Here is a 72,089-nt window from a genome sequence, read left to right on the forward strand (position 1 = left end):
ATTGATATGTAAAATAAAATTGTTTCTAAATAAAAAAAATAAAATGGAAAATGTGTGCTTTGAAAGGTTGTCCAGTTAAAACAAGCCAGGTAAAGAGCAGCAGGAATACCATACTCAGAATAATAAACCTCAGTGGGAACACTGCTTATTTACATGTGCAGGATAGAAAACACACACATCTCCCATATCACTTACATTCAATTCTTCAAGATGATTGCTGACTACTCATGGTTCATCCCTTATTCACATTAATTATAACATATTATTTTCCACTTCAGAATCTATGTGTCCTCATATAGACACTTCAATTAACTAGCTCAGAAAGCCTACCTCTGATAAGTGAATAGTCCCCTCTTTCCATATCTGCCTTATTGATTTATTCTCTACACTGAGCTTTTTTTGTATTTGAAGTATTAGAGTAAATACAACTTCCTGGATTTCATTATTTTCTTTACTTTGGGAAAAGACCCTGACATAATGATATGTCTGTGCAAGGCCTTTTGTTTTCAAACCAGGGAGAGACTCCTGATTCAAACAGGAGACTATAACGTAAACTTTACTAGTACTTAACAACGGGCTAACACATGTTGGTTTTAAAACTCTGTGGTTGTCTGTTCATTGTTACTTTCTACATAAAAAGATGAGTTAATTTTTGCCCTTTCCCAGGCACAATTGCCAATTATTTAACTTTTTATTTCACAAATCAGATGTGGGAGCTTACCTGAAGCCTAAAGGATGATAAGTGTTTGTCATACTGCACAATATAAATATAGTATAAATGCAAGTATAATTATGCTGTTCCCATTAAAGATATCATATTAATTTACAGTTATCCACTTTTAAATATTTCACAATTTTCGAGACAGGGTTTCTCTGTATTGTTTTGTAGGCTGTCCTGGAACTTGCTCTGTAGACCAGACTGGTCTCAAACTCACAGAGATCCGCCTGCATCTACCACCTGAGTGCTGGGATTAAAGGTGTGTGCCACAAATGCCTGGCTATTCTGCTTTTTTTTTAAGACTTGAGTTTGGACTTGTTCAATTTTCTTTATTCACACATTTCCTTTTTTATTGAACCATCTCTTGAAGATGACCAAAGAGAGGTAATGATATTAATGTGAGCTTTAGAATTACAGTTCATGAATCTGAATTCTTATTTTCCAGTATTTTAGAAGAGTTAACTTGTCAATCCATTTAAATTCTTTGGATCTCATAGTCTTAATCTATAAAATAGAGAGATTATTCCTCCTCATAATGAATTATTGAGGCTCAAATAGCATTCAGAAAAGAATTAGACGATCTGAGGCTCAAGTTCAAAGACTTGTTATTATGACTACTGTTTATATTTCTGAATTATATTTTTATCTTCTACCATTGGAATGTCTTCCCCTTATTCTATGACAAAATCTACAAATTTTGTAGTATCTACCACTCAAAGCCTAATCAAATATAGCCTTTGTCTAGTCAGTTTGCCCAAATTGCCCCACATATTTAGTATTTTGTTTGTGGCGTGGAACTGCCATTGCCTATCAATGGACATCATCTCTTCTCTCAAAAGAACACTTCTCTAATTCTGCTTCAATAACTATACATATGCATTCCCTTTTTATTAAAAGTTTCTAAAACCAATGAGGATTATGTCTTTGCACCATCTGTCTTGAGTCCTTTACATTTAGCAAAATGTTTCAAACATCACAGGATCAAAAATATGTGTGTGTTGAAAGAATATCTAGAAATAAATGCTTCACATGCTACCCTTATTGTTTTCTGTTATGAAGGAATAACTATACATAATATATTTTAGTAGAATGGAAGTTGGAAATACTCCTAATGACTTATGTACTTTTCAGGGAATGTTGACTTGATATTGATATCTTTCTTCCTATAATGTATTCAATTTTTACCCTTGGGCCTTAGGAAACTTAAGAAGACATCTAGGTATGATGATAAATGAGGAAACAAGAATTATCAGGATTAGTTGTCACCCTGAAGCATAAATTTGTACTTTGAATCATATTTAGGTGTGCATTCCCTACAACTCTTAAACCCCTTTTTTAAGGAGTTATTGGCAGGTAATTATAAATGAGGGAGAGAAAATCAGCATTTTTGAAGATGTCACCACTGATAGATTTCCCACATTCCAGTGGATGTTTCTATACCCATGCATATGTAGGCAGTATTCATTGAATTTGATGGGTTATCAAAAAGAAAAAGAAAGAAAGGTAAGAAAGGAAATGAAAGGAAATAAAATAATGATAGATATGTGTGTTTCTACAAATACGGGACTCAGGTGAGTAACAACCAGAGTAAGGCAAGAAGGAAGTCCAGTTCAAAAAGTCTTGGTAACTGGTGTTGTGTCGAACATTTAAAACAGTGGTTCTCAATCTTCCATATGTTTTGACCTTTCAATACATCTCTTCATGTGGCAGTCACCCTCAATCATAAAATTTACTCATTGCTGCTTCATAACTATTGTTATGAATTGTAATGTAAATATCTAATATGTGGCCCTCAAAGGATTAGTGATCCACAGTTTGAGGTCCGCTGTTCTAGAATCTGTTACCAGGCAGTTTGTTTTAGGCATGTTTAATTACAGTGAAATTTGAGGGGGGGCTTCCTAGTGTAATAAAATCTCATGTGTACAATGAGGCACAATCACACTTCTTCCATGAAGATGAGTTCTGGAGACAGGTTACATGTATTATCTATCCAAATAGCTTAGGAGAGAATATGGTGTTGTCTCAGTTGTACAGATAGAACAGAGGTCTTCTTGGCTACTAGCTACCTCTGGTTTGGTTTGTGGGAGCCTGGCAGAGCTGTTTGCCATGAAGATAGCAGAGATCACTTTGGCTATTAACCAACTGCATTCCCAAACTTCTAGGTGAAAAAGAGTTTTTAAAATCTACTTTGATGAGACCCTACATGTTTAATGTTCCTGGTTCCCTAGTGCTTATCTGTGAGCATAAGGACCTTTGTGCTTCTGGCAGGAATGAAGGAAGTTAGCAAAGAAGGAGGGAAGGAAGGAAGAAAGAAAGATAAATCATAAACAGGAACACCAGCTGTAGCAGCAGCAGAAGTGGAGAATACGTTTTAGGAAAAATTTTAGAAGTTGTTAATGAGAACATAGAATGAGACGATTTTGCTTACTCTCATGAAAATCATTCATATGACTATTCCTTTATTCTTTCCATTCACTATGACTCAGTTTGGAGTTGTAGTGAAAGATAGTAACTACAACTCCAAACTGAGTTGTCACTACTTAGTGGTTTAGGAGAAACCAGTAAGACCTGTGTCTGTTAGGATCTATGAACACAGTTATTCAGTGGCATTTGTATGAAAAGATTAACAGGTCAAATCTGAAATTCCAAAGAAGAATGATGAGAGATAGAGACTGGGAGCTGGAATCATCATTCAGTAGTTAAGAACAATTGTTACTGATGCAGATGAGATATAGTCAGTACCCAGAACACACAGAACCCACATGATAGCCCATGACTACCTAGAACTCCACCCCTAGGAAATTCAATACCATTTTCAAACTTCCAAGAACACTGGAAATCACATGTTCTAAACACATACACAAGCATTCGTAACATATAAAAGTAAAGAAACAAATATTTTGAAATGTATGCTTCCCAAGTGTGTGTTAAAGTAAGTGAAAACATTATTTTCATAATATTAAAATCAATCCAAATTGTAAGAAATGAATTATTAACTGTGAAATATCTGGCTCTTTAGCTAACTTTCTAAAATATTATATGAATCTTATTTTTCATATATTTTTCATGTTTTTGAGAAATTTTTACGGGTAAAGATTTGCATCATCCTTCCCACTCTTTCTCCTTCCTACGGGTTTTCCTGTTCCCCCTTCATCTCAAGTTAATGGGCTTTAATTTTTTGGTTTTTATTATTATTACTTTATACACACACAGAAATTTATAAATACAATGGTATTGTATTCATTTACCATGTGTTTGTGTTAGGGTTTCTAATGCTTTGAAGAGACACAATGACCACAATGATTTTTTATTATGGGGAGGAGATCTTAAGTACCTGTGCCGCTGACCACACCCACTTTGAGTGTGGTTACAGGTGTATATGGACTTAGGAAACAAAGGGTTGGGTGGGGGGATGCTCTCTCTCACTTGGTGTTCGGGTCAGGTATTGGTTTTTGATGTAAATGACTTCTCCCTAATAAAATATCATATGACATCTCTACTTTGTTTCGCTTAATACTTCTCAATAAGAAAGGATCTTATTTTACATATCAAAACCAATTTCCTCACCCTCCTTTCTTCCCATGCCCAACACCAATCCCCCAAACCAGCTCCCCAAGGAGAGTGAAGCATTCCATGGGAGATCATCAAATTCTGTTACATCATTTGGGGAGGGCCTAAGCTCTATTCCCTGTATCTGGGCTGCAATAGTATCCCTCCATAGGGAATGGGCCCGCAAGGTCCATTTGTGCACTAGGGTTAAACACTGCCTCCACTGCTAGAAATCCCAACCACTGTCCAGACTGCCTAGCTGGCACCCACATTCAGATGACTTGATTTAGTCCAATGCTGGTTCCCATGCTTTATGACTGGGGTCCCTGTGCTCTCACTAGATCACATTAGATATTTCTGTATGTGTCCCCAGTAAGGTTCTCATGCCTTTGCTGATCCCTCCTCCCTCCCTCTCTACAACTGGATTCTAGGAGTGTGGCTCAGTGCTTAGCTGTGAGTGCCTGCTTCTGATTTCCTCAGCTACTGGATGAAGGCTCTAGGATGGCATTTAAGGTAGCCATCAATCTCATTATAGGGGAAGGACATCAAAGGCAGCCTCCCAAGTACTGACTAGGTTCTTAGTTGGGGTCATCCTTGTGGATCTCTAAACATTTTCCTTTTGCCAGATTTGTCTTTAAACCTATACTGGCTCCCTCTATTATGGTGTCTCTTTTGTTGCTACCTTCTGTTCCTCCCCTGATTCAGTCTTCCTGATCCCTCTTGTTCTCTTTACCCCTTCTCTTTTTCCTACTTCCTTATGCTCTCCTCCCATGCTCCCAAATTGTTCAGGAGTTCTTGTCCCTTTTCCCTTCTTCAGGGAATCCTGTGTTTCTCTCTTAGAGTCCTCCTTGATTTATAGTATCTCTGTTGATGTGGATTATAGACTGGAGGTCCTTTGCTCTATGACTAATATCCATATATGAGTGAGTAAATTACATGTTTGTTTTTCTGTGACTGTGTTAATTCATTCAGAATGTTTTCTTCCAGTTCCATTTATTTTACTGTGAATTTCAAATTTTATTGCTTTTTCCCTGCTGAATAATACTCCATTGTGTAGGTATACCATATTCTCCATCCATTCTTTGGTTCAAGGACATGTAGGTTGCTTCCAGGTTCAGGCTATGCTATGAACATAGTTGAACATATGTATGATAGTGCATTTTTGGGGGTATAAGCTGAAGAGTAGAATTGCTTGATCTTGAGGTAGACTGATTCGCATTTTCTGGAGAAACCACCATTCTGATCTCCAAAGTGACCATATAAGTTTGCACTCCCACCAGCAATGGAGAAGGATTCCCCTTTCTCCACATCTTCTCCAGCATAGACTGTCATTGGTATTTTTTTTTATTTTACCCATTCTGGCTTGTGTAAGATGATATCTCAGTGTTGTTTTGATTTACATTTCTCTGATGGATAAGGATTTTGAGCACTTTCATAAGTGTCTTTCAGTCATTTTAGATTCATCTATTGAGAATTTTCTATTTAATTCTGTTTCCAACTTTTAAATTTTATTGTTTGGTGTTTTGGTGGCTAGCTTCTTGAGTTCTTTGTATATTTTGGAAATCCACCCTCTGTCATATGTGAACTTGGTGAAGACCTTTTTCCATTTTGTGGGCTACCATTTTGTCTTGTTGACTGTGTCCTTTGCCTTATAGAAGCTTCTCAGTTTCAGGAGGTTCCATTTATTAATTATCTATCTAAGTGCTTGTGCTCCTGCTGTTATGTTCAGGAAGCAGTTTCCTTTACCAATTCGTTCAAGGGTATCTCACACTTTCTCTTCTAAGAGGTTAACTGTGGCTAGATTTATGTTGAAGTGTTTTATCCATTTGTACTTCAGTTTTGTGCATGGCAATAGATTTGGATCTATTTGCAGTCTTCTACATTTCAACATCCAGTTAGACCAGAATAATTTGTTGAAGATGCTTTCTGTTTTCCATTGTATAACTTTAGCTTCTTTGTCAAAAATGAGGTGTCCATAGGTGTGTGGGTCAATATCAGGATTTTCAATTCTATTCCATTGTTCTACCTTTCTATTTTTGTGCCAATACCAAGCTGTTTTCAGGACTATAGCTCTATAATAGAGCATAAAGTCAGAGATGGTGATGCCTCCAGATGTTTCTTTATTGTACAATGTTGTTTTGGCTGTCCTGGGTCTTTTGTTTTTCCATATAAAGTTCACTATTATTCTTTCAAGGTATGTGAAGAATTGTGCTAGTATTTTGATGGAGATTACATCAAATCAGTAGATTGCTTTTCTGACAAGACAGCCATTTTTACTAACTTGATCCTACCTATCCTAGGGCATGTGAGATCTTTTCATTTTCTGGTATTTTCTTTAATTTCTTTTTTTTTAACAACTTAAAGTTCTTTTTATACAGGTCTTTCACTTGTTTGCTTAGCGTTACCCCAAGATATTTTATGTTGTTTGTAGCTATTGTAAAGTGTAATGATTCTCTGATTTCTTTCTGATCCCATTTATTGTCTGTGTACAGTATGGCTACTGAAGTTTTGAGATTAATATTGTATCTGACACTTTGATGAAGGTGTTTATAAGCTGTAGGAGTTTCCTGGTAGTGTTTTCTTTTTGGTCATTTATGTAAACTATCATATCTTCTGCAAATAGTGAAAGTTTGACTTCTTCCTTTCCAATTTTTATCCCCTTGATCTCCTTTTCTTGTCTTATTGGTCTAGCTAGAATTTCAAGTACAATATTGAAGAGATATGGAGAGAGTGGACAGCCTTGTCTTGTTCCTGATGTTAGAGGAATCACATTGAGTTTCTCTCCATTTAGTTTGATGTTGGCTGTTGGTTTGCTGTACATTGGTTTTATTATATTCAGGTATGTTCCTGTTATATCTGATCTCTCTAAAACCTTTATCATGAGTAGGTGTTGAATTTTGTTGAAGATAGTTTTCAGCATATAGTGAGATGTTCATGTGGTTTTTCTTTTTCAGTATGTTTACATAGTAAATTATATTGATGGATTTTCATATTTTGTACCATCTCTGCATCCCTGGAATGAAGCCTACTTGATCATGGTGGATAATTTTTCTAGATTCGATTTGCCTGAATTTTATTGAGTGTTTTTGCATTTATGTTCATGAGGGATACTGGTCTGTAGTTCTCTTCCTGGTGTCTTTATGTGGCTTGTGTACCAAAGTAATTGTAGCCTCATAAATGGAGTTTGGCAATGTACCTTCTGCTTCTATGATATGAAACAGTTTAAAGAGTACTGGTATTAATTCTTCTTTGAATTTCTGGTAGAATTCTGCACTGAAACCAGTTGGTCCTTGGCTTTTTGTTTGTTTGTTTGTTTGGGAGACTTAATAACTGCTTCTTTTTCCTTAGGGGTTATAGCTCTAATTAAATTGCTTATCTGTTCTTGATTTAATTTTGGCCCATGACATCTATCCAGAAAATTGTACATTTCCTTTAAATTTTCAAATTTTGTGGAGTACAGGTTTTCAAAGTATGACCTGATGACTATCTGGATTTTCTCAGCATCCATTTTTATGTTGCTCTTTCCATTTTTGATTTTGTTAATTAGCATTCTTTCTCTTTGCCTGTTGGTTAGTTTAGATAAAGGTTTGTCTAGCTTATTGACTTTCTCAAAGAACCAACTCTTTGTTTCATTGATTCTTTGAATTGTTTTTTTTTTTTGTTTGTTTGTTTGTTTGTTTCCACTTCATCGATTTCAGTTCTCAATTTGATTATTGCCTGGCATCTACTTCTTTTGGGTGGGCTGATTCTTTTTGTTCTGGAATTTTCAGGTGTGTTGTTATTTCTCTAGTGTGACTATTCTCCATTTTCTTTATGTGGACACTTAATTCTATGAACTTAGCACTGGTTTCACAGTGTCCCATGAGTTCGGATATGTTTGATCTTCATTCTCATTGATTTCTTGTAAGTCTTTAGTTTCTTTTTCTTATTTCTCCCTTGACAGAGGAATGGTGCAGTTGAGCATTGTTCAGGCAGTTCACCTTGAGTCTGACCACAATTCTTATAAAGTAAAACATTTGATTGTAGTTGCTTGCTAACAGTTCATAGATTCTGTCCTTTATTGCCATGGACTTACGCAAGAAAGCATGAACACAGACATGCTGGTAGAGTAGAAGCTGACTGTCGTTACATTTTGACTCACAGGTAACAGGAAGTAGTTTGTCTCACTGGATGTGACTTGAACATATATGCAATCTCAAACCCCACCTTCACAGTGACACACTTCCTCTAACAGCAGCATACATATTCCAACAAGGCCACAGCTCCTAATAGCACTACTCCCTCTGAGGCGATTTTCTTGCAAACCACCAGATTGCACTCCTTGACCTCCAAAGTTTCATAAAAATATCATAATGCAAAAATGCATCCAGCCCAACTTCAAAATTTCCCATAGTCTATAACAGACTGAAATTTATTTAAAAGTCTAAAGTTCAAAGTCTCTTCTGAGATTCATGCAATGTCTTGAGTGTAATCACATATAAAATCAAAATAAAAAAATCAAATTACATATTTTTAACATCTAATGGTACAGGATATTCATTGATATTCAAAAACACAGGGAAGAGAGCACAGAGAAAATACTGAAGCAAAGCAAGACCAAAAACCAGCTAGGCAAACTCCAAACTCTGAAACTCCATGTCTGATAACAAAATGTTTTTTCACATGTCTAACTCCTTTCAGCTTTATTAAATGCAATATACATCTTTTTCTTGGACTTGTTGTACTCACTATTATCAGCTTTCTTTGACTGGTATCACGATGCTTTGGGATCTCCAACGCAATCTAGTTTCAACTTCACAGCTACACACAGTAGCCTCTCTAGGTCTCCATTCAGGGACACTCCTAGTCAGCTTTCCTTTTTCATGGAGGAAGATTCCATAATGCCTTTCTTCTATCCTTGAAGGCAGAGCTACATAGTCAAAGCCACCAAGTTTAGCCTCAGGCATATTCTTTGGACAAGGGTAAAATAAACGCCCACAATCTTCAAAATATCACAAGAATGTATGTAACATCCTAAAATTCTCTTTCTCTGAAACCTCTTGAGTCACCACCCCCATCACAGTACAAATCACACTCAGCACCACTATCTTGTGTGGCTAATTAATCAACAGTTAAATCATTCAACTAATTTTCTAATCCACAGTCCCAAGGTCCATATTTCTAAAAAAAATGGTCAGGCCTAGTGCAGCAATACTCCAGTCCCTGTTACCAACTTAGCATTAGTTAGGATTTCTATTTCTGTGAAGAAATACCATGATGATGACAACTCTTATAAAGGAAAACACATAATTGTGGTGGTTTGTTTATAATTTCAGAGGTTTAGTCCATTATCTTCATGGTGAGATATCATGGCATACAGGCAGACATGTTGCTGTAATGAGACATTTCATCTCAATCTGAAGGTAACAGGAAATCAATTGCCTCACTATAGTGACATAATTCCTCTAACAAGACCACACTTACTCCAATTAAGCCATACCTCCTAATAATACCATTCTCTTTGGACACCATTTTCTTCCAAACCTCCAAAGTGTTGCTTAAAAGTGAGAAACTGGGATGTGATAATCTGCCTTGTTATTCTTAGAAGTTTTGAGAAAAAGAAAATGATAAACTCTCCAGTATTTTCCCTTGTATTTTTTTTACATATTGCTAAGGCCTTTTTTTAAAATAAGAAAAAATGAGATACATACACACACACACACACACACACACACACACACATTTTCCCTGCTACTAAAATACAAACATAATTAAAAGTTATGAAATTAAAACCTATCATATAGTAGTTTGAAGAAAAATTATAATCCAAATAAATATAAATATATCATGATTACTTTATTGTCATTTTGACCAAGTGCCTGCCAGAAACAAGTGAGAAAGTGTTTATTTTGATCATGGAGAAGTTTCTTCTCATCCTGAATCATGATAAACTAAAATCTTCTATATTTTATCTTATATTGGAATGGATAATATTCTATTTCTTCTTCCTTTCTTTTCCCATGCTAAATGGAAATAATCAGTTTCAAGCTGAACAAACAGTTTTGTCATTATAACTTTCATTTGAATGTTCGGCTGTAGGCATTATATACACACATGGAAACAAAGTACAGGGTACAGGGCAAAAATAACTGAATTAATTAATAAAACAACATACAAAGTTACTAAGAGAAGTTGAGAAATAAAACAAGATCAATTATTTTCTTGCCTCTAAACACATAGATGAATTAAATGAAAAAGAAACCAGATAAAAGTGATACAGAAGAGTCTTCAAGATGAGAGAAAATACCTGGTAAATTTATTTTGATTTAATGTAGAATCTACCAGAAGGATAAATATGATATGTAAGCACCATTTTATTTCCATTTATATTAGGAAATAATTTGGTACATAATAACACTCATAGATTTATTTGTATATAGTTTATGACAACGTAAAGGAAAGAGTGACATTAGCAAATATGGACAGAACAAAGCAGACTTTTCAGGCCAGATGAAATGTGCATCTGCCCGATGAGCTTGTAAAACTATTTGCAAGGCTATGTCTATAAAGCTTCAAATTTCAGTGTCTCTGAGCTGTGAGATCATTTTAGAAGACTCTGTAAAACCAGTAGTAGGTTTTTTTTCAGTCATTTCCTAAAAATGGAGTTTTCTGTCTCTGTCTTAAAAACACACCCACACACTCAACAAATTTTCTTGGATGTCTGTTAATATTGACAGAAGGATGGCATTGCATAAATAAAAAAAGGCACTGTGATCTCAGTCTAACCTAGTCACAGGTGCTGCCACTCCACTATATAAATAAATAAAATGAACAGAAAAACAAGCTTGTGTTCAGTGAGGTTTCACAAAGTCTCAAAATTAAAGTTTTAATTTGTTCTAGGTACATTGCCCTTAGGCGAATTTATAAGAGAAAAATTTCCCCTTCAGGCAGACTTATAAAGTGGAAAAATAAGGAGTCTTCATTTCAGACCCGTTGTGTGACACATCATCTGAGTATTTTGCATGCATTTTCCACTTTCCAACCATACATATTCATGGCCACTTCTCCCATCTCCACTGCTACCACCATCCTCAAAACTGACATTTCCCTTTCTCCTCAGCAGGGAGTTTTCCTGCTTCCATAACACATCACAGAAGAAGCAAGGTAAAACACTTACCTTTCTCATCTTGTGTTCTCCTGGTTCCTCCCTCTCCCTCTGAATTGTGAACAGGACCACTTTACTCAGCCATATTCTTGCCTGGGAAAGTTAAGCACAATCGCCTGACTTTCTGGGATGCCTATGCCTGCAGACCATAAGCCTTGCTTTTCATTTCCTTCATACCTCTGGTCAGGCCTTGTTTAAAGTTGACTATTTAGGCCCTGGAGACAGCTCAGTGGGAAACAACACCTACTGTGCAAGCAAAAGGATCTGAATTTGGATAGATAGTACCAACGTGAACAATTGGGGATGGTCCCCTAAGCCTGTAATTCCAGATCTGGGTGGATGCAGACAGGGAGGGCAGGTGGATACCTCGCCTCAAGAGAATATTACTGAGAATGAGACACCCCGTATCTTCTCTGAAGTTTTGTATGGGACTGCAGAAGTTTACATACATTTACACACATGTCCACATGTACTGCACAAACTACACACCAAGAGTAACCTTCTTTAGTCTTGTCAGGGAAGCACCCTTGACCTTGGTCTACTTTATATCCATCATTTCTCCTTGAAACAATTTCATATTTGCTTTTTTATTTGTTCCTTCTTTCATTAGACTTTATGCTTATGATATCTGAATGTTTAGCTTGTTTACATTTGCACATACTGAACCTGGAATAATGTCTCACCTCTAGTTGGATCATAATACTCATTATCATTTTATAAATAGCCCTCAACTGTTTCTCTTTCAATAAGATTCCTAAAGCACTGAGCTGTGTATCACTAAACAGAGATCTTTGTTCTCCAAAAGCGACATTGAACTTGTAAGTTACTTTTGGATGTAAACTGATTAATGCAAATACTGCTAAAATCAGGTCTAAGGTAATGTATTTTTTGTGCACTTAACCTCCTAGTTCAAAATTAACTAAGCCCATGTTGACTTTTCATTATCATCCAGGTATGACAACTCAATAAAAATGTAATAATTTTATTTTATATGCTATCGACACATTATTTGGAGGTAAGTAGAAATGCAGTCATAACAAGAAGAATAAGCATAGTAAGTTGGGCACATTTGCTGCATTTCTTTGGAAACACAAGAGCCATTAATTAAAGCCTCAGGTCATGCACAGTATTTACATCTCAGCACTTCCTTTGGTTATTGGAATTAGGATTGGTTTGTCAGATTGACAATGTATTCATCCATCACATGACACCATGAAACTGAGCACCAAGTTCATCTGAAGACTAATAAAAAGTATGGAAACCTGGAGTTCTTTAATATAAATGAAGGTTTGAGGACCAGTGCTCATCTAGTTATACACACTAAAATTTGGAAACATGCCTCCTCCTATGATTCTGATAAAACAATGACTACCTTTACTGCATTTTTCTTCTGAAACCATTGTTTGGAAAGTAATTTGACATCCACAACAGAATGAAAAGAAGTAAAGAAAACTCTGTTGCTTACTCTGTCTTCCATTTACCTTTCACTGTATAGTCCTATGCTTTTCAGGAGAGATCAGTGTCCTTGGCTAATAGAGTAGTTCTTAATTTCAAGAAGTAGGAGTATCCAGGTATAAAGTTAACTCAGAGAGACGCATTATAGATTTCTTGGCAAGACAGGTCTATAATAGAACATTACTTTGGGACACGTTATTGGCTTTTTCTTTAAATTTTCTTGGTACCACTTTCTAAAGTAAAACCTCTGATGGGCAGTTCAGAAGCTAATTGAGATCTGGCATTACTGCCTTTCACAGGCCACTGGTGCCCAGTGCTTCCCACTGGATGCTGAGAGCAGGATACGGCGTCACGGATGTCACCTTTGGAGTGAAGAATGGCAGCAGATTTTGTTGTTAACAGGAGTCCTATTATAATAACTTCATACCTCAGTTGGAGCAGTGAGAGCAGGCACAATTAGGGAACATTTTAGCTAAGCAGATGTGCCTCAATTCTTTGTAGAGATTACTCAATTCTTTCAAAGCTCAAAAGCAGTAATGACTTTCCCATAATGATACATTTGGGAAATCAAGGCAATGCATCAGCACTTTGTGCCCTAAAACTTTATGCCAGCTTGTTATTCTGCATGGGGAGAAACATTCAGAACTCATGATAGTGCTACTGTTCTCAAGAAAGAGCATGGTCTGGAAAACGGACAGAGATGGCTGAGGTTTATTCTGTCTGGAATCTTCATCCAGTCAAATGGCAGGTAAACTATTCACCTGTGGGGTCATAGCAGGGATTTGGGCAGAGCAGTAACATTTCTACAAACAGAATCCAAATACAGAGAGTGATCTTCCTGAACAAACTACACTAGAGCTGAGTTCAGGATCTGGACAGGAACTTTGGGTTGGACTTTGGTACCCAAACTTTGCTAATAGAGTTTAGAGATGGCCAGAATACACAACATCCTTTTGTGTATGGCCATGGAGCTGATGATGGTTCCTAAGCCAAACACTCAGTAATCCCTGCCACTTCCTCCTTTGTCTCTGTAAAGAAAGGGAACATCTTGGCTGATGAATTTCTCTTTTAAATCTAGTACACTACAGAACAGGAGGTCCTGACTGGTGAAACTTTGCTTTTCCCTTGGAATTGGAAAACTTAAGCTATAAAATTTAATTTGGGCTGAGACTCAGTGATCTTTGATAATTATTGCCATCAATTGCAGTCTTTTATTTCATAGGTATCTTTTTTACACAAAAATACAGGCATATTCTAATTAGGCCTTTAAGCATCTAGTAAAGGTCTGATTGTGGACCTGCAGTTATATGTTTAAAAGTTAAGGTTTTCTAAAGAGTAAAGAACAGCTTCAAGGTAATTTCATTGTTTATTATCATTTTTAGTGGTAATGTATTTTTTGTGCACTTAACCTCCTAGTTCAAAATTAACTAAGCCCATGTTTACTTAAAATTAGCAAATGTAGAATATTTACAGGAGAATAAAATACTAAGAGTTTTTCATCTTGAGACTGTGGATGTGACAAGGTCAGTTGCATGCCTGCTGCAAAAGCAGGGGAACCTCAGCATGGATCCCAGAACCCACATAAAAATGCCAGATGTGGTTGTGCATATCGTAATCTCACAGTGTTGGATATAGGGGTTGAGAAACGTAGGACCCATTGGCCAGCCTGTCTAACCAGCTGCAGAGCACCTGGTTCATGTGCACTCAAAGGCGCACAAATATATAGCACAAAAAAATGTGCACACACACACACACACAGAGATAGATAGATAGAGATAGAGAGAGAGAGAGAGACTAATTATTTTATTATTTGAGGCAGAGTCTCAAAGATTCTGAAATGACTACAAACTTTCCACTTACCCAAGGAAGCTATTGAACTTCTGTCCCTCTTGCCTCTACTCCCTAAGTGCTGGGGTTCCAAATATATACTAGCCCCACTACTTCTGGTTAAATAGTCATGATAATGAGCCATTTTAGTAATTCATTGTTACAATAATTCAATCCAAAAATAGAGGGTTCAGATACTAGGGGATCAATAAATAAAACAGTATCATTTCTTTCCGTGAGAGTTTTTATACACAAATATTTTTTTCAAGAACTTTGTATCCAATAATGAATTAGTGCCCTGATGTTAGTTTTCCCAACAAAACAGTTAGAGGGTTATGCTCACACTTCATTGTTTGTGTGAAACCAAGTGATGGCAGCAATTATGCTTTCCAAACATTTGATCATCATATAGGTGAACTGAATGTGGTTCTGAATGGGTTAAAGGTTTACTTCAAATCCTAAGAATACTCAAAAACAGCTGTATCATCAGTAAGTAGATCTGTACATCTTAGATTGTCATGGGCTGTCAAAAAAAACAACAAATGGAAACCTTGTTACTAACTTATCTTGTCATGTCTCCAAAGACTAATAGTCCAGAATTAGTAAGTCAGCAGATGTTGTTGCTTCTTAGGATTTGGTGGTGGGGGCGATTTGATTGGGTGTCTTTCTTCTTGCTGTAGGTTCTTTTGAGAGTCCTTAGTTCTCCTTGACTTGTAATATCTGACCAATGTCTACCCTTCTCATATATGGTATTAGCAATGGGTATTTATGCATCCCTGTATCATCACACAATTTCTAATAAGAAAAATAAGCATCGGATTTTGTATATGCCTTCATCTCATTTGACCTTATCTTAACTTGATACTACTTACAAATGTACTATTTGCAATGTTCTTCCATTAAACAGCATGGTGACTAGAATTCCAAAGTAATTTTGTGGAGACACAATTCAACTTAAATCACACAGTGCTCATCATCCTTATCACACAGCAATAGGTTAATCCTAACCATACAACAAAATATGCTCAGCAAGATGAAACACTTCTTCCATGGGTAGAATCAGTGTTAGAAACAATGGATAAAGTTTACAAAAACATGGACTGAGAAAACAGTGTTATTTTTAATGCATAAAGCTAATTATGATTCTGAGAAAATTATAGCTAATGTTTTGAAAGCAGACAAGTAAAATAATAACAAAAACAATTCCTGGACATTTCCCTTAATTAAAAACCCCTGATTCTGCTTAGTGCCTTAAACAAAAAACATGAAGAAAGAAAGGGAAAGGAAAAAATCCATAATTCTAATTAAGATTAGTGGCATATATGTGTAGCACCCTGTGGAAAATTGATATGGGTTGCTGCTCCTTTGGGCTTCCTCACCTCTATAAATTCCAGGTAGACTTACTTCCTGCCCTGGAAAGCAAGGATCACTCTTGAGATCATAACTCATTTGTAAGGTATTTCCAGAACAGAGGAAAAGTTGTGCCAAATGTTGCAAATCATATATGACCTCTGCCATGAGACCCTCAAATGATTTCATTTACAAGCGCATAAAGCTAACTGTAATGTGAGCTGCAGTCCTTTGAGAAGAATATCTCTGTATTCTTTGCTTTGCTGCCTGGACTTGGCCTTGACAGGGTGAATGCTGGTTACATTTGCAAAGACTTCTCCCAACTTCTTACTTCAAGAAGGCATGTATAATGTTTAATCAGGAAGACACAACAGGGTGCAACTTTATCTTCCAATGGCCATGAAAGTTAAGTTTAAATATTTCTATGGTAATATAACCTACTATCAATTATGTGAAAGAATTTTAAAAGTTCCTGTCAGTAATGAGATGAGAAAGATGAAAAAGTTGATAGCACTAAAAGGATTAAGAATCAGACTTTTCTAGTAAACAAAGATATAGGTATTAAAAATAACACTACATTGGTAAATAGCTGTGTTGGTTTTTTTAAGAAAATTAAGAGACCATGCCAGGTATGGCTTATATATTAATTTAGATCTTCAGATTCATTCACCTAATTTTTGCTGATGAGAGGGCCAAAGTTTGACCTGTGAACAACTTTCTAAAACTATAACACAGATCCCAAAATGTATTCACCACTCTGTAAGTATCCCCATGCTGTGGTGATTAGACATTCCTAGATTTAAACAGAAATGTCTCAATTAAGAAAATCCATCAGTTCCAGGTGCATTGGAAAAATTAGTCTCCTGACTTAGGAACCTGAGATGTGAGTCACAGTGTAATCTAGTCCAGTGTTCTCATATGTATTGTTTGTGTGCATGGGGTGATGAAGGAGGAAATAGGGGATGTTACAATTTATGAGATAAATTTGATCAAATAGACCCTTTGAGCTAATGAGTACATTATTTCTTTATTCTCCATTTCTGGTTGTCTTGACATGTGATTTGCTGTATACTTTTCTTAAAAGCCATACTCATTGGATTAAGCAGTTGTTCCCATTCCAAAGAAGACACCTGGAATTGACTTTATGTCTCTGAACAGAACGTTCACACTGCCACTGCTCTTTCCCCAAGATGATGATGCTGAGGGGAGAGTATTGTGGAGACAACTAAACCCCAAGAAAGAATCCTTCATGGGTAAAATTTGGGCCATTGAAAGAAACCATAAAAAGTCATGCTTTCTACCATGTGAGTATAAAATGGCAGAACAAACTATGTGAAGGAGGAGAAAAGGCCTCAGAGAACACTGAATCTGTTGGCTTGTTTGTTTGTTTTTGTTTTATGAGACACGGTTTCTTTTCTGTGTAGCTTTGGAGCTTGCCCTAGAATCCACTGTATTGAAAAGGCTGCCCTGAACTCACAGAGGTCCACCTACCTCTGCTACTGAGTGCTAGGATTAAATGTGTGCACCACCACCTCCCAGCCCTGATGGCTTCTTAATAGTTAACACTGTAACCACCAGAACTGTGGGATAAATTTTTTTGTTTGTGTTATAGACACCAGGTTTGATGTATATTTGTTATGGTACGTTGCGTATGTGAATACAGTCATTTTTATATCTCTTTTATCTTGGAATTTAGTAAGAAGACAACATCCCCTTGCCACAGACTTTCCTTTCAGTGAATGCAAGTTAGAGAAGTGAATCTACTGAACAAATCTTCAGAATCAGACTTTGGAATGTTTACCAACAATGAATGATCTTACTCCTAGAAAAATATAAGAAAATGCATAGAGTCAGAATCTATGATGTTGAGGTAGGTCATAGAATATCAATGAAAAACACACTCATGGTGTCTCTCATACATTGAAAGTAGCCAGTAATATTTGTGTATATTTGTGAACAAACATACATGATTTACAGTATAATGTGTAAAAAGAAAATAAAAAAAACTGTTGATAAGAAATCAGGTATGAAAGAGGAATCAATATCAGTAATGGACATAAGTTATAAATGAGGATGTAAATTTAATTGTTTTTCTAGTTCTAATCCTGTTATGGATTTTTCAGTTTTGGTAAAGGATACATGCACAAAAATATATGTTTGGTAATGAACATATAAAATCTAGCTATAATTGTAGGAAAGTTCATATAATTTAATGTGGTTAGTTTTTGTTCTTAGTGCATTTCATTTCTAAGCTTTCAAATAACAGAGTTAGCTTAAATATTAAAATAAAAACAACAAAACAAACCAAGAAGCAAAAAACCCCAAGAGGCATAATGCATGCACTTCACAAATATCTTTCAAGAATTAAATTAAAAAATGAGTGTCTGAAATATGAAAGGACATCACTGTATGCTTGAAAATTAGAAATTTGAAATAAAAATTTCTCCAAACCCTCTGGTCTGGTGCAATAGTCCCTTTATTCTTACCAAAAACAAGGGACTTCTTCTTTTTTATCATTTTTTATTTTAATTTTAAATAGCTTGTTTCTTATAATGCATTATTTCAAGTTAGAGACTTGCTGTATTGAGACTCTCCCATTAACTTATCTGACAGCCGGTGCTGAAAGTTAGTACATCACTGGCCAAGGATTACATTTCCTGTTTGGGGAGGAATGTGTTTATGCTTGAATACATCGAGAAGTCATATATAATGTATGTTAGCTACTATCATGAACGGGTCATGAAGGTTCTGTTGTCTAAAATCCAAATAAAATAAAGCTGGACAAGCAATAGAAACTCAACTGTAGCTAGAGATTCAATATTATAACAAAAGATTTTACCATATTTTACCCAATAATTAAACTTAGTTATGCTCACCCTACACAAATGAGGTGAATATTTCAGAATTTTCTTGATACATGATTTAAAATGAAGTCAGATGTCAGAATGAAAGTGCTAACTGAAAGTTACGATGACATCTCTAAACTACACAGAAAATATGCATTCCTCTCAGTCAGAAAACAGAGCATTAGCTAAAAACATCTTTGAGAAACAAATTTGTATCTTTATTTTGCAAGCTGAAATAAAAATAAGAAGTGCAGAAATTATATCTAATTTGTTGCCATCAGTGGAAATGGTGGCCTTTCTGAATGGCAGTGACCAGGTGGTGAATCCAGTCTTAATATGAGAAGAAAGATAGATTAAATTACTACAGTGAGGAATTGGACCCTATGACAGAAGGGTTCTCCTAGGAGGACTGTACTAATATTTAACAAGTCATAATCTTGAAATAGAATTTTATTATCATCGTGTAACAAAAGAAATCAAAATTTTCCAAGTAGACTCACACAGCTGTCTGGATAAAGTTTGCCATTTCTTGCCCAATTTACACTTTAATTTTGTTCAGAGATTTATAACAAAGGGCAAATGTCCTCATTTTGAGGAAGATTTGCACAGTGCTTCTACAAATATCTAGTGACTAACCCTGTATTGTTTTCCCAAAGGGTGGAAAAACAAATAGAAGGATATCTGGAAAAGTAATTATCCAAGACTAGGCTTCGGGATAGGTTGAACTTTTAACTCACCTGTTAGAGAAGTAAGTAATCCTAGGTTCATGAAAAACAAAGCTATGTTTTACAATAAGGAAAACAGATCTGTACTGTTCCAGCAATTAGTAATTGCTGGCATAATTGACTACAATGGATTTTGAGTACTTCCTTCAGAACATTTTCAGTACTAGTTCAGAACATTTCATGATTCTTGATCTAGCAATTCCAATGTTACAAAGTTAGAATTGCTGCCTACCATCATTCCCATATGCTCATTTTGAGAATGGCACCTTTCATGTCCTCAGAGGTCCTTATCATTACCCTCCCCCGAGAATGTTCTTGTTCATCCAAATATAGATAATGTATATCCCATTGTTAAGCTAGATATTAAACATAGAAGGATCAGTGATTGGTATAGCAACCTCTTAGTAACCTCTGATTATTTTTATATAGATGCCAAAATTGTTATCTCCATTTTCTCTAATTGTCACTGCTTCTCAATTTATCTTATTGCTAGTCAGAAAGAGATGTTGGAGTTGTAAGAAATGTTCATGTAAAATGATAAGAGATGGAACAATGAAGAAGGTAAATAAAGGACTTGCAGCTGAGTTTAAGACAGATGAGTTGATCAGATAAAAGAAAAGGTAGTACTTTAAGAAAACAGTCTAATAATCTGAAGAAAACAAAGGCTCAGCAGGATCTGGTAGGCTGCTTAGAAATACCTGCTTAAGGACACTGTTTCTTGCTCACATACTGAGTAAATATGGTTTCTAAGAGCCTACATTTCTTCCAGAACTGAGAATACACCAGATAACCAACAGACAAGGAGTTAACAATGAAGTTACCAAGAAAAACTACAGCTATATATTGTGTTAGCTCCATGTAGCCTCCAAAAATCAAGATTTGTGGTGAAACACAAGTTGGCCTTGTGAACAAGAGAACAAGGACAGGATGATTTAATTGACTGCTAGCAGACCTATACAAGGTCATAGACTGTGAATACATGCAGTTAATGACTGGCAATGCTAAGTAATGTTGTGAGCAGCCAGTAGAATGAGTCAACATCAACAGCTCACAAGGAAGTCAAAGATGGAAACAAGATGGAGTATTCATCATAGGGCCATCCCCATTACTGGGTGAGTAGAACATGAATAAGAAACTATGGATTGCCTCTGTGATATAGGACTGAGAAGACATGTACAGAGCTTGTGGATACCATTGGCTCAGCATCCACTATGACCAAAAAATAAATCAATCTATGCATCAATTACTCCAGTTTTGCATAGTTTTGAATGGATTGAAAACAAGTCATGGCCTCCTTGGTTTATTAGTGTATCTATAATGGAGTTGAAGACTGTGGGTTTTTAGCCGTTCAGATATAGAGGCACCATTTCCTGGCAGTTACTTCTCTACTCACATGACACCCTATTATTTAGGGTTTGTTATTGGAACAAAGAAAGCTAAAACACTCAGAAAGTTTGAAAATTTACAGTATCTCTTTTGGCATGGTGCAAACAAATCATATAAGGGATTAATAGGTAATTTCTTTGCACTGACTTGGAATAGCAACAACCAAAAAAAGCAAAGGAATAGATATTGGCACAAAAATCATGAGGCTATTAGTATTCCCAGAAAACATCTCTTAATGAGGCGGAGTAGAAAAAAAATACTCTACCTGGTGTAAGTTTACAGTTACCAATAATGACTAACTGCAGTAATGATTAGGACTCATCATGACAGACATGCAGATTGTTCAATGTCTGATTCATACGTAGGTCTTATCTCCTTTAAAATGACAATTACCATGTTTATTAGACAACTTGAGCTATGCCAGAAATCATGATATGTATTGTATCACTCCACAAATCTCCTTATAACAATTGTATGCATTTGTTTCTTTTCTATTGAACTGGTTTCAGAAAGGACAATGATAAACTTAGACAATTAAGTCTTCTTAGCTATACTTGGATAACTGAATAAAATAAAATAAGTAAGTGGTTTAGTTTGTTTTAAATTCAGAAGAAATTGCTGTTCTGTCTCCTGTACATATTGCAGGAAAGAAACAGAAACTTAGAGGCTAAATACAAAGACATCTGAAGCAGAGACTTCTGAGTCCAAGAGAAAACTTTATGACTCTTACATCCTGCAGTACCTCACCATCAGCCTCGGAGAGTCACAAGACAGTTCTTATGGAAACATTTGAACTGCTTTATCTGCTCTCTGATATATATGCACAACCAAACATGATCAAATTTCTAAGTAGTTATAAAGTGTAAATTGTCACTCCAATCTTTGTAAATGGTACAGGGTTGCTTGTGTTGGCTCATTCAGGGGGAATTCTCATATATCTAATATATATATATGTATATACATGTATATACATATATAAATATATTCATTTAATATATTTTCACAGTTATTTTGTTTAAATGTAATTTTTCACATATGTATGTACATTCTTCAATAGTTGTCCCTGTCTCACTGCATTTCATATACATAGAGTCCACATTATATACAAATATGTGCATACATATAGCATACACATTGTTAAACACAATGTTACTTTAGCAGTTCTGGGGATAACTCTGTTGTAAGTAGCTGCAGCATTCCTATTTTAATGGTGTTTCTACCTCTAAAAAGGTTCTATAATTTAATCAGTATAACTTAATTCCTGGCCTCTTGTGCATTTCAGTCTTCTGCTATGACAGGAAATGCTTCAGCACGCATGGATGATGTGAGCATTATCAGTAAAATAATTTCTTGTCATATGATACTGAAATATCAAAGGATATTTCTGTCTTGTTTTCTCTTAATTAACAGTTGACACATTAAACTTACTAATTCCCAGAGGATGTTTCTGTGACTGATGGGTTGTCACAACATTTCTTTCTTCAAAGAGGACAAAGGGCATTTCAGGTGGCAACTGTCTTTGTAGTCTTTTTGACATGCATTGCTACTGGGCTCACCCCTGGAGTCCTTCAATTTCTGTGTGTTCCTTAGACATTGTTTCAGTTAAGGCTATCCCTGTGCTATCCCAGGTGCAAGACAACACCATGTAAACAGACATTCCAGAAACCAGAACATCTCCATGGGGTGCAGGAGCCTGCTGCCAATGCCTAGACTAGCTCAGGAACAGGACACATCCTTTGTGGAGAAACACATGACCTTTAGGTCCATAGCTTAGTGTGTGCTTAAAAAAAATCTGATTTGTATTGAAAGTGGCTTGAATAATTTATACTTCATTTAATTAAAAAAGAAAAGAGGTGGAAATACTTTAGCTACTCCTGATTAGTTTTCTGATTTCTTGGAATATTCAAAATGGAAGTCCAAGAAATAATAAGTATATTCAAAGAGTCTGACACTTAGAACAAATACACCCTGGCTGTGATTTGCTCAGGAGGAAGAAATTTGTGCACTTGGCACACTCCTTTCTGTCTGTGTCTAATGTGATGTGCCAAACATCCAGATTCCTTTACTATCCCCTTTGTTTTCTTTCTGATCTTCTGCCACCATCTATATGTGAGGCTGTTTCCTATAATCTGTCACTCCTTTGCTTTCTGACACCACCTTTTAAACTCTCTAAATATGAAAGCAAACACTTATTTCCAGAATGGGTAGGACATTCTGTGAGCTTCCTTTTTTCTCAAGGACTTTCTATATATATTGCAGGCCTCTTTTAAAATTATCGCAGCGTGTACCAGAGATATAGTTTATTTCCAAGTCCAGTAATGAGCTAGCTGTCCATTCCTGCATTTGTTTTCTTGGAGATATAATTTTTCTTATTCGATCTCAGTGTCTTTTGTTGCTGTAACCACTGTTTTCTCTTGTTTAAATGCAGGCTCATTTGATTTCCAAACTACTCAAAAGTATACTCCCACCACAACTGCATATTAGCTAGGTGGCAGAGCAGTTACAGTGTAACTTCCTCCTATGCTGAACAATCAGGAAAACTCAGCATTTCTGTCTTCTCAGCTACCTTCACAATTCTGTCTAACTGTCTTTAAACCCATATTTATCCCGAGGTAGGCACTACCAGTTCTGGAGCAGATGAGGAATTCAGAGGGATGTCTGTGACACAGACAAAGCTGCCTTCTGCCTGGAGATCTGAGTGATCTGATGGTGGCAGAAACATCTGCAGGATGACATATCTCTATTTGAATCCCATCCCTAAGATAGATAATTACAAAGGTTTGACCTTAAATGAGGTATTAGAGATGAATGGACAATTTTTAACAGGAAGGCATGACTCTGTACATATCCATCATACACATCCATTTATCAATGAGCTTGATTCTCATTCTCTTATTTTGCAAGTCATAGGCAAGTAACTCTAGCCACAGAAAAACTTATGCTTTTATATCTTAGGAAGCCTAACGTGGAATGGAAGTGTCAGTCAGCTGCTGGAAGTTCATTGGGAGGAAGTTTGTTTATATACATTGGAACCAGAGTGGCCATGACAAGGGTGATTATAAATAATAAATTATATTTGTCTTACACCATCTTAACATCAATGGGGATTTGCACACTTGTAATTGGAAAGCAAGCAGTCCTGTAAGTATTAACATGGCTGGTATGTTCAGCACAATTCTAGATCAACAGTAAAGAGGTTGCCAACACTCTGCACAATTACTATAATTGATCAGTTTGTAAAGGAGCAAAATGAAACAGTGCAGTGTTGCTGAGAGAGCTTTAGTCATGTGCCATTTCTGAGAAGTTTATGGGGATCTAGATGGTGGAACAGGGCAGGTGGCAGCTTTGAAGGATTGCTCATTTTTCTACAATGACAATGAAGTCCAGGACTGACATTTTCTTCAGCGTTCTTGTGCCTCTTTATGGTTTTTCATCAATATGGTCAATATACCTACAAAATAAAATGGAAAAGCAAGTAGTAATGGGAGTACAAGTAAAAATAATCTTCCTTGTCTGTATCATCTGAAGAACAAAAGCAGGATAAAAGAAAGGTGTTTTGCAATAGCAGGATTATCTTAAAGCATCTTCACCTCCCTATCACCATGTAACAGTATCACCTAAAACAACCTGATAGTTTTTACATGATGTAAAAGACAGAATAGATGTGGCTTCTAAAAATAAATTATCAACAATAATGGAAGAACATATAAAATATGAATGAACAATAAGGTGAAAAGCCTGGGAAGCTTCCCCATTCTTACAGCCTGAATTTTACACTCCTTTAAGTAGTTTGGGACCTGCTGTTTCTTTTGCTGGTGTGGAGCAGACATTTGCCATGGAAAACTGCCTGTCAGCCAATGAGGATGTGGAATTCAGGCTGCTTTGATGTAATGTAAGTTGAAGAGTAGCAGGTGGCCTTCCCTGCTGTTTATAGTGGAGCTGGGGGAGTTCTGTCAGATGCAGCAGCAACTTCATCTGCATGGAAGCTGTGTACATCGTGAAAGAACAGATGGAGAAATAGTTACAGACCCTTGCTCACCTCTTGGAAGCACAAACGAGCTACACCACTGGCCCTACTGGAGAAATCACCCCATAGGGCTTGGTCACCCAATAGCTTCAACACAACCATTGTTCCTACAAAATATCTAAACACGTGACCCAGACAAAGAAAATAAAAGGCAGAAAGTAGCTTAAATGACCACATCTGTCAAATATGTGTATTTTGTAGTTAAATTATAGATTTAGGTTAAGTCAACAGGAAAACATTAGAAATACTATTCTTTTTACCAGTTTAAGTGTTTCCTGGATGGTTTTGGTTATGGCTCATGAGGCCAATAGCTCAGCTGGTGTTTTCCTTTTGTTTTTGTGTTGGAAACACAACCTTAAAATTATCTGTCAGAATCTTCTCATTAAAACTCTTAACAAATTTCTAAGGCCTGACTCACGTTGATCCAAACTGGAAATTATGAGAGAACTCATATGGATATAGTCACACAGACAGGATATACTCTGGTACAAGTTAAAAAAAAAGAATTAAATGATCATGTGCACTGAAAATATTTGTTGCAATTGCACAAAACTGAATCAAAGAATCCTGAAAAGTAAAATTGTTTAACAAAGAGTTAATTACTGCCTTGTCTATAAGCCATATATGTGTGAAACAATGTATTTAATCAATCTGGAGAAAGTAAAATATTAAACTAACTAAGTTAAATTTATTTAAATATGATTCTTTTAAGAATCTTAGCTATAATAGCAAGAGGATAAAGCATTTTTTTCTAAATAGAGGCTTCATGAGCAACAGTTTTAGAGTGTGATTTGCAAGAAAATGTTTTGAAAGACACAGCAGTAGGTTAGGGAGGTCTAGACATAGAAAATCTTGACTTTGACCTGAATATGATCAAAGTTGGCTACCTAATATTGACTTTATTCTGCTTATAATTTTAAAGTATGTACAAATAATACACATTGAAATACATGAACTTGTTCACAGCTATGGAGTGCATGCAATTGCTCTTTATTATTCAAAAATGAATCTATTTATTTTATTTTTTATTTTTATTGTTTTGAGGGATGTTGTCATGAAAACTGTTTATGATATATTAATTAACACATATAACAGACAAAATCAGGAGTGTTCAGGGTGGTATGGCCGTAGATGAAAACATAAATCAAAATAACTAATAAATAATACAGCAAAATGATGCTGAATTTTAATATGAACTAGAGTTATTGTATTCTGTCAAGGATTCCAAAAGTATGATGTTTGTAAATTTTAAGAGAGAAGGAAACCATCAGATGTCCTTTCCAAAGATCAATTATTGATTCTCTATACATATTTATCTGAAGAAAATAGTCATTTAGATCAAGGTTTTCAAGTGGAGGTAATTTTTTCTGCTACAAATGACACTTGACAATTTCTGGATACATTATTTTTGTTTAATATTTTAATATAAATTTTGGGGGGTTTTTTTGGTTTTCTTTTTTTTTTTTTTTTTGGTTTTTACGAGACAGGGTTTCTCTGTATTGTTTCGGAGGCTATCGGTCCAGCCCGGCCTCGAACTCACAGAGATCCGCCTGCCTCTGCCTACCGAGTGCTGGGATTAAAGGCGTGTGCCACCACCGCCCGGCAAAATTTTTGTTTATTTTTTGTGTGTGTGCCACTGTGTGGTGATGAGATAAGAGGAAAACTTATTGGATTTGTTTACTCTTTCTACCCTTTGGTTGGTTCCTGGGATCAAACTCATGTGAGCAGGCTTGAAAGATGGGTGTCCTCAGATACCAATTCATCTCACTGACTTCAGAGACATTTTCATTACCATACAGGCTAGGAGTTAATGGTTGGCTTGTAGTGATCACATGTAAAGACTGTAATGCTTATCTAGGTTTAATGTCATTACAAAATGTTAGAGAACTCCATGTGAAACATCTGAAACAGTTTATTATAGCTTCCATATTTAAGTTAATTAAAATTCCAAATTCTCTCTTGTCGAATTACATACTACCAGTGTACACCTGGAGGAAGAATGGCTTAAGACTGTTTTTAAGGATATCAAATATGTGTCATACTCATGTAGTGAAGTCTCTTTCTTTGAAAAGGTGTATTAACTTTTTTCTTTTAGCATGGATTCCTATCATAAAGTATCAATGAAAAATAAATTTCTTTATTAAATTACATTATGCTTCAAATAAAGTTCTTTTTAGCATGCTTAATGCTTAGCAATTCATCATAGAGTTTTCCACTTTTAAAACTTTTAACTTAAAAGTAGTCAACTAGCTCTATTAAAGCTAATCTGGATCAACTTACCAAATTTCTAGGTATTCGTATTAAAACATTTTATAACAAAATGGGACTAGAAATGAGGTAAGATTCTTATCATATGAGATTAAGGACTTTGAAGTAATCAGACAAGATTTGCTTTTGTATTTTAGGCCGTTAAGAATAGTTGCTTTCTTCATTTCTTATAAAGCAATGATAAAAAGAAAAGAAAAGTTGCATAGTGGGTTTTCCTTTTGTTCCCTTACTAATAGTTGATGTTCTCTGGTGATTGAACATCTCTTTTGGCATAGGAAAGACTATAATGAGGAAACTTAGTCAGCTTATATTAGAAATAATTTCTTATTTTTTATTTTTATTATCCTATCATGATACAAAATTTAAAAATGAAGACATCGACTTCATATAAGAGAGTGAGAAATAATTAAAATAATATTAAACTACAATATCAATGACAAACTATCAACTATAAAAGCTGATTACAAAGAACATTTGGCTTACAATAATCAAAAATTATCATGTGGCATTGTTTGATTTTTTTTAAAATTCTTGATAAATGGGGTTGGAGAATTCATGACACTACTTCTGTCAGACAATATGAAATATTTGTACATATCTAAACTAATCCTGAAGTATGCTTTTATGTTAATATTCATGAAAATAACTTGTATATCTTATGAGTCAAAAAATCATTAATGTTTGTTTCCTAAATATTTAAAACTATGGCTATTGACATATGAAATAAATGCTATTCATATGTAGTACATGAATTCATATATATTATATGAAATAGAGCAGTCTTTAGTTCTTCAAGGTCAGTTAATTATTCCATGCAATATAATTAGTGTGGGAAGATTCTGAAAAAGCACTATTTGAAATAGCATTCTGTCACATGGTGTCAACATACATTTTCTATATTAAACAAATGATAAAAGTATGTCTGAGTAAAATTTCAATATGTCTTCTGGTTTATTAAAAGTGCAAGGAACAGCACTTATTTTTCTATCCTGCTTTTGTTTACTCTTGTCTTACATGTTGTTCCACAATCATTAATTACTAACATTGTCTCTTTATAGCCTTTCTATTCAAGATGCAAACAGGAGATGATGTTAAGCTTACCTTTTTCTCTACTGATTGTTTTTTAATGATGCAGTGAGGAAAAGTCACTAAGGAGGTTTTCAATCTCTTTGGGACCCTATTTCCTGAGTCAAAATAGTGAGAGATATTCAAAGGGTGTTTTGATTAAAAATGTCCCCCACAGTCACATGTATATGAATGTTTAGAACAATGGAACTATTTGAAAGCATTAGGAGGTGTGGCTTTATTGGATTATGTGTGGCATGGTTGGAGTAGGTATGACCTTGTTAGAGGAAGTGTTTTACCGGGGGTGGTTTTGAGTCTTCAAGGATTGAAGCCCTGCCCTGTGGTTCTCTCTTTTCCGGCTACTGGTTAATTTGGATGTATAACTATCAGTTCCTTCTTCTGTACTGTCTGTACCTGTTTGCTTCCTTGCTTTCCATCAAGATGATATTGGACTAAACTTCTGAAGCTATAAACCACCCCGCACTAAATGCTTTCCTTAATAAGAGTTGCCATGGTCATGTTGTCTCTTCATAGCAATAGAACACTGACTAACACAATCCATAAACAAATCAAAACTAAGAGCAACATCCAACAAAACTTTAACTTGTTATGTATAAAAATAGTGCATCACAGTTAAAGTCTAGACTGCATTTTTCTCTTGACATTTCAGAATTGGTTGTATAATATGTATGAACTGACCTTTATTCATATATTCATGTGGAATCTATATACTTACCAATAATCACTCAATTATTGTCATAAGTGCTGAAAAAAGGGCTTACTTGCCACATTTAGTACATTGTCTATTCCCTTCTCTACACTCTTATTAATCACACATTGCAAGTGATAATGTATCATAAGAATTCAATTCTATGGGTGCATTGGTGTAAAGCTTTAGACCTATTTCCTGCCATCTAGGTATTCTCTGCTAGATATAGAGGATGTGCTCAAAGCAGAGTACAAACTGGCAAGAACCTGTTTCTGATATTCAATGAATTTAGAGAAGACTGAATGATTTTTAAAAGTGTATCATTATTCATATCCAAGGCTTCCTCTGCACTTCTGTGCACCATCTGGTCCTGATGGTCGAAGTGCCAAAATACCATAAGGAAAGTTGTTTTTGTGGTATTTCCAGTCTAACCAGAATCAGAAAGTACCAGAAATCTCTTGAGAAAAGCTGCTGTCATAGGACACAAAACCTAGTTTATCAGATAAAGAAGTTTAAGAAAAGTAGCTGAAATCACACTATGTTCCAAATTTAAATCCTCAACAAAGAAAGGATTTTCTGGATTAGAGGTTTACCAGATGTCACACACAAAGAACACAACCTACTACATTTTTTTTGTACACATATTCCATTTTTGATAAGCTAAACTTCTTTGTAGTCTTTTTCATTTTACTCCTATTCTGTTTGTACATTTGTTTCTGGATAATGTTTATGGAAAAATAAAGCAACAATATTTGCAATGAGAAATGAGCACGGAAGAAGTGTCTATTGAATAGCTTATACCAAATGTATATGGTTTTATAGAGTACATGTAAAATGTACAAAAATACATCATATCTTTCTATTTCTGAGACTTCTCGTGGTCACAGGATTCTTCTATGTGCCCTTCTACTTCTTTATGGGGGCATGTCAGCTTGTCAAATACAAGGAATCTCAAATCTCAGAGACAGAATGAGTGTCATAAATATGCTGCACAGAAGGGTTAGAGTGGGTTGTTCAGTTTGGCAGAATTTGTCTTTCATTCAGTCCCCAAACCATCTCTGATTTATTTGACACTGACTTTCACTCAGTGTAATTGAGTTCAATTAAGAAAAATACCTCAGCATGAGTAAAGAGGTTAAATGATAGTTACAATTGTAGGACAATTACTAAATTAAACAAAGAAATGTACTATGCATGTATTGTCCTAAAGCAAATGTCTTACAGTGCAAATTCCAAGCTTTAGCCTCTGATAGATTCAAATCTTGGTTTTACACCTGCCATTTGTGTAACCTCAGGCTATTTGCAGGCTTTTCTGATCTTTATATTTTTCATCTACAAATTTAAAACCAATTATTTTAGTGAGATAAAAGGATCAATGAACTATAGAATAATAAAGTCTGGGAGTATAGCAAGTGCTCTGTCATCTCATCACTACTAGTTTTATCTGTGGATTATGAAATAATAAACAGCTGTAGGGCAAATACTTAAGGAATTGGCTGTTACAAAAGTACCTAGAAACTTGTGGTTAAGTTATATTCATCCTTTGAGAAAAGAAGGTGTCACCATGGGCCAGCAACTCGCAAAAGCTACAAATGCAATAATGCTATACTCCACTATTATGGCTACCCATTGAGTTCCTGTGGTCAGTGTTTTAAAGTGTTTCATTGCATGAAATTGTAATGGCTTTAAAAGGATATGATCCTAACTGAGATGTTTCTGAATCAATGTAAAATACATCTTTCATTCAGATATTACTGAATTATTTGCTGTGCCATTGGCCCAGTCCCAAAGAGAAACTTCTTCCGAATATAACTCTGAGGTAATCCAAGATATTCTCTCTCTCTCTCTCTCTCTCTCTCTCTCTCTCTCTCTCTCTCTCTCTCTCTCTCTCTCTCTCTCTCTCTCTCTGTGCGTGTGTGTGTGTGTGTGTGTGTTTGTGCACTTTTGAATGTTTAAAGGCCAGAAGTTGATATAAAGTGTCAAGTGTCCTCCTTAATAATCCAACTCATTTTTGAGAAAAGATCTCTCAATGAACAGGGCACTCAAGAGTCTAAGTTATAGACCTTATCCTTATGTGCCAAAGGAGCCCTCTCCCTAGCCCTACAAACAATTGCTTCAAGTAAAAATAAAATTCTTGCCATTGAATTTTAATACTGTGTTGTGTCTGATGTATATATTTTAGTGTAGTTTGCTCCCCCAAAGAAACCTGTTCCCTAAATTATCAAACTCACTGCTTTCTGTGGAACATTTATTGTATTTTTCAAGTCAAAGCCTGACCAGACAATCCTGAAGACACACGCATTGTTTTTTTCAGAGAAGTATAGCAATGATGCACCAGGGTCTAATCATTCATTCCAATTTCTGGGATTCCCCAAGTAATGACATTCAACGTAGTGGCCATTCTGTCTAATTCTTTAAGTGTACACAGTTTTACTAACCTGAACTAGGTGCTCTCTTGAATCATGGAATTGAGCTCATTCACTCTAGTCCCTCTTGCTCACCAGAAACTTTCTTGTCTTTCTACAGTTTCCACATAACCCATGTAATAAAGCAGTCAAGGTGTAATTTTATGACGCACCAAAGGAGTTCATCCTCCACCCCTTTGGGGGAACTTGGTCTGAACCATCCTCCTTCAAGTCTGAACAGATTGAGTAGGATATGCAGCTGCAGGCAACTTCTTTCTTACCTCATGTCACCCAGCAGTGGGGTTCCTAGCCAAGCAAAGCTAATATGAGCATGTTTTATTTGAATGATAAACATATAGACTGTTCTGTTTGAGATTTTTTTATACTGTCTTATTAGGAATGAAATTTGTCAAGAAAAGCAAAGAATGTCAGCAAAGAGTTCCAATGCCTCTGTGTTATGTTTACAATACATTTATTAAAAGGAGGCATTCCTGAGGCATCACCTGCCACTTTGCTTTGGGAGCTGACCAGATAAAAGGAAAAAACAATCTGCAGTTAAAATAAGAATGGTACAACAGTGCATGTCTATAACAAGTACCAGGGCTTGAACAGTTGTTTGGATGGAAGCACTGTCCAAGTGGTGTGTGTGTGTGTGTGTGTGTGTGTGTGTGTGTGTGTGTGTGTGTGCTTGCCTGCATGTGCATGTGCATTTTTGATGTGAGAATGAAGGGATATAGTGACAGTTAACAGATATAATGGTTTGCTTGTTCTGACCCATTCTTTTAGATATACATATAATATTTGGGTGCCTTAACAGTTTTCGGTTTGAAGAATATTAATTAGTGAAAAATGAAAATTTAGTGATAAACATCAAGTTGAATAAAGAGAGTAAATAGAGGAAAACCACACATGCATATCTTGATATCTAATTTTCTGATTATCTTTTTATATAGATATTCACATATACATACATAATTATAGCTTTATGAATTTTCTAGGTACAGTGTTGGCTCCAAAGAAAGACTATTTAGCATATGTAGAAGCTACAATTATTGACTTTTTAGCTGTCTTTGACATAATCAGGTGGCTGAAATCAGCAAGTTTTGCTTACTCCACTATTGGTTTCTTGGTAGCCACAGGCTGGTGGCAATGAAAAGGAGATGAGCTAGGAAACTAAACTGAAGCTGAAGGTAGTGGGAAACAATTATTGCTATCTAATTCTTGATTCTTAATTAAAAAATTGAAATATTACCTGCTTAAGGAAATCTATAGAATCTCTTAAAAAACAAACTATAAATCAAAGTAGGCTGAATTCATTTTCATTCATTAAAGTGATGTTTAATTCCTGGGAACTTTCATTGAGAAATGAGACAGTAAGCTGAATTGTCTTTTTAACTAAATTAATAGCTAGTTGCTGTTGGCTTCCTGGTTGAAGACTTCAGTAAAAAGACTTCTTGGCCTTTGCTTCATATATCTGATGACCCTGAAAAGTGATGACTTTATAGCATTGACCACGTGGTTTTCACCACTGTGAGTTGAGTGGAGAGCCCAGCAGACTCAGTGGGAGAGCAGAAAGAGTGATCTACTGAGTCCCTTTGAACAGCATGCCGGGACACTTCTCCTTAGACTGAAATGAAACTCAACCTGGGCTATTCTATACAAGTTAAAGAATTGATTCTATCCCAAGTTTTCATGTGAGGATTTATGGAGGAACCAAGACTTGGTGTAATTTGAACATGTGAAATGAATTATATTCTGTTTTGTATACATTACTTACCTCCACAGGTTAGAATCAAGGTTAAAGAAAGATGAATTTTTAGGTCATTCATAATTTTTGCATGACATATTTTGCCTTGCCATCTGTTCAGGGATTTTTGTCTAACTGATATGCTTGTTTATGATGATAAAGGTGGCCATTCTAAGTCAGGGATCAGGGTACTGGGCAATGTTATTCTGGTAAATACCTGACACATTGATCTTTGAGAAAGTGGATATTTATGTTCATAATTTTTTATAAAATGCCTAATATAAAAGATGCATACTTCAGACTAAAATTGTGAGTAAGTATATCTCCTATTGTAAGTTCTATAAAATATATAGTTTATATATTTTGCCATAATATTGGTTAGTATTTCATTACTAGAAAACACAACTAAGAAGACACACATTGGCACTTATTTCACGGTTGATCTTTAATTTACTGCAAAATAACTTAAATTAAGCAATAACATTTTCTTAAGTTTTTGCTAGTTACCATACAATACCTTTGAACATTTTCACTTTAAAGCTGTAATCTTATAAAATAAAACTACCTTCATTTTATTGAATACTTTGTTTAACCTAGATAATCAGTATAAACACAAATCAAACTGACTTACAAAATCTGACAAATTCAGTGGCATAAATTCCTTTATTCTCTTCTATTTACTTATACTTCAAAATGAAGTGATTGCAAATTGTGTCCAGAAACATATTTCTATAGTTTTTCAGTCCCAGAAATATAATAGATACAAGTATCCATCAAACTCTTCAATACTGGTTAAGGAGTTACTGCTTAAAGACAAGTAATGTTTAACTTTGATGTAATTTATTTAATTATGAATGTATATAAACTTATTTTATTCATGATTGGTTGTGGTGAGTGTCACATAAAATCCCTAAGATGTTAATATTCGTTTCTTATGAGCTCAGGAGTGCTAACAGCAACTCACATTTGATTATTGAGTGAATAAGTAACACTTTCAATAGCAGGTAAATCTACTTAGCCAATAAGTAGAAATTAATTACAAAATGGACTTATAGTTGGAAAAAAAATTAAATATGGTGAGAAAGTTGCTAGTTAATGGAGAGAGGAACCTTTTGATGGACATGCATGAATTTCTGTGTTTGAGCATGAGATGATATCCCCAGAGAGTGAAAGTAGATCCTGGAAATTGCCCCAAGAAGCTTAAGGTTAATTGTGTCTCCCTGCCATGGATAGGCACTGAGTGACTTACACTTGAAGAAAGAATTGTTCAGGTTTATATGTGAACAATGATCTCCTGGCTAATATTTGTTAAAAGAATATAGGTGGTAGCAAGATACAGACAAGAAACCCAGACAGGCATCTAGATTCTGTAGGGCTCAGAAGACACTATCAGTAGATTCAGGACCCTTGTGTTTAAAAGGAAACAGTAGGTGACTGATTCCAGTAATATTTAGGAGAAAAAAAAAGGTGAGCCCATCATGGCTTAAAAAATAGGTAAAAGTGAGAAACAGAAAGATGATAGTTTTAGTTTATAGGCTTGTAGTTTGGGTTTTAATTGTGGGTTCATGGTCAAAAGATGGGAGCCATAGAAGATGACTTGACTCTCTGGTTATGCTCATTAACTTGGAGTTCAAAACACAGTATTAATTAATTAATGCCTGGCATTCATTTGGAGATGCACTACAGGTTTGGCTTTAGATAAAATGTAGCACATCAATGATATGTAGGAATTTACAGAATGGTGGGAAAGAGCCAGAGGTAACTAGAAAGTACATTCCCACAAATATATCCACATATGTGCAAGGGGAGCAAATCAGAGTGGAAAGAAGACAGCATGCAGACCAGGAAGGAAAATCATTAAATTAAACACACAAATTTAAAAAGAAGAAGAATATTTGAGAATATGCCATTTTATACTTTGATTTCATCTAAAATTAAAATATAATATATTCTCATAACACCCTTATAAACACCTTGAATAATACTTCATTTTTAAAAATCTTTAATGAAAAGAAAATAAGGAATTTAAAATAATGACAAAATATACACATGAATAGGAGAAACTAAACTTTCCATCCTGCATTCTAGACTTAATATTTCCAATATTTATGATTACAGTTCTTTCTTATGATTATGCATGTATATCCATATATAAATCAATGCATTCGTTCTTATTCCTAAGAAAATATGTCCTATTATTCACGAAACATTCTAATTACAATATGTGAATTTCAGTAGCTATACTAGGCTTTTGAAAATATTCATTTTTGAAAATTTTATCTTAAATATCTAAATACTTTAAGCTTTGCCCTATTAATTGGAGACTGCACTCCTTAAAGTAAAGTACAAATTTAACTGACTTAAAAGATAAATAATCTTAGGAATCTTGAGAGATTTTACATCATGCTTTCAAAAAATATAGATTTTATTAAAATTTCATCAACCCATAAAACTTCTCATTCCCTAGGGACCTCATCACTGTAGACTGTTCCCACTTTATCTATATCTTAAACTAGTCTCCATAGATGTTTCACCTATAATGGAAAAGCAGCTTTTGATGCCGAATATTTTTAGTTCCAGTTAGAATGAACAAATATTCTCAGGCTCAACCTGTTCTTGGAGGAATTCATTCTCTCAGAATCTCTATGTCACTGGGTTGCTCCCCAATGTTTCTTCCTTCTGTGTTCTAATTCAGACATGTGTATATACTACTTGTTTGTACAGCATTGTCTATTTTTCTAGTCTCGGTTTCCCATTATTTCAACACAATTTTCAAAACCTCACTTCTTAATGTTCATAGAAACAAGTGTTGAACAATGTAACTTTGAGTTGCATATTTTCTTGGAAGTCCATTAATATTCTTATAGAAGATGCAATATCTTGATGAACAATCAAGGGTCATTAGCCACAGTCAGTATATTATTTGTGTAAAATGTCTTTGCATGACATTGAATTGTCACTTGGGAACTACAATAACGAATATCACAATATCATGAAACTCTCAAAGGCTTTTTATGACCAATTGTCTATTTAAAAACGCTTATTTAGAAAAAATTCATTTTAATTTCTGTTGGTGCATATTCATTGCACAGAATGGTGGCTTTGCTTGGAAAATTTTTATTCAAACTGAAGATTTTTATGAATGAATTTAGAAAAGCATAGTTATGCTGCTACATGTGTGTATGCCATGGAAATGTGTAGGATTATTGGCTATGAAAGGAATAAATTTGTACCATGTTTGTATATAAATAATTCTTTTTGTCTCCCACATGCAATAAAGGAGTGGAGCAGAGGAAAGTTCTCTGTCCTCATAAATAACAGCGGCTCAATATTTCTTAGTCTTATTGAAAGAAGTCATATGGCTACAGGGGGTAAATTTCTATAGCCACTCTTTTCCTGGCATTGATTTCCAGGAGAGCATTCAGGATCTGTACCTCTAGAATACCCTTCATTAATTATCTGAGAATTTCATGCATTATCATACGACCCTCCCCCAAATCCAAATTTTCTACTCTTATCTCTGTACCAACCAAATTTTGGGTCTTCTCTTCTCTTCTTTTCTGTCTTGTCTCTCCTTTTCTCATCTCTTTTTTCTTTTCAATTTTTCATTCTTTATTCCTTTCTCTTATCCTCCATAGAGTCTAGTTTGTGTTGTTCAGCTGTTCTTAGAGAATGTGGCCAGTGCTGGCCACAATAATGAAAAATAAGTTAAATATTAATCATGTGACTTCAAGGCATAATACAGACCATCAAAATTAAACATATATCTCTTAATCTTCTAGTCAGTGCTGGATTTACACAATAAGAGGTCAACATCAACAGTCATATATACTCAATACATGCTTAAGGTGTTTAGAAAAGTGTTATCTATAGAGGAAATGAAAATTAAAGCTACATTGAGACTTCATCTCATCCCAGTAAAACAGATACTGCCAGAAACCAAAGCAGAGCAAACACTGCTTTGGTTGCTGTGTCAGTTCTTGTCTCCAGATTTTTGTTTTGGTTTCCACTGATGGCAGACTACAACCTCTAAACCAAAATAGAGTCTTTCCTACCAAAATTTTAGGTGGTCATAGTGCTTATGACAACTGCACCAAATGCTAAATAAAATTATAATTTAAAAAATAGTTTGGATGGAGGTTTCCTATATAAGTTGACAATGACTCCCATCTATAGGAAGCCTACAGGTTTTTAATCTAAATCCACAGACCTGAATATGGGTTACCTCCCCGTGTGATATTGGTCAGAGTATCTACAGAAGATGCCTAAATAATACAGGATATTGAAATTCCCTCTTGGTTGCTCACCAAACTAGATGCTCAGACTATATTGCTGAAGAATTCTTATACTTTACATACAAATCACAGGGAAACAAAGTTAGTTCTGAGGTGGAATGTTCCTTCTGCCTAGGGTTCATAAAAAAGAGAGTGCTGTGAATGATTATAGGATAGAAAAATCACTAAAGAACTTCCCATCTGTGAAAACTCTATGCACCAATTCCTACCTTCTAGGAGATATTTGCTCATGGGTAAAATAGTGCCAAGACAGTTTGTGGGACAATTTACTACTTTCTAGTTGCACATGAGGGTTCTTCACTTAAATATGCATAATTGCTTTTCATTGCCTTTGAGAACCCCTTGAGAAGTCACATAATATGTAAGCAATTTCAATTCTATCATTTATATTGAAGTTTCTGAGTCATACATATGTTTTAGAGTAAGGAAATTTCCTTTCCCATTTCACTTTCATTCCACATCTCTGTCTACCTCTCTCTCCATCTCCCTCTGTCTCTCCCTCTCTTTTTGTCTCTTTTCTGTTTTCTTTCCTTCCTGCTTCAAATATTCTTCTCTCTCTCCCTCTTCTTTGTGTTAAAGCAAAGTCATCAGACACCCCCTGCTGAGGAATCTGAGTTACAGATAGTTGTAAAGACCCACAAGTTTGTGCTAGGCATTTTATTTGGATGTTCTGCAAGAATAGAAAGCAGTCTTAAGCAGTGGATGATACCTCAGCATCCACACCCCATCTTTCCTGCATTAGCATCTTTTGACACACTATATTGGATCTGTTATAGTTGTATCCAGAGAATTTTTTTTGTTAATATAACTATTTATATCAGAGTCAACCTTGGAGAGATGATAATGCAACTGCTGGCCCTGGCCCTAATTAAGTGCAGCAATCCAGAGAGCAGACCCTGCAGCTCACTTGGGCAAAACAAAGTTGTCCCTGGTTGTGTGGGAGCAGAACTGGGCCTGTTCTTTGCATTCTGCTAAACTGGATAAGCCTGATGGGACAATATCGGAGAGTAGGCTTTGTGGTGATAATGAGGATATTCTGGAAGGCTGACCAATTCAATTACCATCTAGACCCAGAACAAGGACTACATATAGCCCAACCCAATACCCATCTAAACTATGTACTTCTTTTTTTCATGTATTTTATTTTTAAATTTAAATTAAAATTAGAAACAAGGTAGCTTCACATGTCAATTCCAGATCCCGCTCCCTTTCCCTCCCCTCCTTCCATGCCCTCCCACCAACCACCCAATATCCATTCATTTCTCCAGGGAGGGTAAGGCCCTCCATGGGAGTGTCCATAATCTGTCATTTCATCCAGTGCAGGGCCTAGACTCTCCTCCAATAGTTCAGGGTGAGAGTGCATCTCTCATTGTTGGATGGGAGCCCAAAGTCCATTTGTATACCCGGGACAAATACTGATCTGCTACCCAAGGCCTCCTCACTGACACCCACATTCAGGGGGTCTTTATCAGTCCCATGCTGGATTCTCAGGCATCAGTCTGGGATTCAAGAGCAAACCCTTTTCAGGTCAGCTGTTTCTGGGGTTTAAACCAGCCCAGTCTTAACCCTTTTGGTCATCAGTCCTCCCTGTCTGTCACTGGATTTCTTGAGTTCATCTCAGTGCTTAGCCTTGGGAGTCTGCCTCTGCTTCCATCAGCCACTGAATGAAGGTTCTGTTTCCCAGACTCACTGGCCATGGGATTATAGGCTGGCACTCACCAGTTTTATGTATAAAATCCATATATGAGAGAGTACCTGCCATGTTTCTCTTTTTATGACTGGGTTACCTCCCTCAGGATGATTTCTTCTAGTGCCATCCATTTGCCTGCAAATTTCAAGATTCCATTGTTTTTTCTGCTGAATAGTACTCCATTGTGTAAATTTACCACATTTTCTCTATCCACTCTTCAGTTGAGGGGCATCTAGGTTGCTTCCAAGTTCTGGCTATTACAAATATTGTTGCTATGAACATAGTGAAACAGACATCCTTTTTGGTTGAATGGGCATTTTTTGGGTATATGCCTAAGAGTGGAGTTGCCAGGTCTTTAGTAGGTTTATTCCCATTTTTCTGAGGAATCTCCTTAATGATTTCCAAAGTGGCTGTACAAGTTGGCACTCCCACTAGCAGTGGAGGAGTGTTCCCCTTTCATTACAACCCTTCCAACATAAATTGTCGTTGGTGTTTTTGATTTTCACTGTTCTGACAGGAGTAAGATGGTATCTCAGAGTTGTTTTGATTTGCATTTCCAGGATGGCTAAGGATGTTGAGCACTTTCTCAAGTGCCTCTCAGCCATTTTAGACTCCTCCATTAGAATTCTCTATTTAGTTCTGTAGCCCACTTTTTAATTGGATCCTTTGGTGTTTGGGAGACATGCTTCTTGAGTTCTTTGTAAATTTTGGAGATCAGCCCTCTGCAGATGTGGGGTTAGTGAATATTTTTCCCATTCTGTGAGCTGCTTTTTTGTCTTGCTGATGGTGTCCTTTGCCTTACAGAAGCTTCTCAGTTTCAGGAGGTCCCATTTATTAATTGTTGATCTCACTGTCTGAGCTACAGATATTATGTTCAGGAAGCTGTCTCCTGTACCAATTAGTTGAAGGGTACCACCCACTTTGTCTTCTAAGAATTTCAGTGTGGCTAGATTTATGTTGATGTCTTTGATCCATTTGAACTTAAGTTTTGTGCATGGCGATAACATGGATCGATCCACATTCTTCTACATGCCAGCATCCAGTTATGGCAGAAAGATGCTTTCTTTTTTCCATTGTGTATTTTTAGCTTCTTTGTCAGAGATCAGATGTTCATACGTTCATACATGTATGGGTTAATATGAGGGTGTTCAATTTGACCATTGGTCTACATGTCTATTTTTGTGAAAATACCAAACTGTTTTCAGGACTACAGCTCTATAATAGAGCTTGAGGTCGGTGATGGTGATGCTTCCAGATGTTGCATTGTGGAATAAGGTTGTTTATCCTATCCTGGGTCTTTTGTTTTTCCATACAAAATTGACTATTTTTCTTTCAAGTGTGTTAAGAATTTTGCTTGTATTTTAATGAGGATTGCATTGAATCTGTAGATTGCTTTTGGCAGGATTGCCATTTTTATTACCTTGATTCTACCTATCCAAGAGCATGGGAGATCTTTCCATTTTCTGAGGGCTTCTTTAGTTTCTTTCCTTAAAGACTCAAAGTTCTTGCCATACAGGTCTTGCACTTGTTTGGTTAGCGTTACCCCAAGGTATTTTATGTTGTTTGGGGCAATTGTAAAGGGTGATGTTTCTCTGATTTCTTTCTCAGCCCTTTTATCATCTGTATATAGTAGGGCTACTGATTTTCTTGAGTTGATCTTGTATCCTGCCACTTTGCTGAAGGTGTTAATCAGCTGTAAGAGTTCCCTGGTAGAGTTCTTTGGGTTATTTAAGTAAACTATCATATCATCTGCAAATAGTGAACGTTTAACCTTTTCCTTTCCAATTTGTATCCCCTTGATCTCCTTTTGTTGTCATATGGCTCTGGCTAGAACTACAAGTACAATATTGGAAAGGTATGGAGAGAGTGGGCAGCCTTGTCTTGTTCCTGATTTTAGCGAAATTGTGTTGAGATTCTGTCCATTATTTTGATAGTGGCTGTTGATTTGCTGTATGTAGCTATTGTGTTTAGGTATGTTCCTGTTATCCCAGATCTCTCCAAGACCTTTATCATGAAGGGGTGTTGGATTTTTCAAAGAATATTTCTGCATCTAGTGAGATGATCATGTGATTTCTGGTTTTCAACTTGTTTATATGGTGGATTACATTGATGGATTTTCGTATGTTGAACCATCCCTGCATCCTTGGGATGAAACATACTTAATCGTGGTGAATGATTGTTTTGATGTTTTCTTGGACCTAATTTTCCAGTATTTTATTGAGTAATTTTGCATCAATGATCATGAGGCATATTGGTCTGAAGTTCTCTTTCTTAGTTGTGCCTTTGTGGGGCTTGGGGATCAAGGTTATTGAAGCCTCATAGAAAGAGTTTGGCAAAGATCCTTCTGATTCTATTGCGTGGAATACTTTGAGAAGAATTGGTATAAGCTGTTCTTTGGATTTCTGGGCCATCTGGAACTGTGCTTTTTTTGGCTGGGAGACTGTTGATGACTGCTTTTATTTCCATAGGGTATATAGATCTATTTAAATTGCTTACTTGTTCATTATTTAATTTTTGGCAAGTGATAGCAATCCAGGAAGCCATTCATTTCCTTTAAATTTTCAAATTTTGTGAAGTACAGGTTTTCAAAGTATGACCTGATGATTTTCTGAATTTCCTCAGAGTCCATTGTTATATCCCCTTTTCTTTCCTGATTTTGTTAACTTGCATGTTCACACTCTGCTTTTTGGTATGCTTGGAGAAAGGTCCCACTCCTGACACCATTATATAAAGGGAAACATTTTCGCCAGCCTGGTTCCAGAGCCACATCAGTCCCAAATAAACACACAGGAGGCTATATTAAATATGAAGCTGTTGGCCTTGCTTGTTTCTTACTGGCTAGCTCTGACTTAAGTATTTAACCCATAATTGCTAATCCAAGTATTTCTCTTACTGGAGAGGTTTCTGGGCTTCCTACCCCATGGTGTTACATCATGACCTCCTATGTTTCTCCATCCCAGAGTCCTCCTGGACTCCTAGTCCCACCTATTTTGGTTCCCTATTGGCCAACAGTGCTTTATTGACATATACACAGGACTTCCCCAACATCGTCTATCTTTTTTATTTTCTCAAAGAACCAACTCTTCGTTGCATTGATTCTTTGTATTGTTTTCCTCGTTTCTACTTTATTGATTTCTGCCCTCAGTTTGATTATTTACTGGTGTCTAGTCATCCTGGGGGAGTTGCTTCTTTGTGTTCTAGATCTTTCAGCAGTGCTGTTAATTCTCTAATATAGCTATTCTCCAGGTTCTTTATGTGGGAACTTAGTGCTATGAATTTCCCCCGTAGCACTGCTTTCAAAGGGTCCCATAGGTTTGAGTATGTTGTGTCTTTAGTCTCACTGAATTCTAGTAAGTCGTTAATGTCTTTTTTATTTCTTCTTTAACCCAGGAATGGTGCAATTGTACATTATTCAATTTCCATGAGTTTCAAGGGTTTCTGCAATTTTTGTTGTTGTTAAATTCTAATTTTAACACATGGTGGTCTGATAAGATGCATGGAGTTATTCCAATTTTTTTTAGCTGCTGAGGTTTGATATGTTGCCAATTATGTGGTCAATTTTTGAGAAGGTTCCATGTGGTGAAGAGAAGAATGTATATTCTTTTTTTGTGGATGGGATATTCTATAGATGTCTGCTAATCCCAATTGGGTCATTACTTCTATTAGACCCTTTGCTTCTTTGGTAAGATTCTGTCTGGTATTCCTGTCTAGTGGTGTGTGGGGCTTTATATGTGATTTAAGTTTAGTAATGTTTCTTTTACGAACGTGGATGCCTTTGTATTCGGTGCATAGATGTTCAGGATAGAAACTTCATATTGGTGGATTTCACCTGTGATGTCTATATAATGACCTTCTTCATCTCTTTTGATTGATTTTATTTTAAAGTCTAGTTTGTTAGATATTAGGATTGCTACTCCTGCTTGTTTCTTGGCTCCATTTGATTGGAAAATTTTTTCCCAACCTTTAACTCTCAGGTAATGTCTGTCTTTGAGGGTGAGGTGTGTTTCTTGCATGCAGCAGAAGGAAGGGATCTGTGTTCGAATCCATTCTGCTAGCCTGTGTCTTTTTATGGGTGAGTTAAGGCCATTAATGTTGAGGGATATTAATGACCATTGATTGCTCATTCTTCTTCGATTTGCAATGGTTGTTGGTGGTGGAATTATGTGTGGAATTTCACCCCTTTGTTGTTTTGGCTGTCGGTAGAGAGGGATTCTCTAATGCCTATGTTTTTCTGGTTGTAGTTAACTTCCTTGGGTTGGAGTTTTCCTTCCAAAACTTTCTGTAGGGCTGGGTTAGTGGATAAGTATTGCTTGAATCTAGTTTTGTCATGGAATATCTTGTTTTCTCCATCTATAGTGATTGAGAGCTTTGCCGGGTATAGTAGTCTGGGCTGGCATCCATGGTCTCTTAGTGTTGGTATCCAGAACCTTCTGGCTTTCAGAGTTTCCATGGAGAAGTCAGGTGTAATTCTGATAGGTTTGCCTTTATACGTTACTTGGCCTTTTTACTTAGCTGCTCTTAATATTCTTTCTTTATTCTGTATATTTGGGGTCTTGATTATTATGTGGCAGGGGACTTTTTTGTGGTCCACTCTATTTGGTGTTCTGTAAGGTTCTTGTACCTTAATTGGCATGTCTTTCTTAAGGTTGGGAAAGTTTTCTTCTATGATTTTGTTGAATATGTTTTTTGCCCCTTTGAGGTGGTTTTCTTCTCCTTCTTCTATACCTATTATTCTTAGGCTTGGTCTTTTCATGATGTCCCATATTTCCTGGATGTTTTGTGTTAAGGATTTGTTGGACTAAAGTTTTCTTTGGTTGATGAATCTATTTCTCCTAGTGTATTTTCAACACTTGAGATTCTTTCTTCCATCTCTTCTATTCTGTTGGTAATGCTTGTATCGGTAGTACGTGACCATTTGCCCAGCTTTTCTATTTCTTGCCTTTCTTCATATTGTGTTTTTTATTGTCTCTATTTCAGTTTTCAACTCTAACAGTGTTTGCATTGTTTGTTGCCATTTTTGGTTTATCTTTTCATCCATTTGTTGTATTTTTTTAATTTTGGGGGTTTTTTCATTCTTCCATTTCTTGCATTTTTGGTTTGTTTTTTCATCCATTTCTTTGAGGGATTTTCCTATATCTTCTTTTAGGGCCTCTATCATTTTCATGAAGTTGTTATTAAGGTTATTCACTTCTGCTTCATTTGCATTGGAATGTTGTAGTCTTGCTGGTGTGGAGTCTCTAGGATCTGGCGGTTTTACATTTTTTTTTCTGTTGCTGAGTGTGTTTTTGTATTGTCTCTTGTCCATCTCTTCTTCTAGTGCATGCAGGAAGAGCCCCTTACTGGTCTGGTGGTTAGGGGACCAGAGTTCCTTTTCGGTTGGTGTAAGCAAGTCCAATACTCTTGTAGTTCTTCTATTCCTTGCCCTAGTTCTGGTCCCATGCATGGAGAAGAAGACCAGGAATCTGGGGTGCTTAGTCTCCCACCTGGTCCCCTGGTCCCTTTGGTTGAAGAGAAGACCTGGGATCTGGGGTGTTTGGCTCCTGCCAGGATGGGAAGCTCTGTGGCAGTCCCCAGGCAATCCCCAGGCACTGGATGCTGGGCCTGTTCTACCTGGTCTCCCTGGACCATCTGGTACCCTGGTCTTGTTGGTGGAAGAGTAGACCTGGGATCTGGGGTGCTTGGCTCCTTCCAGGATAGGATGCTCTGTGGCAGTCCCCCCCATGCAATCCCCAGGCACTGGAATGCAGGCCTGCATGCAGGGCCTGTTTTACCTGCTCCTGCCAGACCCACTGGTCCCCTGGTCTTGTTGGTGGAAGAGAAAACATAGGATCTAGGATGCTTGTCTCCCGCTAGGATGGGAGGCTCTGTGGAAGTCCACAGGCACTGGAAGGCATGCTGGGATGTAGGACTTTGTTTACCTGTATCTACTGGTTTCCTGATCTCATTGGTGGAAGAGAAGACCTGGGATCTGGGGTGCTTGGCTCCTGCTGGCATGGGAAGCTCTGTGGCAGTCCCAAGGCAATCCCCAGGCACTGGAATGCATGCCTGCATGCAGGGCCTGTTTTACCTGGTCCCACTGGACCCACTCGTCCCCTGGTCTCGTTGGTGGAAGAGAAGACCTGGGATCTCAAACTATGCACTTCTGGTGTATATGAGGTCGCAAGACCAGCATATCCAAAACTATAGGATATCCAACAAACAAGGCAACAATATGATATCCAAGAGAATCCCACTGAGAGCCCACTATCAATAGTGTAACAGAAGCCAGAGGCCACAAACTAGGCCAATGACTCACTGAAATGTGCACTTAAAAGTGAAGATCCATGGAGTAAAACGTATGCTGTGTGACTCACTGGGCTACATTACAGCTTTCATGCTGAGATTTATTTTTTTTTATTAGCTGTTGTTGTTGTTAGTGTTGTTTTGTTTTGGGGGTTGGTTGTTATTATTATTGCTTTTAGATTTTATGGGGCGATTTTAAGGGCAGAGTGCAGGAGCAAGGGGACTGGGAGATGAGTGTGATCAAATGCATGATGTGAAATCCAGAAAGAATCATTACAAAGCTAAAACAAAGGCCATGAGTGTTGTGATTTAACAAAAGCAGTTCTCAATAGAAAGACACCAGGAAACAGGGATGAAGCAGAGAATGTTTTTAATTATAGAAAGGGATCATATAAAGGGGAAAGAGAAGGAGGAAGAAGCTTCAACGAGCACAGAAAAAGCAGGAGAGAGGAATCAAATGCAGAGAGAGAGAGACAGAGAGAGGGAGAGAGAGAGAGAGAGACAGGAAAGGAAAGAAGGAGAGACAGGAGGATCGGATGTGGGCAGGGTCCTTTTAAAAGGAGAACATACTGAGTATGCACAGGTGGTGCTTTTAATGGCTGTAGCTGAGGGTATATCTTTCCAGAGCCCCAAGGACAGGACAGTACAGATGCCTGCATACTACCAATATGTATCAGAAGCATTAAGAAAGAATGTCACCCTAACTTCTCCAAGCACAGTTTAGTGTTTGTGTTGTATGTGTGTGAATGTGTCTATGTTGGCTGTGAGTTTGTGTATATAAACTCTTATGCAGCAGGTTATACAATTAAAGAGCTTTACTGGTGTTAATAGTGATAAATAAGGTTACTTTTTTCTGCAATAAGTAGCAATTTTAAGTGTTAAAGTGCTTAGACAGTTAAACTGCTATAGAGTTTGTTTGTCTAATCTTATTGGCAATTGGACCCCGTGAGAGTGGCAGCACTTGTGCTCAGCTCTGTGGTTGATGGTTGCTCACATCTTTTTGGAGCTCATTCCAGGCTTCTTTATTCAGAGTGAGATGCACACATGCCTGTGGGTATCCTGGCACCAATTAATGACATCTGCACAGTTAAGTCAAGTCTGGACAGCAAGGGATTTTCAAGCTGACCTCCAGCCCCAACTCTCTCAGCAGAGAAGACAATTCCCACCTCTTCTACCTGCTCACTTGGAGATGTTTTCTGTGATGAAGGAGCCCTTGTAATGGGAAGCACTCCTGTTTCAAGCTGGCCTCTGGTATTTTTCTTTATATCCCTGGGATGTAATTATCTCATGATGAGCACCTTTGTGTCTAATAACTTAATTAGGTAATCACATCACTGCTGTAAGTGCTGTTTTATGCAATGGAAATGTGTAATGCCTTGTAAATCATCAAAGCTCCTCTATGCTGGCCAGAAAAGCCACATATTCAGTTTGGGAGTTTAATTCCCATCTTTCCCTGATGCTGTAATGATAAACGGCATACTTATTGAGGTCCCCAGATGGGTAGTTGTATTTTTTCAGAAGCTAGGTGGGAGGAAAATACTTCTTTATACAAAACAGGTGGATATGCGCAAATTGGGTTTTCTATGTCTGGCCATTTTTATCTGCCCTCCATGCATATATGCAAAGTTTACATAGGAGAATTGCTGCTTTTCCTCAAAATAGCCCCATTAGAAGAACAGCAGTGCCAGCTAAGATTTCTTTTTCTATTGTCTGTTTATTTTCTTTATTGTATTTATATCTGTTGAGATGATATAAAAATGACGTTTTTGGAACTGTAACACTTCTGTTTCAATCTCACATTCAGAAGCTCATACTAAAGTGAAAATAACTAAAGATAATAGTTTGCTATGGTCAGGTGACCAATGTACAATGGTTTATTTACAGATGATACATGACATTTTGTGAAGAAAAAAAGATGAGCCCAGTACCGTCCTGATGCCTCCCCCAATTGGTTTTGATAGTCAGTGTGTTGCTATGAACTTTAATCAACAATGTTTTGAAACTATTCAGTCTGTCAGAGTATGTTAGCCCAGACATCAAAATTAAGAAAAGAAAATGAGTCTCAGTTGAAGAACATTTTCAACGACGAACTCATACCTTTCTCTCTGCAGTTTCATAGTTCTCTGATCATAGTTTTTTGTTATATGTAAGTACATACCATAGGAAATAAGCCACATATTCTAGTGCCTGATATTTATTTGAATAATTAGATTTTAATGTATCCTGCTGCAAAGGGCTTATGTGTCACTCATTATTTAGGAGACTAACAAAATGAGTTCTGTTCAGTTCTCATGACTCACATGGAAGAAGGAGAAAACCAATCCCAGAAAGTCATCCTTTGACTTACACACACACACACACACACACACACACACACACACACACACACACACAGCTTCTGAAGTCATATCACCCTGACCTAAGTTTATTAATATAAAATATCCTATAGCATCACCTGTACTAAGCTGATTTCACAGTTATTTTTTCACTTACTCACATTTGCTAGCAGGCCCTTTATAAAGTCTCTATATTATTAGTCCTGCCAGATGCTCAGCCATGTATAGCAAATCATTGCTTCAAGTTGTTTTGCATAAAAATGCTAACTACCTTTTTATACACAGGATTCTAAACATAAGGGTAGAGGTCTCACATAGTATAAATATATTAGCATTTTTTATTTTCACCATGACAAATAGAAAAGATAGACAAAAAGAACATTAAGAGAAGAAGAATTTCCAAAACAATACAGAGAGACCCTGTCTCATAAAAACCAAAAAAAAAAGAGAGAGAAGAAGAATTTGTTGTTGCTGTTGTTGTTTTTGAGTTATTATAAGGGATACAGTCCATCAAGGCAGGGAAGGCACGATGCTATGAATCACATTGTATCTGCAGCCAGGAAGCAGAAAATTCACTGGAACTAGGGTGAGGCCATGCAACTTCATGACTCACTCCTTCCTGCTATTTCTCCCATCAAGCCACAGGTGTTGGGAACTAAGTGCAGGACATTTCATGATCTATCAACTACAGATAAACAATGATCACTGACTGTTTTTGATACCTGACTCTCCCAGGCACCAAGTATCAGAAACAAAACAGTATTTTCAGTTGTTCAATTGAATACAGCCAGCATATTTTACAAAGAAGGGTGGTAGTACAGTCTGCAGGCTGCATGATTTGTAGGAGACTATTGGTTGACACAAGTGAGATAAACCAAACTGTGCTTTTCTGGAAGACTGAGACATGCACAAGCTCAAAAGAAGTTCTGAATTCCCCATAACACACAGAGAAAGACACAAGAATGTGTTTAAATACAAGTGTCATGGAAGAGTAATGGTCACTCAAAGGTCATGGTCAATTGAAGGAAAAAAGTAGAGATTTCTGACAGCTTGTGATAGTTAAGTTAATTTTATATTAAGTTGAATAGTTTGTTTTTTTTGTTTTGTTTTGTTTTTTCGAGACAGGGGTTCTCTGTATTGTATTGGAGGCTGTCCTGGAACTCACTCTGTAGACCAGGCTGGCCTCGAACTCACAGTGATCCGCCTTCCTCCATCCCGAGTGCTGGCATTAAAGGCATGTGCCACCAACACCCAGCAAGCTGAATAGTTTTTAAAAAGGACTTCTGAAATGAATGACAAGTTCCTTAGCTTGATTTTATTAACAGTTCTTGCACTTGTGATAACCACCTAGAAAACTTGTTGAACTGTATGAACTGACAGAATTTATAATCTAAATGTCAAGGATATCCCAAGATGAGAAACGCTATAAAGATGATATAATTTATGGATTTTTCTAGGATGATAGGTACTGCTTTTATGACTAAATTGGAATCTTTCTGAAGGCTTGTTGTGTGTCTTTGAGGGAGGAAGACTGAAGAAAAAATTTTAGCTATGGAAGCAAGGCAGGGGGTACCTTCTAAAAGCAACTCTGAAGAGAAAATTGTTTTTTCCTGATATAGAAACAGATGATCCCTCTTTTGCCACAAGGAGTCATAATAGTGCTCTATCCTGGCAAACAACAACTCCTTCTGATAATCCTCTTTCCAACAATTAAGGACTGTTAGAAAACAGAAATACTTCTTACCCTTCTTGTGGGACTCTAGAAAAACTGCGGGAAACTGAGCTGTTTAAAAATGATAGAAATTTCTTTCTCAGGGTTCTGTGGGGTAGGAAGTCCAACATCAGGCTGATAGTAGGTTCTGTTTATGAGGAAGGCTCAGTCTCTGACACCAAAATGCATCCTCCAGAAGAAATCAACTTTGGAAAAGGGAAAGGAGCAAAAAATACTAGGATACTTGTTTCAACTTCTATTTTAAGATCAGTAATCCTACTCATGAGAACTGTACCCTCCTGATTCCTACATTTCCTGAAAAAAATGCCGCCTTTTAACATTATCACAAAAATTGGCAAGTAACTTTTAACATATGAATCCGGGGGACATATTCACACTGTAGCCCCCCTCCTTTCATACATAAATATGTATAAGTTAAAACAGGAAGAGCTCTAGAAAGTTTTCTAATAATGCTAGATTTCATCAGGTTTTTGTAAAAACCATTTACAGACCTTGGATTGGAGTAGGCAACAGAAGCAAAGCCTCTTTATATGGTAATGAGACATTCACTGCTTTGCCTACTCCTACAGAGGGGACTGGATCTGTCTTAGGAGACCTAGGAAGAACATTAGCCTAACAGTTCAGTCTGGCTTCAGGGTGATATTCCTCAGGTTGCCTAGGAGAATAAGTTTTCCCAATTTCTGAATGCTGGTTCTGTAATATTTATAGGTAATTTTGAGAAAGAAAATAGCCTGGTAATGAGACTATTTTTCAGATGTTAGTGGTGCTAGCTAGTAGATCAACATAAAAATCTTAAAAGGAAACTTTTTTGAATTTAAGTGAATTGGAGGGAAAGAAATGAAACACAAGCAGAGAATTTCTTCCTTAGAAACTGGGCATCAAGTAAACTAATAAGACAGAAATGAGAATATACTGTCCACAAATTGGGTGGCTTTCAGTAGTGAGTGTTTTATTTAAACTGGGGAATTTTGAGGAATAGCAGGTGCAGGCAGGACTCATTGACCTGCCCCTTCTGCCATGAAGCAGGTCTTAAGAGCCTGGTGTTTTTTTTTGTGCCATCAAATACAGATCAAAGAATCCTGTATTTTGTGTGAATGTCACTGTACTCCTTGACCCTAAACAAAAGGTCAGGTACTTCTAGTTGACTATTTCATGGAGAATTAATGGACCCTAATTTCTTAAATTTGGCTGATTTTTTTCTTGTTAAGTATAAGAAAGAAAACCTGGAAGTTCTTTGTCTAGTTAAAACAAGAACAGACAACAATACAAACAAACACCCTCCACACACACACACACCCCAAAAAACCCCACAAAACTTATTCTGGAAATGGCACTTCCCTTGAAAGGGAAAAAAGCTTTTGTCTTTGCGAAAGGAAGGATGAAAAGAAACTTGAAGTACACAGACCATGGAGTCTCCTAAGTTTTCTCTCTGTATTTCTACCATTCCTAATATTGCAGTTTCCCATAACCCTTCTCTCTCCTTTAGTGTTATATTAAAAACATCTCAGCCCATTAGTTTTTTGCATGGTTTTATATTTTGTATAAAAATTACATATTTGTAACTTCTTATGAGATGTTTGGCTTGATATCCCTGGAAGGCCTGCTCTTTTCTGAAGGGGAACTGAAGAGGAGCAGATGGAGGAAAGAGGGAAGGTGTGTGCAGGGGAAGGTGGACTTGAAGGAGAGGAGGGAGAATGAAACTGAAGCTGGGATGTAATACATGAGACTAGATAGATAGATATATAGATTAGATAGACAGATAGAAGATAGATAAACTTATTGCTTTTGTCTTGGTAATTTCTCTCATCCATCTCATTTCTAGGATGTCAGCTAAAATAGCAAATGTGTGCAAATGTAAATATTCTTTCTTTGTGGACTTCAGTACCTATCAAACATCTATACATTTATTTAGCATGAAATTTCCTAATAAATGATCTCAACTAAGGTGAATAAATAACACACACCTAGCACAATTGCATTGTAGCTGTTACTTGTTAAATACTTATAGTCCAGTGTTTTGCACTTGGCATTGTGTTTGAAGAATGCCTTCGAAGGAATGAGGGAAAGCTCAAAAAAAGAATGCACAGTGTTTTCCTCTTAAATATTTGTGATTGTGAGATGATACAGAAAATATAATTCCATGCTCATTTTTGCAAAGAACAGATATCTGATCATATCCAACTCTTTTATCTCCAGCCCTGAATCAGATACTGGAAACAGAAGGGCCCAATGAGAGGTCTGTTGCAAAGATGGACAAAACAAGGAAAGTGAAAAATCAGTATATTAGTTTCAACTCTAGTCTTTATTCTTATCACCTAGAAAGCAAATGATTTAGATGTTATTTAGGTGTCATTAGTGAAAAGCTGAGTCATTCAGATATTAATAATCTACTTATCCCAATGGAAATATATTATATAGAATAAGCACTGAACTAGCTTATTCTAATGTTATATTTATGTTGTGTCAGCTATAAGAAATCCCATGAGGAAATCATCCATTATGCCTAACTTGTTTCCTGTTAAAATGCTTGTTCTTTAATGGATGCTCATATCCATGATTTTTGTCCTTGGTAGAGACTTAAAACAGCTGGCTGCAATTTGCTGTGCAAAGATGTTAAAAGACTCCTCTACATAATTGAAGACCATTATTAAATTGTTCCTCAGATGTCTCATTCCCAGGCTAAATTATCTCTGTTCTTTAACCTTCCTCATTACCCCTATTCTTTAATTTGAAAACTATCCTTTTGGCAATTTGGGATACTTGCACCTAACATGATATGAGGCAGATGTAATTCTCAGGGTTATTTTTCCATAGGTTCTACATATAGCTCCCAATAGAGCCAAGTCACTAAAATAGAGTCCTAGGAAAACTACCTTTGGACAAAGAGATCTAGCCCAAGGAAAAAGAGAAACCAACAGAGGGGCTCTATCAACATCAGATAGCAGCAAAATGTTCCAAAACCTGACTCATACAGTTTTGGATTGTCAGCCTAAAAATGTATGCTTAAGTCTAGAAAGGGAAACATCGGATAATAATCAACTGGAGTTGCTCAGAATATGGGAACACATGCAGTAAGATTGAATCTCAATGTATGCCAAGCTAACTATTCAACTACCACCACAAGTGCAGACAATATGAGAAAAACTAAGCACTAACCTCATTTTTAAGAAGAATAGAGAAAGAAAGAAATAGAGGGGGAGGGAGGGAGGGAGGAAAGAAGGAAGAAAGGAAGGAAGGAAAAAAGTAAGCTTTTCAGAGAATCTTCGTGTGTGTGTGTGTGTGTGTGTGTGTGTGTGTGTGTGTGTGTGTGTGTGTACATATGCATAGAAACATCTTTAGTCCAGAGGTCCTTCCATCCACTTTCAACCTACATCCTTGCCAATTTCACATGGGCACAAAGGATTGACCTCAGGTCTTTATGTTTGCACAGCAAACACCTAACAAGCTAAGCCATCATCCCAGCCATATTACTCCATTTAGTGTATCAAATCTTTGGATTTTAATATGTATCCCAAGCTCATCAACTCTATATGTTAACAAGGTATGTGCAACACATAGGAGAAAAGGTATAAGATTATAAATATCACTTAAAGGCTGATGAGACTATGGGACCTAGAGAAGAAGATGCTACTTCTACTTCAATAAATAAGTGTTATCTCCAAGTGATTCTACATTTGTATCTTTACATTCACACACAAGTATAGCTCTCACCCTCTAATCAAAAAGGCTCAATTCACTAGCCAACTGGGATCATTACAGAAAGCCACGAATCAGTCAAACTCCATAGACCAACTATTCCTTGTTTCCTTCTTCAGTAAGTACACAGACAACATAATTGCTACACTTTTGGGTCGTAAACTATCAAAAAAGAAGGGAGGAAAGATTTCAGCAGTCAGAGCATCAAGACATATGCAAGATGGTTTCTCCTCAAGAGAGAATAAGAGGGAGAGACATGGAATGGGGCCTAGGTATGAGGACATGGATCAGGGAGGAGTAAAATTAATCAAAGATTTAATAACAATATAGTACTAAAAATTGTACCTATCTACTGACTAACATTGTTAAATAACCATTGAACAATATTAAAAGTACTTAATTGGAAGGCTTTAGGCTAGGATGATGCCCACATCTTGAATTCCTGAGTAAGTAGTATACCTACTAATTAAGCGTAACTTAATCTTAATCAATCATAAAATGCCAAATAACCTCAAGGTACTTTGCACTATACCATACCTAAGTTTGCCAAATTCAGCAAATGCCTGTTTGTGAGCAATTTCTTTCCTTGAGTTGTTGACATCTTCTGCTTCTGTGCTACCTGATACATGCAAGGATCATTGCTTAGAGGAGCAAACTCTGTTTAAATTCATGTAATTAATGTTTTCCTTTCAGTAGTCCTACTGGACAGCATGATCCCCCAGATTAAGTTCTATTCATTCATCTGATTAGGGCGATAATCCATATTAACTAGATATTGCTAAATCACTGGCTATCTACTTTAGTAGATGAAGACAAAATGGATTACAAAACAGTATTAATAAGCTTTATTTAAAATATAGAACATAATATTGTTGATTAGCTGCTCTAATATATTACTGAATGTCTTATATCAAGAATTCAAGAAACGTACAGTGTGAAAATTCGCTAAAAACAACAAAATTGTGAAAACTTGCAGATAATGTAGAAAAATAAGGAATATTTTAAAAATAAAATGTAATTAATTATTTGTACATTAATATTTTCATATGCCAGCTATGTCCAGAGAGGTCTTCTTAACAGTTTTTTTCTGCGTCATGTAATATTACCTAATTTAAAATACCTTTCATAATTTCCTTAAACCAATTCCTATACCCATACCTTAAGTAAGTAGAAAACAAGTATTATGAAGAGAACAATGACATGTCTGAGTAGTCATAGTTCAAATATAGCCTAGTTTCTACTAGCATTGTCTGTTTTCAAATATTGTTTTGTTTCTAATTTTCTGTTTTCATGTCTGTATTTTGGTTTAAGAGCATGAGTGCTGGTGGGACAGTTGTGGTACATGCTTTTAATCCCAGCACTTATGAGGCAGAGGCAGGTGAATCTCTGTGAGTTCCAGGACATTGTGGTCTACAGAGCTAGATTCAGGACAGCCAGAGCTACACAGAGTAACCCTGTCTTGAAAAACCAAAGAAGGATTAGCTGTTTGAGTAAGAGGATGAAGAGGAGGAAAAGAACATGAATAAAGATGCCTGTGGAGGCCAGAGAAGGGAATTAGATGTCCTGTGGCTGAAGTTCAGGGGGTTGTGAACTGCCTAACCAGGGTATTTGGCACTGAGCTTTGTACCTCTTTAAGACAACTACTGAAGACTAAGTACTAAGCTTTCTCCAGGCCGTATCATTTTCTGTAATCACAAATATTGTGAACCATTATTGAACTGAGCTTCTTTTTTTCAATATATTTTTTATTTAAATTAGATATGTGAATGCTTCACATGTCAGTCCCAGCTCCCTCTCCCACCCCTCCTCCCTTGTCCCTCTACCAGTCCTCCAGCCACCCACCCAATCCCCACATCATTCCCCAGGGAGGGTGAGACGCTCCTTTGGGGGATCCCTAAAGTCTGTCATTTCATCATGGGCAGAACCTAGGCCCTTCCCCATGTGTCCAGGCTGAGAGAGTATCCCTCTATTTGGAATGGGCTCCCAAAGCTCACTCATAAACCATGGGGAACACTGATCTACTACCCAAGGCCCCAGTGATTTCAGTCGCATCCTCCCTGGCACTACATTCATGGAGTCTGGATCAGTCTCCTGTTGGTCTCAGCCATCAGTCTGAGATTCAAGAGCTCTGTCAGCTGTTTTTTAGGTTTCATCATCATGGTCTTGACCCCTTTGCTCCTCACACTTCCATCTTTGTCACTAGGTTCCAGGAGTTCAGTTCAGTGTTTAGCTGTGGGTATCTGTCTCTGCTTCCATCAATCCTTGGATGAAGGTTCTAGGATAGCATATAAGGTAGTCCTCAACCTTACCATCAAGGAGGGGCAATTAATGTAGTCTCTCCACTATTGCATAGTTGGTGTTATCCTTGTAGATCTCTGGAGATCTCACTAGAGTCAGCTCACTCCTCAGGCCTATAATGATTCAATCTATTATGGTATCTCTCATCCTGCTCTCCTCTATTCTTACCTCGACTCAACCTTCCTGCTCCCCCATGCTTTTTTCTCTCCTCCTCTTATTACTCTCTGTGTTTCTTGGTTCCCTCTCCTTTCCCTGGATGTTCCCAATGTGCTCAGGAGATCTTGCCTCATTCCACTTTTCTGGAAGTATCTTGCATCTCTCTTGGGAACCTCCTTGTTTCCCAGACTTGCCGGCACTGGGATTGTAGGCTGTTACTCCCCTGATCCATATCCAAAAGCCATATATGAGTGAGTACATACCATGATTGTCTTTTTGTGTCTGGGTTACCTCACTCAGGATGGTTTCTTCTAGTGCCATCCATTTGCCTGCAAATTTCAAGATTCCATTGTTTTTCTCCGCTGAGTAGTACTCCACTGTATAAATGTACTACATTTTCTCTATCCACTCTTCAGTTGTGGGACATCTAGGTTGCTTCCAGCATCTAGCTATTACATATAATACTGCTATGAACATAGTGGAACAGACAACCTTGTGTGAATGGGAATCTTTTGGGTATATGCGTAAGAGTGGAATTACTGGGTCTGGTGGTAGACTCAGACCCATTTTCCTGAGGAATCTCCATACTGATTTCCATAGTGGCTGTACTAGTTGGCACTCTCACCAGCAGTGGAGGAGTATTCCCTTTCTCCACATCCTCTCCAGCATAAACTGTCATCGTTTTTTATTTTAGCCATTCTGACAGGAGTAAGATGATATCTCAGAGTTGTTTTGATTTGCATTTCCCAAATGGCTAGTGATGTTGAGCCCTTTCTCAAGTGTTTCTTTGCCTTTTATATTCCTCTATTGAGAATTCTCTATTTAGTTCAGCCCTCCAATTTTTAATTGTATCCTTTGGTGTTTTGGAGACTTGCTTCTTGAGTTCTTTGTAAATTTTGGAGATCAGTCCTCTGTCAGATGTGGGGTTAGTGAATATCTTTTCCCAATCTGTGGGTTGCCTTTTTGTCTTGCTGGCTGTGTCCTTTGCCTTACAGAAGCTTCTGAATTTCAAGACGTCCCATTTATTAATTGTCAATCTCAGTGTTTGTGCTGCTGGTGTTAAGTTCTGGAAGCTGTCTCCTGTACCAATTCATTCAAGGGTACCATCCACTTTCTCTTCTAAGAGGTTCAGTGTGGCTGGATTTATATTGAGGTATTTGATCCATTTAGACTTAAGTTTTGTGCCTGGCGATAGACATGGATCTGTCTGCAGCCTTCTACATGCCAATATCCAGTTATGCCAGTACCATTTGTTGAAAATGCTATCTTTTTTCCATTGCATTATTTTAGCTTCTTTGTCAAAAATCAGCTGCTCATAAGTTTGTGGATTTATCTCAGGATTTTCAATTGGGTTCCATTGGTCTACCTGTCTATTTTTGTACCAATAGCAAGCTGTTTTCAGGACTATAGCTCTATATTAGAGCTTGAAGTCAGTAATGGTGATGTCTCCAGACATTTCTTTATTGAACAGCGTTACCTTGGCTATCCTGGTTTTTTTTTTCCATATAAAGTTGAGAATTGTTCTTTCAAGGTCTGTGAAGGATTGTGCTGGGATTTTAATGGGTATTGAGTTAAATCTGTATATTGCTGTCTGTAAGATTGTCATTTTTACTATGTTGATCCTACATATCCAAGTTCTAGCTAGAGCAATAAGACAACAAAAGGAGATCAAGGGGATACAAATGGGAAAGGAAGAGGTAAAACTTTCACTATTTGCAGATAATATAATAGTTTACATAAGTGATCCAAAAACCTCTACCAGGGAACTCTTGCAGCTGATAAACACCTTCAGCAACATGGCAGGATACAAGATCAACTCAAGAAAATCATTAGCCTTACTATATACAGATGATAAAAGGGCTGAGAATGAAATCAGAGAAACATCACCCTTTACATTTGCCACAAACAACATAAATTACCTGGGGGAAACTTTAACCAAACAAATGAAAGTCCTGTATCGCAAGATGTTTGAGTCTTTAAAGAAATAAATTAAAGAAGACACTAGGAAATGGAAAGATCACCCATGCTCTTGAACTGTGCTTCTTATGGTCATATTGTGACAGTGAAATAGTGTAAGTTTTTGTTTGTTTGTATGTTTGTTTTTTGTTGTTGTTTTGTTTTTTTGGTTTCTCTGTGTAGCCCTTGCTCTCCTGGAACTCACACTGTAGAAGAGGTTGGTGTTAGATTCAGAGATGGGCCTGCCTCTGTAGGTTTTCCTTTTGTTTGTTTTCATTTGTTGGTGTTTTTGAGCCTAATTTAATAAACTTTAAAGTTACTAATAAAATACTTAAGGAAACTTTCTTCAGGATGAATTATCATTCTTTTCAACATACTCATAAGTTTTGATTAAAGTGTTCCCCATTTAAGATGCATATCAAGCCTCAGAACTTAGGAGACAGAAAAGGAAGTAAAAAGTGTGATAATAGTGTAGTTTGAAACCATGAAGGTCAGTTAGATTACCAGATTCAAATGCTTTGGGCTCAGTTCCATTTAGACTTGGCTTTTCTTAAAAACAAATAATAACAAGTATGTTAGTTCTTTGAGAATTTTAAATCATCCGGGGAAACAATTCTTCCTATGAAAGAATAGAATTCAGAGTAACTCACTCAAGCCAGGAAAAACAGAATTATTGCTGTCAGGAGAGAGTTTCCTATTCCTATTTTCTTTTGAATGACAGAATCAGATATCAACATTGTCATATAAACAGGCTGGTCTGGGATGAATTCTCTGGCCAAAATGAACAGACACAAAAGAGTTTTCAGGAAATCTGTGCTCTCCTGCTGTCCCTGTGGTGCTGGTATTTAAAACAAACAAACCAACTCAAAGAAGCGGGAAGAGTTCTGACACACATGAAAAGTAAATCAGTAAAAACTACAATTACTCATTTTAGAAAGGAAATGACAGTAAAATCTAACCATTAAACTGCTTATATTTTCTTTGGACCACAGTTGTTTAACAATTGTCCCTCTGCTTAAGAGCAATCGATTCAGAGATTTCAATGAACATTGTTTCATAAAATAGGAAAGATGTTCGAATCAGTGTTCCCAGAACTCCTGTTAATTGTGGGGCTAGCAATTGTCATGTCACTGTATTGAGTGTCTGATCAGCCCAGGGTCAAATTATAAATTTAAAAAAATAGCTTACATAGTTGAATTTATATACTAGAGTGATGGGGAAGTCCTGTGAATATGTCAATAAAGCACTTTTGGCCAATGGGGAAGCAAGATAGGTGGGACTAGGTGTCTAGGATTATTCTGGGAAGGAGAAACACAGAGAGTCATCATGTAGCTGCCATAGGGTTAAGAAGTCCGGACCCTTTTCTCCGGTAAGGGAAATATTTATATTAACAATTATGCAGTAAATACTTAACTCACAGCTAGCCAGTAAGAAACAAGCAAGGCCAACAGCTTCATAATTAATATAGCATCCTGTGTGTTCATTTGGGACTGATGCGGCTCTGGGACCAGGCTGGTGGGAAGGCTGCTCTCTACAAATGGTTGTCAAGAGCAGGATTGAATTTCTACATAGAGCGACAAAAGCTATAAAGGAATTTTAGAAATAAAAGAACGGAGAAAAGCATGGGTTCTTGTTAGCAGCATTTTTCTCAGGTGGGCTCTGTTTTGCTATCGACAAGCAGAGACTCACACGGCTCGCTTAAGGGAGTCTTCCAGACTCAGCATAAACAACAACAACAACAACAACAAACATAAGGATTTACAGTAATGTCAGACTTGGATAAAGAAAAACCTCTAAAGGTTTACAGTGTGTTTAAAAATATACGTAGGATTGAGAGAGAAAAAGAAACGGCACAGTGGTAAATAAATAAAGAAGCCGGCTTTGGTGGCACACACCAGTAGGATCTACTCCAGAGGCAAAGACTGGCAGATTTCCAGAGAAACCCTGTCTCAGACAAATAAATAAAGAAATAAAAGTAGAAGAAATAGAGTTATAATAATAGATAAATAAATAGGCACCATAAAAATGGAAAATATACAGAAAGTCTGGATACTGTATGCTATTGTGTTTTTCAGTTTTTTCATTGCTAAAGAAGGAAAAACTACTAAAGTATACTTGATTATAAATGCTCCTGAATTAATCCATCTTATATATTTCAAAAATGCTTCGACTTCTAACTTTAAATATAAAGACTGGTTACTTGGGAAAAGAGTTTTTGTTTGTGTTTCCACAGAAAATGAAAGGCTGAGGATCCCTTCCAGGCTTCTGTGTTTTGATGAACCAAGACCCCTGGAAGCAATGGGCCAGGTGTTCCAACAATTGAGATAGCTAAGATGATGCATCCTTACAGATCCTGAAAATAAGGACTTACACAGGTTTCTGAGTTTTGTCGTGATCCCTATGGTATGAACAGTGCCCCCATTCAGCATGAAGCAGTTTGGAATGAGCAACGTACAAATCCCCATATTGTTTACAAGTCTTTGTTTTCATTCACAACACAGCATCTTGTGTGTTATTTGGGGACTACAACATGGCAGAGCCCAGGCGACTGGTGGGGGAAAAACCAAAGTGGCTGGCAAGGAAAAGGCTTCACTCAACACTAGAGTAACTTTGCTTCTTCACAGCTTCCACTCTCCACCCCAGCCCTAACATTGCATGGAATATGCCTTGTTAAATAACATTGTAATCATTATCTTTTTTTGTCTCTTTCCTTTCATTGCAAATAGATTTTTTTCTCACATACTATATCCTGATTACAGTTTTCCTCCCTCTTCTCCTCCCAGTTCCTTGCTACCTGTCCTCTCATATTTTCCTTCCCTTTCTGTATCTCCTTAGAAAACAAATGGGGTTCCAGGTAATAATAATAAAATAAAATATATGAAAATAAAACATGAAAATAACTCATTGGTGTTGGACTACACAAACAAACAAACAGAAGGAAAGGAGTCCAAGAGAAGGAACAAGAAACAAATGTAGACACAGAGAAACACTGACTTGAATACTTAGAAGTTCCATAAAACCACTAAACTGGAAGCTATATGTGCAAAGAACCTGTAGGGTAAAAAGAGGGAAGAGAAAATATATGCATATATAAAATAAAATAAAAAATAAATAGAATTACTTTTTCAAGTAAAATTCCTACATCACATGTAAGACAAGGAACATCTAAAGATGCCATTGATTTTGCTTTCTATTGGGCATTTTCTGCTAGGTATGGGGCCTACCTTTAAGCATAGATGTAGTTGGAGTTTTCTGGTCCTATAGCTGCTCTCAAATAAGTACACTGAGACTTACATTAATTATAAATGCTCAGCCAGTAGCTCAAGTTTGTTACTTACTGTCTCTTACAACATAACCCATTTCTATCAATCCATGTGCAGCCCCGAGGCTCATGGATTTTAACTCTATTCCTGTTTGGTTGGTTACTCCTGAATCTGCACTACTTCATTCCATAATTCTCAGTTTGGCTTTCTCACCTAACTTTATACTGTTCATCTATTGGCCAGTCAGCTTATTTATTAAACTAATCATAGTGACACATATTCACACAGTGTATAGAAAAGTTATTCCACAGCAAGTAGGTTTCTCCAGACAGGCTACCTTGGAGGAAATTAAGGTTTCATTTGCAAATGGTCATGAATTGTATATTGCTTCTGGGTTAAGGAACAGGCCATGTGTTCACTTCTTTTTTTTTTTTTTTTTTTTTTTTTTTTGCTTTTTACGAGACAGGGTTTCTCTGTATTGTTTTCGAGGCTGTCGGTCCTGCCTGGCCTCGAACTCACAGAGATCCACCTGCCTCTGCCTCCCGAGTGCTGGGATTAAAGGTGTGCGCCACCACCGCCCGGCTATGCGTTCACTTCTTTTATCTCTTGGTCATCATCTGGTACAGACCATGTAGGCCTTTTGCCTGCTTCCTTGGTTTCTGAATGTTCATACGTACATTCATCCTGTTGATTTAGAGGCCTTGCTTTCTTGGTATCCTCCATCCCATCTAACTCTTATACTCTCTTTGGCCTCCACTTCAGTGAGGTTCCTTGAGCCCTAGCAAGAGAGATTGTTTGGAGATATCCTGCATAGGCCTTAGTGTTCCAAGGTCTCTCACTCTTTGCAAAATGTCTGTCCATGGGCATCTATATTTGTTGCTAACTGCTGCAAGAGGAAGAATCTCTGACAATGGCTGAGCAAGACTGATCTCTGGGTATAGCAGAACGTTGCTGGGAGTGATTTATTGCTAACTTATGGTTGTTTTGTTGTTTTAGACAAGTAGTTCTTCATTACCCAAGCAGTCAAGCATAGATGCCATCTTGTGGAGTGGAGATTTGTTGTTTTTTTCCACAAACTTTGTGTCATAAGCTGAACATCATTGTAGATGAAAGGTTTGTTATTTACCTTTCTCCTTTGGTAGCATGCAGAGTACATTTCTGTATAAAAGATGATAGAATGTTGTGGGCAAAGGCTCTAGGTCAAATTTCCATTATCAGTGACTTGAATAGGACTTATCTTTAGCAATGGGGATATGCTGTCAGTTTGTGTTAAGCAGCCTATAATTTTGACTACACCTAGGTTGTTTGAGGATTCTCATGCTGCCCCTTTGGCCAACAAGTCAATTAAGTGTAACCCAATACTGGAAGCTCCACATGGTGACAAGAGATGTCCAGTTGTGACTCTGTGTCCCCATTATTTGGCAACTTCATTTAGTTTGCCTTCATAAATATATATATTTTAGGAAAGTTCTATGGTATAAGTTTCCATACTAGCCTCACATGGCCTTTAAAAATTTAACTGCCTCTCCTATATTACCTCATTTCTTTCCCTCTCCCCACCCCTTCTGAACTTGTCCTCCAATTCTTTACTCTCTTTCCATCCTTCACTATTAACTTATTACCTTATGCTAAAAAGATCTATCTGTACTCACTAATCCCTTACTCTAAACTTAACCACTGTGGTTCTATAGATTTTTGCTTGGTCATTATTGACTTAATAGTTAGCACTCATATATGAGCAAATACACACCATATTTTTACTTCTGAGCCTGAAGTACATTACCCAGGATTTTTTCAAGTTCCATCCATTTACTTATTAATTTAATGATTTCACTCTTTTTTTTTAGTGGCTGGGTAATAATCCATTGTGTAAAAGTACCACATTTTCTTTGTCCACTCTTCTATTTAACAATAAGGATGCTTCCCGTTTCGGGCTACTATGACTAAAACAGCAGTGAACATGGTTGAGAGTGTCTCTTGGTAAGATGAAGCCTTTTGTTCAGTATATTATCAGGAGTGGTATAACTGTACTTTGAGATTGATTGATTCCACTAGCATGAGATTTGACCTTATCCATACCAAGGAAGGTAAGATAAAATTACAAAGTAGTTTCTATTTGCATTTTCCTGATTTATGCTGTTGATCATGTCACATTCTTTTGAGTTTGGTCTTTTTAGAGTTCCGTTTAGATCTGTACCCCATGTTTTAATTGGGTTGTTTTATCCATATCCAGTTTTTTAAAAAATTCTTTATATTTTATGTATATTAGTCTTCTATTGGATATATAAATGATAAAAATATTTTCCCATTGTATAGGCTGCTGCTTTGTCTAAATGTCACACAGCAACTTCTGTTTCATGCAGTCAAATTTGTTAACTGTAGATCTCAGTGCCTTCGCAATAGTTTTCTGTTCTGAAAGTCTTTTGTTGTGTCATTGAGTTTGAGGCTACTCCTGACTTTCTCTTCTACTAAATTCAGTGTATCTAGTTTTATCTTGAGGTCTTTGATCCATTTGGAGTTGAGTTTTGTTCAAAGTGATAAGTGAAGATCTATTTGCATTATTCTATATGCAGCCATTTACTTTGACCATCACCATTATTGTCTTTTCCAGTGAGTTTTTCTCAGTCAATCAGTCTTGTGTCCATAGGTTTGTGGATTTATGTCTGTGTCTTCAATTTAACTTAATTGATCAATGTGTTTGTCTTTATGTCAATACCATGCTACTTTTATTGCTATAGCTGCATAGTACAATTTGAGGCCAGGGATAGGAATGGTGGTACTTCTAGTAGTTCTTTTATTATTCATGGCTGTTTTACCAATCCTCAGTTTTGTTTGGTTTGGCTTTTCTATTTTTCTATGAAGCTGATGATCGTTCTTTCTACATCTGTGAAGAAGTGTTTTGGACTCTTGATGGAAATTACATTGAATCTGTAGATCGGATTGTTTTTTTGTTTTGTTTTGTAGGATGAACATTTTACTTCATTAATGCTTCTGGTCCATGAGAATGAGGGATTTTTACATCTTCAGATATATTTTTCAATTTCTGGGGGTGTTTTTGGAAGTTAATTTTGAATCCAGGTACTTTGATGAAAGTGTTTATAACTTCATGAGTTTGCCCAATGGAATTTTTATGGTCACTAGTATATACTATCTTATGATCTGCAAATAAAGATATGTTGACTTCATTTCAAATTTGTATCCTTTAGCTACTTATTGCTGTGTATAATATATCAAGCACTATGTTGAATAGATATGGTAAGACAAGGTAAATCCTTGTCTTGTTCCTGATTTTAGTGGAATTGTGTAGGTTTGTTTAAGTTACTTCTCTGGTCTTGATTTAACTTTGGTAAGTACAACTTATTGAGAAAATTATCAATTAGATTTTACAGTTTTCTAGAGTGCAGGCTTTAAGTATATTCTTATGATTCTACGGACTTTCTCAGTATCTGCTATTATGCCCCACTTTTATATTTAATTATGTTAATTTGGATCACGTGCTGCAACCTTTTAGTTAATTTGCATAAGGGCTTGTCATCAGTCTTATTGTTTTACTCAAAGAAAAATCTCTTTGTTTTACTGATTCTTTGTATTGTTTTTCTTGTTTCTATTTTATTGATTTCGACACGGTGTTTGAGTAGTTTTAGCCATTTACTCTGAGTGTAAATTCTTTTTGTCCCAGAGTTTTTAGGATTGCCTTTATGTTCTTAGTATGACATTTGTCCAACTTATGTACAAAATTAGAGCAATGAACTTGCTCCTTAGAATTTCATTGGATCACATAAGATCGGGTATGTTGTCTACTCATTTTTATTCAATTCTACACTATAAAATTTTAATTTCTTTATTATTTCCTGTTTTGGCAAATGTTTCATTCAGAAGACTTTTATTCAGGCTCCATGAGTTTGTAAGATTTCTGTTATTTCTGTTGTTAATATCCAGCTTTAATCCCTGGTGGTAACGTAAGATTCAGGATACTATTTTAATTTTCTTGTATCTTTTGAGATTTTTCTCTGTGTCTGAGTATATGCTCAATTTTGGTGAAAGTTCCTTGAAACACTTATAAGAAGGTGTATTCTTTTTTGTTTGGGTGAAATATTCTCTTAATATAATGTTAGATACCTTTGCTTTATATCATCAGTGCTAGTATTTCTTTGTTTAATTTTGTCTGCATGACTTGCCTATTGGTAACAGTGATGTACTAAAGTCTCCCACAATCAGGATATGAGGGTCAATATGTGATTGAGTTATAGTACTAATCGTTTAACAAGTAGGGCCCCTCTTTGTTTGGATTGTAGATGCCCTAAAATGAAATATCCCATTGATGGATTTTTCCTTTGATGAATATTTCGTGTCCTTTCCCTATTCCTTATGACTAGTTTTGTTTTGAAATCTGCTTTATCAGATACCATGATAGTTCTGTCGGTTTATTTTTCAGATGTATGTGCACGAAATATCTTTTGCCATCTTTTCAACCTGAGGTACTATCTTTGCTTGATGTTAAGGATGTTTCTTGGATATAAAAGGTGGATGGATCTTGTTTTCATGTCCATTCTGTTAACCTGTGTCGTTTTATTGGTGAATAGAGCCCACAGATGTTAAGAGATATACATGAACTGTGTTTGTTGATTCTTATTATTTTGTTTTTGTTGGGTTAGTGGTGCTTGAGCGCACGTGTGTGTGTGTGTGTGTGTGTGTGTGTGTGTGTGTCCCTTCTTATAGCTTGCTGGTCTCTGATTATTCCTTGATTTTTTTGTTTTGTTAATGAGTTTACATTGGAATTTTTCTTCTAGCAACTTTTATAGAGCTGTACTTACAGATAGCTAATGTGTAAATTTGGTTTTACCATGAAATGTCTTATTTTCTCAGTCTACTATGATTGAATGTTTTGCTGGACATAGTAGTCTGAGAAAGCTTCTATTCTTCTTAGTCTGTAAAACATTTGTCCAGAATATCCTTGCTTCTAGAGTTTCCAGTGAGAATTGGGTGGTATTCTGCCTTTTTATGTTATGTGGTCTTTTTCTCTTTTTGCTCTAGATGCTTTGAAATCTCAGTCTGGTTTTTCCTGTTCCCTACAGAGCCACTGCTAATGTCTCTATTCATAAGGTACAATAGTGATAAATACAATACAATAGTGATAAATACAATGTCAATGCATACAATAGTGATAAATACACAATACAAGGAATTCCTGAGATGTGCACATACACACTGCCTTGCTACAGAACTGCCAGATATTTGACATCACCTCACATGAATGGCTGGTCTTCATCTATTTATTCTTGCACATATCAGTTTCTCTGAAAAATAACTCCAGACACACAAATATGTGTATAATCCATTCTAGACATCTTTTAATTCAGTATTAATCCTGTAATATCACAAAGTCTAGGAAGAAAGATCTAGATTTAAACATTGCACTTTAAAGTTATTAAATAGCACTACGTAAAGATAGCTTTATGTTTATAATTTGGAACATAGTGGTTATCAAGTATGTCTCAACATAGCCCACAACATACACCCCAGAAGAGTTAGAAATAATGCTAAACAGAAAACTGCAAGCTTATTTAAAACACTGTAATTTTTTGTTAGTTTCTTCTTATGTTTATAGCTTTCACTGAGCAGTTTTTAAACATGGGCTTTGTAGAAACAATGTGGTATCAAAATTTTCAAGTTTAGTCAAACCTAACAAAGCTAAATCTCAGGTTCTAATAGTTGGAAATTATGAATTTGGATAATTGAAATGAATTTGTCTTTTAAACTATTGAACTAGAGCTTCAAGTGAGAGAGTTCAAAACTTTCTCTAAAAGGGTATTAGTCAGAACAGGCTTTCTATGATTATAGGATTATATATTAAAACACTATATATATATATATGTATGTATTTCTAAAAGCAAAGATGGGAAATACAACAGTAGTGTACTTCATTTGTGTACATGTAAACAAAGCAAATGTAAGACTCAAATATATATATTAAAAAGAGAATAGTAATGCTCAGACCAGGGAAGCAGTCAGGCTAACTTCCAATGTTCACCTCTTCCTCAACTCCTGTAATGCTAATCCCCCAGAGTTATTCCTCTCTAGCTCTGTGACAAATCACATGCTGCAATCTGACCTTCCCCTCTGCCCTCATCTCAGATATTCTCTAAGATCACCCCACCCACTGATTTATCCAGATGCCCAACCACAACAGGCATTACATGGAAACCCACTGGCCATTACAGCCAGGGAAGCAGACAGGCTAACTGCAGATCTCCACCTCTCCCTCAGCTCCTCTAAATCCAAGACTTCAGGCTTATCCCTGTGTCTTCAGCAGACTACCAGCTGAGGCCTCTCCTTACTCTCTGTCCACACTCCCTAGGGACTATGCATACCTTGGTGGAACACCCTGCTTTCCTCCTTCCTGAGAACTCCCTCAATACACAACCCACACACACCAGCCTCTTCACATTCCTAGTTATCAGCCTCCACCTAGGAACACATTTTGCTTGGCGCGTTCTATGGCCACTCCTGTCAGGATTCTAGAAAAATTTCTGCCAGGCAACATACAGCCACTATACTCTTGTAAGAACCAAAGAAGACAACAGAAAACACAGAACAAAACACACAGCTATCAACGACAAGGCCAGATATCAGCACCTAGAATTACTGCCTCCTTAAATGAAGATGCCCACTCTTCAGTATTAAAAAAATAAGTAAAAAGTGGTGCTGGAGAGATAGCTCAGCAGTTAAGAACACCGACTGCTCTTTCAGAGGACCCGGGTTCAATTCCCAGCACCCACATGGCAGCTCACAGTACCTATAACTCCGAGATCTGATACCTTCATACAAACATAGATGCAGGCAAAACACCCATGCAAATAAAAAAAATAACAACCATGACATTCACTAGCTATGTCTCCACTAGAGCCCTCCAACACTACCACAACAGACCTGAATATGGGAAAATAGCTGAGACAAAACAAAAAGACATTAAAATAGTCCTTCTGAATATGGCAGATGTCCTTAATGAGAAAATAAATAAATCCCTTAAAGATATCTATGAAAACAAAAACAGTGGAAGAAAATGAATAAACAGTTTGGGACCTAAACATGCAAAAAAGAACGAGAGAAAGTCATGTCAATGAGAAAATATGCCCTGCACAGCACCATCACGGTTTGAGTGTGACACGTAGACCCACATGCTTGCTCTTGAGGTGGCAGTACCAGGCAGTTGGGCACTATTATGGTGGACCAATATATGGTGTGGTGTGGGAGAGAGGGACAGAATGGTTCATCTTCTGCGGACAGAGTCATACTTGTAGAGGTGAAACCAGTGAGTAGCAGGCTGATGTGAGTGGCTGGATTGCCACCAAGGGCCATGGTGATGTCTGAGCCTGCCAGGGCCCATGTCTGGATTCATTGCCTTGTGACAGCGAAGGGCTGTGTTGATGTACATGGTTCCTGATACTACTGAAGGCAGGGAGAAAGACTACAGGGCTATACAGAGTTGGTCCCGCCCCTCACTGGCTGCAACAACTGGTCCTGTCCCTCAGCTGCTGTAGCACTCAGGAAAATGGGTCCTACACTTCAGCTCGGCAGCACGATAAAACTGACTCTATCAGGATCACAGGGGCATAGGCAAGCTGGCACCTAGTGTATGAGAATAGGACATCAGAGCCGGTATTGCCTCCCTCCTCCGCATTGTAGTGTTGAGGTGGAGGAAAAGATGTCATCTCACTTTGCCTCGGCCATCTGTGGCAAGCAACAGAACTGACTTCTCCCTTACCAGCTGCAGTACTTAAGAAAGCAAGTCCTGCTCCTCACCTGGGCAGCACAGTGGAGCTGACCCTGTTGACAGGGGTACTGGTGAACCAGCCCCAAGAATATGAGTTCAGACATTTTCCTCCACCCTTCATCTGCCGTATGGTGTCTAGGACAAGGAAGAGCTTCCCCCACCCTATCTCTCACTGCCTGTGGCAGTTGGGACAGCTGTCCCTGAAGTCTTAAATAGATGAAAGCTGTCCCTGCCCTCACCAGCATTAGTACTCTCAAGAGTGGCCCCTGTGCCCCTGTGCCTCACCTGGGCAACACAGTAGGGCTGGCTCTGATGCTGTAGGTTTGAGAGATCATAGCTAGAGGGCAGATAATAAGAACCAGCCTCACCCATTGCTCATTGTTGCATAGGATGAACCAACCCAGTCAATGCCAGAGAGTTCACCCTGGTGGTGAGGACGAGGCAGGAAGGGAAGAGCTGACCAACTTTGCAACTACCTAGTTGACCCATCCCAATTTCCATCCCATATATTGTCTTCTGGAGTATGTGAAGGGGCACATCCTGCAGTTCAAAAGCTGCAGGATTTCCATGACACAGGGCAACAGTTGGATGTCCAAGAGAAGTCCCAATTGAGGGCCCAGTATTGATGGTGTAGCATAAACCAGAGGCCTTGAACCAGAACAATGACTCTTTTAGCCTGTCCTGGTTCAGTGTCCCCCTCACATGCAGGTGACTATTATTGGTTGACTAGCCCTTATCAGGTAAGCCAACTTAAATTTCCTAATTTTAATTAATATTTAAAATTTATTTGAGATTACAATGTAATTACACTATGTCCCCTCCCCCTTTTCTGTCTCCAAAACCACCCAAATACCCCTCATTGCTCCTTTTCAAACTTACAGCATATTTTCATTAATTGTTGTTAAATGAATATATATATATATATTCATAAATATGTAAAAACAACTCTCTCTGTCTCTTGTATATATGTTTCCATGGCAGGCTGTTTAGTATTGGATAAGCAATCAGAGGATTCTTCCCTAGAGAAGAAGACTGTTCTCTCACTCTAATCATTCTTGGCGACCTCATTCTTAGTGTCATGTTGTGGACTCCTGGGCTTTTTCCTATTGAAGTTAGGGTGTCCCTTTTTGCTCTTCTGTTCACCCTATGTTTAGGGACTTTACGGATATAGCTTCAGAAATTCCTAGGAGACACATTCTCACAGGAAACTCCTGGAGCCAGAGACTCAAGTCTTTTTAAAACACACAGAACAGTCTATTAGGTTTTCTCCTCTTGACAACCCGAACACATATTGCTATCGTTTGATTTTATCTCAAGGAGGCAAAATTCTGTGATCAAGTGCTTTCTTTATCTATACAAATAGATACCTAAACTCAATCTCATATTCTACCTGAATCAACTTAAATATTGGATGACTTGAGCCTACTAATAACCCCTGCTAATAACCCCATGTTAAAGGTAGACAAATGTCTAAAGACGTTATTGGTATTTTATTTAAATATATAGTACTGAGGATAAATATGCCTGGAATAGTGGTTCAGGGTATAAATTTAAAATGGCATGAGTTAAATAAATGAATGTAAGAGAAGAAAAACAAAGTAAATTTATTGTGAATATTGGGTTTCTACCTAGTATATGAAGAAGACAAATCTTAAGGCATAATTTGCCACAAATATAAATAGCTTAATTATGCAGTAAACAGCAAAGGCAGAAGGTGCTAACTCAGATATGCCTACTGATCAGTGGAATCATCACAATTTAAGGGAGGGGAGAAAGGATAAACTGCTTGTTCATTTGGACCTGAGGAGATATTTTAGCATGCTTTCGAGAAAGGGTGAACTATTAACTATGCTTATACACAGTTTGAGTCATGTTTTATACAGATTTTACATTTGAGCTGTCTGCATACACCCTTTAGTGAACTCTGGAGGATTTTCCTGTAAAACAACTAGGAAAGCAGGTTTTGTCTCATCAAAACCTCACAGTGGTGAGCTTGTTCCTCAGATGCTGGAGTTATGTTGAGAGATACTGGGAAGTTTGAAGGTTAGACATAACTGAAGCAAGTAATTCACTAGGGCTATGTCTTTGGTGAGTACTTGTCCCTGTTGCTGTCCTATTTCTGACTCTCTCAGCTTCCTATTTTCACCAAAACATTTGCAACTATCATGCACTGCTGAAAAATATGTGGTTAAACAATCTTGGACTGAACTGTGGAATCTTGAGCCAAAATAAATCGTTCTTGTTTGTTGAACTTGTTCTTTCAGTAATTTTCATCAGAGTAAAGTAATAGTAACACAGGGTGTGTCTGCTGCCACTATTTTCACAATTACACAACAAAGGCATTGTTTTAATAAACACCAAGAATCTTGGAGTACTTTATGGAAGCAAAGTGACTCATAACTATGTATTATTTGATATGAAGAATATTAATATTGATAGTAATGATTGCTCAGCTCTCATATACTGGATGTAATAGTAAGAGTCCCTTCCAAGATTGTATCTCCTTTTTAATTTGAGAAGAGCCTTTTTAATTCTCTCTTTCAATAATAGTATTGAAAGATAGCAAGATAATGTTTATAGTAGGGGTTTGCTTTTGAACAACTAAATGAGTCTGATGATGACTACTAGAAAATCATGTGGAAATGTGTATAGCAATTTGTAGTAACAAACATTGGTAGCTGTACTATTCTAGCCATTCTCATTTATTCATGCATTATTCCCATTGTTGTTTACCACCACTATGTTTGTGACTGTGTTTTAATATCATCATAAAAATATGTCAAGAATAGCCCTGACTATACATGACTTTTAGATTGTATGTAAACTTAGAGAGTGTTCATCTCTTTGACTGCTTTATATCAAGCCAACATTGTTCCTTGGTTCATGAGTGTTTCACTTAGCTTGTGTACATACCTAAGTCTGTCAATTACTTCTCTGCTATAAAGTAGACAGCACCAGATGTCAACAACATCGCGCTGGTTCAAGTATTTGGAATTCTTAACTTTGTTCCTCTAGGTGCTGGCACTGTAAATGCCGTTTTTTACATTTCTAGAAACCGGGAGGGTTTTAACCTTGTTGACCTGCCCACTATTTCAAGAACTGAAACCCCAATTCCAATATTTTAATCCCAGTGCGGGAGACACTCATTCATGCCAGGTGTGCCTTTCATATTGTTCCCAGTAGGGATGGGCTTCTTGCCACCAAAATATTCTTTAGATTTTCTCATATAATTTAAAATTGATCAATTGTTATAGAACAATACTTTATATAGAAATTTTTCTGTTGTGATTATGGTACAGTTTCTCATCCTAACTTAATGATTGATATAATAATTTTAATAACTTAAAATTCTGGTCTTTAAAGGCTGATATCTCCATGTTCAATAAAATC

The sequence above is a fragment of the Mesocricetus auratus genome, unplaced genomic scaffold (genome assembly GCF_017639785.1).
Source record: "Mesocricetus auratus isolate SY011 unplaced genomic scaffold, BCM_Maur_2.0 Super-Scaffold_15014, whole genome shotgun sequence".
NCBI lineage: Eukaryota > Metazoa > Chordata > Mammalia > Rodentia > Cricetidae > Mesocricetus > Mesocricetus auratus.